This window comes from Pseudopodoces humilis, chromosome 1, assembly GCF_049639895.1.
Source record: "Pseudopodoces humilis isolate 2021_Gansu_Grassland_sample_001 chromosome 1, ASM4963989v1, whole genome shotgun sequence".
Lineage (NCBI taxonomy): Eukaryota > Metazoa > Chordata > Aves > Passeriformes > Paridae > Pseudopodoces > Pseudopodoces humilis.
Genome location: NC_142200.1, coordinates 52,039,897 through 52,110,045, shown reverse-complemented (window position 1 = coordinate 52,110,045; position 70,149 = coordinate 52,039,897). Strand labels below are relative to the sequence as shown.

At 41.7% G+C, this 70,149-nt stretch overlaps 4 protein-coding genes across 11 annotated transcripts in view; 2 read left to right on the top strand and 2 right to left on the bottom strand.

The window, feature by feature from the left end:
- The window catches only part of SPIRE1 (spire type actin nucleation factor 1), a 128,456-nt gene extending 114,976 nt beyond the window's left edge, over positions 1-13,480 (top strand). For 3 of the 5 annotated variants that reach the window (XM_088053727.1, XM_088053724.1, XM_088053718.1), the window contains 6 exons: positions 475-648; positions 3,982-4,119; positions 5,198-5,268; positions 6,003-6,030; positions 6,120-6,250; positions 7,093-13,480. In XM_088053727.1, coding sequence (XP_087909853.1) covers positions 475-648; positions 3,982-4,119; positions 5,198-5,268; positions 6,003-6,030; positions 6,120-6,250; positions 7,093-7,345 — 795 coding nt within the window. In that variant the 3' untranslated portion in view covers positions 7,346-13,480. The remainder of the gene's footprint in view (positions 1-474; positions 649-3,981; positions 4,120-5,197; positions 5,269-6,002; positions 6,031-6,119; positions 6,251-7,092) is intronic. The other 2 variants (XM_088053729.1, XM_088053721.1) reach the window with 1 other exon arrangement.
- Positions 13,481-16,839: 3,359 nt separating this feature from the next.
- Positions 16,840-27,878, bottom strand: PRELID3A (PRELI domain containing 3A). Of its 2 annotated transcripts, XM_014253694.2 has the most exons (7): positions 27,738-27,878; positions 25,230-25,398; positions 24,826-24,915; positions 24,002-24,072; positions 23,805-23,907; positions 23,496-23,546; positions 16,840-18,518 (listed from the first exon to the last, which is right to left on the bottom strand). In XM_014253694.2, the coding sequence occupies exons 1-6, from the start codon at positions 27,767-27,769 to the stop codon at positions 23,508-23,510; spliced, it is 504 nt and encodes a 167-aa protein (XP_014109169.1). In that variant the 5' UTR covers positions 27,770-27,878; the 3' UTR covers positions 16,840-18,518; positions 23,496-23,507. The 2 variants fall into 2 exon arrangements, with proteins under 2 accessions (XP_014109169.1, XP_005517328.1); XM_005517271.3 differs by lacking the exon at positions 23,496-23,546.
- A 2,813-nt stretch (positions 27,879-30,691) lies between these two features.
- AFG3L2 (AFG3 like matrix AAA peptidase subunit 2) lies at positions 30,692-55,020 on the top strand. Of its 3 annotated transcripts, none has more exons than XM_014257602.2 (17): positions 30,692-30,837; positions 35,823-35,922; positions 36,402-36,449; positions 36,941-37,056; positions 37,965-38,117; positions 40,289-40,363; positions 41,760-41,884; positions 44,185-44,458; positions 45,010-45,147; positions 46,927-47,080; positions 47,666-47,773; positions 47,923-48,048; positions 49,098-49,208; positions 49,779-49,894; positions 50,862-51,062; positions 52,690-52,884; positions 54,006-55,020. In XM_014257602.2, exons 1-17 carry the CDS (start codon positions 30,709-30,711, stop codon positions 54,246-54,248), a joined length of 2,412 nt encoding a protein of 803 aa, XP_014113077.1. In that variant the 5' UTR covers positions 30,692-30,708; the 3' UTR covers positions 54,249-55,020. The 3 variants fall into 3 exon arrangements, with proteins under 3 accessions (XP_014113077.1, XP_014113072.1, XP_087915922.1); XM_014257597.2 differs by having other exon boundaries at positions 36,402-36,470; positions 41,763-41,884; XM_088059796.1 differs by having other exon boundaries at positions 36,402-36,470.
- A 4,427-nt stretch (positions 55,021-59,447) lies between these two features.
- TUBB6 (tubulin beta 6 class V) lies at positions 59,448-67,505 on the bottom strand. The gene is made up of 4 exons (XM_005517269.3): positions 67,388-67,505; positions 66,701-66,809; positions 65,433-65,543; positions 59,448-61,069 (listed from the first exon to the last, which is right to left on the bottom strand). Exons 1-4 carry the CDS (start codon positions 67,442-67,444, stop codon positions 60,006-60,008), a joined length of 1,341 nt encoding a protein of 446 aa, XP_005517326.1. The 5' UTR covers positions 67,445-67,505; the 3' UTR covers positions 59,448-60,005.
- Between the last annotated feature and the right edge of the window lie 2,644 nt (positions 67,506-70,149).

The window sequence follows — 70,149 nt, the reverse complement described above, 5'->3', positions numbered from 1 at the left end:
GGCCTTGTCAGCAAATAGCTGTCAATGCCAGTGAAACCAGGCAGGGGTTTGCTACAGTCTCTTAGCAGGATTAGCAAGAAACTGCTGTCTTGCATACTAACGATGGTTTTGTGAACTGACATCTCATCAGACAGAGGTAGTTAGACCCAAGTAGGTGGGGAGGGGAAACAAGCTTGGAAAAGTGCCAAATACAGTCCTTTTGACATGCCACCCTGCCAGTGCTACATGGAAAGGCAGGGTGGCTCAGTGATTTGGGGGGGTCAGCCCTGGTGGTTGCTGTAGTGAGCTGATTTGATGCTTAATCAGTTAGATCAATTCAGTGTCCTGAGATTTACATGTGGGTGCCTTTGCAGTCTGTTTGCTCCTTTAATTATTATTTTTATTATCATTACTTTTTTCATGACCCAGAGGACCAAAGCTAATGGTTTCATTTATACACAGCATTCGCTTCTCTGCTTCCTATCTATTGTTCAGGTTCCTAGGATAACCAGTTTATTTCCAAGGATGACTTTCAGACCACTTTTTTCAACTATGCAAACAGCTTCTCTGCTCAGCTCTCATCCCGTTGAAGCAGCCATGTGTGGGGTGGCAGGGGCTATGTACTATCTCTGTGAGAGAGCTTTTGCCAGCAGGTGGAAACCCGCAAAGGTTTGCCTCTTTTCGCTGGCTTTGGAAATCACCTTCACCAGCATGTTCCCTCCTAGGGGAGCACTTCCTCAGCTGTGGCAAGAATTACAGCTTAGGCTGGGACATTGCACCTGATTGACTTTGATTTCAATGTGTGTAGGATATTTGTGTGTCTTCAATCACCTCACGGGGAAAAGAAATCAGTTCTGAAAGGACAGCAAACTAAAAATGCAACATCACCAGATTATCAATGGGACAGACCTTAAATATTACAGCACATGAAGATCCTGCAGCAAAAATCCATCAAAACTATTGTGATGCTTGGACTATGTTGAAAAGAATAAGGTTTTATGTTTCTCCCAAGGTACACTACATAGAATGGGAGGGCATTTGCAATCTGCTTTACTTGAAAACCTACATACTGTTTTGGTCCTCAGCACACTTATGTATCAGAACTTGCAGAATAGTTCATATCCATCGATCAGGGAAGGCAAAGCCACTGAAAAGAATACGTAATTCATTTACCCTATGTTAACTGAACATGAATTATTTAATTTTTTCTTCTGTTTGTTGTTCCAACCAATAAGTGGGAGGGTGAAACCTCTTGTAGGAGAATTTATAGTTGAGATACCCAGCTGATGTTTTAGAAACTTTTAGTCTGCAAAAGGAGCAAGAATTTAGAGTGCCTGACTAATTGTGAGTTGCAGAATTTAGAGGCCACTCTGGTGCTCATTCATTTTGCAATTTACTAATGCAACTCATTTGAATGTCTAGTGACATCCTTTAATGAGAAGAAGGAATACATTAGAGTAAAAATGTGTTAGTCATAAGAACCTATTAGGTGTGTGTACACTGAGAATGACCTACAAAGCACATTATGGATATGCAATTCTTACTACCTGCTTTTCCTGCATAAAAAAAAATATATATAAACGCCTTAAGCTATAGTGTTTATAAGATGATTGCATAGTCAGTGTTAAGCCAGTCCCCAAGAGGATCATGGAAACTTCATATTCAAAATAGTATTTTCAAATAGTATTTTTTCCCCTCTAAAAATAAGCATACTGGCTTGTGTTTAATATTATAAAGCGTATTGAGTAAATTCTGTAAATTCAAGACCATTCAAACCACATTTTGTCTTTACTATGTTCTGTTATGCGAGTATTACAGAGAGTACTCTCACTTGGAGCTGCCGAATTTGGGTGTAGGCTATTGTTGGAAGTTTGAGCAATAACTCCAAAGCATCATTGTTCAATGAAGTTTAGCCAGTGCTTAGCAAAATTTAATTAATTTCAATGCCTTAGAGGTAGTGTAGAAACAAGAGATTTTCTTGTTTACTTATTTATATTCTGAAAAGGGAAAAAAAAAAAAACAACAAACCAAGCAGTTTTCTGAAATGGGATTATTTATCTTTCATTTAATGTTGCATTAACATTTTGTTGTCCTTGTGTAACCACTGGAATTAAAACATTAGCATTTAAACATGTGAATATTTTTTATGTTTCCCCTGCTGCCTGCTGGCTATTTCTATATTTTAATGGTATTTATTTTCAATTGGTATGACAACAGGCCCACACTATTCCCCTAGTACGTGCTCACACCTATAGCAGATCTGCAGAATTTCTTCAAAGGAGCAATATTCCCCGACGTCATCCTTCTGTAAATTAAAGGAATGGGCATTCATGAGGGGGAAGGAAGAGCTTCAAGTAAGAAATGTATTTCTAAAGGACTTAAAGCTCTGGTTGATTGCAAGCATTCAGTCAGCCTCATTCACCTCAGAGAGTTTCCCTCATTCTCCCACGATGCAGACTCGGGGGGGTTTTGCTGGCATTGTGTGCATCCCGCTGTCCCACCCACTTCCTCTCCAGTGCCACCCCAGCCTTCAGCCGTGCCTTCCCCATAGCAAGGCAGTTGCTATGGGAAGAACCCAGAACGAAATGCTGAGAGCTGCTGGTTAGCTGTAAAGTTGCTCATAAGGAACAGAAGATACTTTGTTTTGGCTGCGCAGTTTTACACCTCAAAGCAAATTGCAGCTGTTTTTGATGTAGTTGTTTTTTTTCCAGAAAACTAGTGTTCTATACCATAAAGGTTTAGCTGGCAAATCTAACAAAGTTAACTCAATTCTAGTCTTTTGTGGGGTACCCTAAACAGAGTGAAGTTTCTTTGTGTTCCCTTTCTAGATAGGTAAGACAACAGTTTTAAAAAATGTGGTGGTTCCTAAATGCTAATGTTTGCCAGGTCTTCAACGTAGAAAGATTTTCTTTTTAATCTGATGGAAAGACAGAACAGACCTCTGAGTACATGGAAATGGAGCATTTCCGTACTAATCCGATTCATCACTTCAATTTGTAAACGAGATCTCCAAACTGTCAGCCACGTCTTTGTGTATGCAGGAGAAATTTCCTTCGTTTATTCAGAGAGCATTGCCTGTCATTGTCATTACTGCACAGTAGCCCCTCTGGGCTGACTGAAAAGGTTCACTAAGCATTAAGCAATGGGAGTTCCCACAGAGGTTTCTGTCTTTCTTTTGGAAATGTATAATCAACTACTGGGCTGGATTACAAATTGGGTTGGTGCTTTTTATTCCCTGGTACCAAATTCAGGAGTTCTGCACTCCGTATTCTCCTAAATGCTGCAACACAGAACAGATGCAAAATTTTCTAAGTGGAAAGTTGTACTGTTAATTCTCTATTTGAGGCTCTGCCATTTATAATGCAACACTGGGTAACCAGCTCACTTGCTAGATACTGGAACATTATTCTGTAAAGCTTAAATTGCTGCTGTTACCTTCTGGAGCAGAAAGGAGAACTTTTCAGCCTCAACTGATGTAACTTTTTATAGTCTTGGTGTGATTCTGATCATGTGAGCACCAAGATGTGGTACCACTGAATAAAAATTTCTGCTAGAATGGGCTACTAACAATTTTCCTTGGCCACTCTGGGCATCACGAAGCCTCAGAGAAATTGTTTGATGTATACCTCAAACAGTATACAAAAAATATGCTATCTATCATATTACATTTTCCCTTTCAAAATATAAGTCTGAATGTTGATTGGCTTGAAACAAATGATCGTAATAAAAGACAAATGGAGAGAAGGATCAAGTGATTTAGGGAGGAAGGATGAAGAAAACTGTCATTGTTGTGAAGGCTGAACATAAGACTATTTACATCACAGTTATGCAGCTTCCAATGGTTTGGCACTCATGTGATGCCCATGAATGAGCCAGTGCTATTCCAGTTTGATGGGAGAACCCCCCTGTTCCTGGAGTTACTAACCAGGTGGCTGGATGTCTAAGTTGAACTCTGGATGAAGCCATTTGTCTTTGAAATAATATGGGGGTTTTGGCTTCCAGGAGGAGTTCTGTTACCCCGTGGAATGTCTGGCTCTGACAGTGGAGGAGGTCATGCACATCCGTCAGGTGCTTGTGAAGGCGGAGCTGGAGAAGTACCAGCAATATAAAGATGTCTACACTGCTCTCAAGAAAGGAAAGGTAGGACTGAGTAGTCTGGGGAGGCTCTGAAGGGTACTAAGAGAGGCCAGTTTCACAAGCCTCCCATTTACACATTTGTTTCTTACCCTCTACTGGGGAGAAAGAAGAATTATCCACCAAAGATCCCCCTAAATGTGTGACACATGGGTCAACTTCTTTGAATGATGTCCAGAAACATCAGAACTTTTCATGGAAACACCTTGTTTGTTCAGATTGTCTATAAAAATGCACTAGTGTTTGCAATTATCAGAGTGTATCTGTATGTGTCTGGTTTGAGCTTCACTGACTGAGGTGATTTCTGTCCCCGTGCCTTCTGTAGGTTTGGTTACTTTTTCTGTTCCAGGTAATAGAATTACAAATAGCAGTGGAAAACTACATGTTTTTAATATGTGAATCCTTACTATCAAGCACAGAGGGAATTAAAGCCTTCAGAGAAGTGATGCAACACGTGACTCCAGAAGGAGGTTTAATATTAAAGAACCCTTAACTTAATGCATTTTTCTGTAAACTGCAGATTGGAGATTGGTACTCCCCAGTAGAAGCAACATCTTTTTCTCCCACTTTTGATTTGTGCTTCTTGGACACCTCCAGGAAGTCTGTTTTGACTTCACTGTGCATTTTATCTACAGACCTACCTGTGTCTAGTATGCAGATTTATTTTAAAGGTTTAATAAATTTAAGGCAGAGGAGCAAGAATCTTATAATGTCATTCATTAAATTCAACTGTTGCCTGTTGTCATGATATATAAAGTTTAGTAATGAGCTTTTATCAAATCTCAAAGTAGGTTGAGGCTTTAATTAATTTACCCCACTATTAAAATAGTTTGCTTTTATTTCTAACCAAAATTATCTAGTTAATGGGCAAGTATTTAATTTAGGCAAAACAATCAAAGGCCTATTTCTAAATATATGAAGATACAATTCTGGATCTTGTTCTCAGTATCATCTTAGAAGTACAGACCCCAGAATGGGATGTAGCACTGCCACTGTGACCTTGTCAACAACAACTGGTCTGTGAAGTCATCACTGTGTCGGACTTTGCTTAACACTGTGGATTCCTCTGTTCTTCTTCCTCTAGCTCTGCTTTTGCTGTCGAACAAGAAGGTTTTCTTTCTTTACCTGGTCTTACACTTGTCAGTTCTGCAAGAGGTAAGTATTTTATGTCTGCTAATAAATGAGTACAATTTCATAGGGAAAATTATTGATTTATATGTTAGAAACCCTCAAAAATTTCTGCTGTATACAACAGTAGTAGGTTTGGTTTATTTCTGTAACAGTCTGTGTTAAAAAACTATGCAGAAACATTTAGTTTGTAAGTGACTGAATTGCTTCCTTGGACTGAAACTCTGGACTAAAAGTGAGAGAAGCATTCTTTTTTTTTTTCTTTTTTTTATGCTTATGAGAATGCAAGATGGAGTTTACTCAGACTCCTCACTCAACAGTTCTACAACCTCTATGTTTGGGGAAAACATTTCAAGGCAATTTACTTTTTGGGTTATTTTTTGAGTGTTGGTGAGATGCAAGAAGGAGTATTTGCAGGCAAAATGATAAATTTTAAGTTAACAGTGAGACAATAAGTCAGAAGATCTATGTAATCACTGAGTTTTGGTCTCACCAGAAGATGTTTCTTTAGAGGAAAACCAGCTTATTTTCCTTTTTTTCCCTGTTTTTTAATTTAGGTGTAGTTCTTGTTCAGCATTTCTCCTTGCTTCTGGGTTCATGTTCTGAGTGAAGTTACTATGTTGGAGAAGCTTTAAAAATAAAAACGTTTGTTTAAGGGGAGGACAGAGAGGAGCAGGTTTCTAATTCCTGAAATCCCTTATTCTTGATTTAAAAGTAATTTTTCCCAATGGATTGATTCATGCTTTTGCTTTTTTACACAGGCCTGTATGCTCACAGTGTTGCAAAAAAGTAAGTAAGCAAACTTCAAGTTTCAAGCCTTTCTAAAAAGCTTCAATCTTTGTAATGATGCTGCATGTGCCTTGTGCTGTTCCCAACAGATGCGGCTGCCATCAAAGCCATATTCCACCCTCCCCATCTTCTCCCTGGGACCTTCAACCTTGCAAAGGGGAGAAAGCTTCATGAGGCCAGAGAAACCCTCTACCAGTCACCACCATTCCCTGCGGAGCAGGTTAGAGACAGCCCGGCCTCACTTGTGTCTGTTGCAAATATTCCCCAAATGTTTCATGCTGGGCTATCAATCACGAGATGCCGCTCACCTGTTTTGTAGCTGGCCATGTTTCTAATGCCTCTAGTGACTTTCCTGAAGCCTGAAAAGCCTGGTCTCTTCTAGTCATTGCTTTGATGCACAGAAATAGCAGCCTGACAGTCTCTTAAACCTTTTTCACACTACAGCTGCAAAATAATGAGAGTATGGGACAATTGTATTTCTGTAGGACCTCTGAGAAGATATCCTTAACATGTCATTTTCTGGTCTGAATGGACTCTTTGCAGATAAACCTTGCAGGCTGCAATCACCCACTGAATGAGAATTCAATGATGTCTACTGCACGGATCTTCTCTTCCCCTCATTTTAATTACTCCAATTTTCATAAATTTTTCACTTTAATATTATGAAGCTATCTGTTGGTTTTATATCTTATACACAGATGGTTGTCAAAGCTAATCCAAGAACTTAAATATAAAAGAAATGCTCCTTTTTGTGGGAATCTGCTGTATAAACCCTCTGTATAAATCACCATTGCTATGGTGCTGTGTAGATCAGCCAAAGACATCAGCTATTTTTAGTTACTAGTAAGGTTGTTTTTGCCAGGATATAAATGTTACACATGCCCTCAGTCAGCGACCCTGCAATCTTGCCAATCCAGGCAGGAGCTGTCCTCTCCAGTATTTGGTGTAATTTGGGACAGGAGGAAGGAAAATTTAAATCCAGACCTTTCTGATGTGATCTTTCCTCGGGCTTATAGCCAAGCTGACAAATAATGTGACAGATCCTGTTCTTTTGCCTTCCAGGTTGACCTCAAGGTCCAAGTCTGTGGATAAGTCACATGAAGAGTTTCCCAAAGAATTAATGGAGGACTGGAGCACAATGGAGGTTTGCGTGGACTGCAAGAAGTTCATCTCAGAAATCATCAACTCAAGCCGGCGCAGCCTGTCTCTGGCCAACAAGCGAGCCAGGTTAAAAAGGAAAACGCAGTCCTTCTATATGTCATCACCAGGAACCTCGGAGTACTGCCCCTCAGAAAGGACGATCAATGAAATCTGAGCCGTGTGCCTTCTGCTTTGCTTCCGTCTCCATAAGGTCATCATCCATGAGCGAGGTCACTGGAACCGGATTGTCACCCATTGCTTCGTTCCGCTTGACTGGCTTGGGTTTGCATTCCATCACGGGATTTCCTATTCCAGCAGTTCCCAGAGACACAGAGCGCTGTGTTTGGATCTGTGCAGGGTGATACGCGACGGGTCAGCTGCTCGCGCTCAGAGAAAATCAGTAGTTTGAAATTGTTGCCTCTTTTGTATGTGTGCGTCGAAATGAGAAAGCCTTTTCTTGCTTTCAATCTTTTTTTAACCATGCTTTGAATCATTTTTCAGGAGAGGAGCTGAGAGCAGCTGTGTGATGGAGAGCCAGATCTAGCACAGTGTCAGTGTTAGCGCAGTAGCAAGCAGTAGGTCCTGCTGCATTCCCACCCTTGGAATGCTCACACCCTTGTTGAGGCAGCCAAGGGCTGTGTCACTCACCAGCGTGAGCAGCTCCAGTCAAATCCATCTTCCTTTGAACCATTTTGGTTGCTCTGAGATCAGGGTTCAGCACGGGACTCTGCAGTGTCCTGGGGCAAAGCAGGTGACAAAGCTCTTCGCCCGTGTGGTCGGTCATACCCCTGAGCTGCTGTACTTCTTAAGCCTTAGTGTCCTTCTGAGTGACTCCTGAGCAGGTTTTAGTAGTTTACTTTCTATCTTGAATGTATGATAATGACTACTAGTAGCAGTGAATTTTAGTAGTAGACAAAGTTGTACAGTTTATGGGGAGGACGGGAAATAAGGGAGGCTTCTAATTTTAACTGAATACCTGTAACATTGTTCTCGTGGTTACTCAGAGAAAGCAGTGAGTAAGGTGTAAATTTGTATTATAATGGAGCACACAGATACTGCTATAGTTCTGTCTGACAGCATATCCACTAGTAACCCCATTTTTTCTGGGGTTTGTAACTTGGCTGTAAAAATTCGTGTTCTGCTGAAATTTGGGACGGTGCTCTCTCAGATTGGGAGCGATCTCTCTTTTTTTTCTGTAATCTTTTTTTTCATTCTTTCCCCCCTTTTAATTCACTCACAAGGGAGTGCTAGACTAATTGTTTAGAAGTTCCAACAACTTTACATTAACTGACATCTCATGCTTTTTTGCACTTTTTTTGATATTCAAAATACTTTTTTTTTTTTTAATTCAGTCATAGACAGAGTTTAGTCAATAATTTGGGCCAGATCTTTTTGGTATTTAAAAACAAGCTAACATAGCCAAGTTATTAATACTTGAAAATCAACTACTGTAACTTTTTTCATAAATTTTTTAATACCCTGAGGCATATTTAATACCTATATAGTGGTGTATTATAGAATGACATAGCAGAAAAGTTTCAGATCTATTTATTAACATTTCTATACTTCGAGTTAATGAGAGATACCTCAGAACTGCTCCAAAGTAGCTGGGACTGGACTTCCATAACATAATTTTAAAAGTGAATTAACCAAAACAGCTTCCTCTGTTCAAAAAGCCCAAGAGACAGACTGCCTCTCTGGCCCTGGCAAGGCACAGTGCCCAGGCTGAGAGGCACCAGGGCTGCTTGGCTCCCATTTGGCAGCCTTTGGAGCAGCCATCCATATAGTTTCTTTTAGGCTGATTTGAAAAGCACATGCAAAAGTCTCTGTAAACCTTCCCAGGGAGTCAGCCATCCTTATTTTTTGTTAAAAGCCCCCTTGGAAAATGAGAATTTTTGCATATGTAGGGTTTATTGAAATAGTTTCGATTTTTTTTCTGAACCAATGTGAACAGGAAAAGCAGGGCTCAGTGCTAACTCTCCCTCTTTGCTGTCCCGTGTAAGGTCAGGTGTCACAGTCCTCTCCTCATGGTACTTCTGGAAAAGTGTCTAGCCTGTTCAGGCACCTGGGATGAGATAGGGATGCGGGATTGCAGGGGAGCAGCACAGGCTGGCTGGTGGGAAAGGTTCTGCTGTTGCTGGAAGGGTCGCCCGATCTCAGTCACATCAGCACTTTTTCTTGTTTCTGTGCCAAAACCAGGCCGTGTGTTTGCTGCACAGTGCACCAGGGAAACCAGAGGGAAACAAATGCAGGAAATCTCACTTTGCATCTGCCCTGTTGTTGTCATGATTTTTTCATGGAGATGCCCTGGCTATGTTACAGTCCTCTGCTCACAGTCTGCTTCCCTGGTGTCCTCAAGCCACCGAGGTGCAGAGCATCCAGCACATTTATTTTCCTCTTGGAGAGGAATTTGGGATGTTGTAGAGCAGGCAGGATGAAGGACTAAGTAACTCCTGAGCCTACAAAGGCAAACAAGTCCTTCATGGGTGTGCCCTGCTCCACTCTGGCAGTGTCTGGGGGTGGCTCTGGGGCAGTGACAGAGCCCTGTGATCCGGCCTGTGCCTTCCCAGAATTCCCACAAGTCCTTGGCTCAAGGCAGGCTCTGCTGTGCTGGGCAGGGAAGAAACACTGAAAAACAATGCAGTGGTTGTACAGATGGCTCCCTGTAGCTCACACAAGGCTGCCATGGGCCAGGGCCTGGATAACCTCTCTTTTTCCCTGGAAAAAACCCTCCAAGCTGCTGACACATGCTGTGGCAGGCTCCAGAAGACATGGTGTGAAGGGCTGCCTCTCCTCCTCGCTCCATCCCTTCCTCCCTGGCACAGCTGCTCCATCTTTTCCTGGCATTTCGTTCCGCAAGAGGAGAAGCAGCGGGTTGGCTCATCGTGGAAAGCCTAAAGGAGCTCAGCTCGCTGGTTGCCTGGCTTTGCAGAGTTGGCTATTTTTAGCTTTCCGTCTCCTCCCTGCCTGCACCAGCATCCCAAATCCACTGCAGCCATTGGCCCAGCACCCCATGGTGCTGCCCAGCATGTCCTAGTTACGGGCTGAACTTCACGTCAGCGTCGGAGGGGGAAATCAGAAGCTTGTAAATATCTGTAATATATTTATTAATAATTAGGGAAGTCTCCATCAATCATGCAATGGGAATTGACTTTCCCATGATGTTCTAAAAAGGAAATGAGTCTTATTTATATGTGTGTTGGCTGTTATCTTTTATTAGAGTTAACGCTTTCAGCCCCCTAATACCGTTTGCACATCTTAGAGATAATTACTGCTGAAAAGAACACAGCAGTAGCACAGTGAACTCTGTTCCATGAATTTTAAAATTATTTTCTTCTGGGTTTTTTTAGCTTTATTAGTATGCCCAAGGTCTGTCAAAATATGTCATAGGAGACCCAAGGAGCTAAAAATGCCTCTGGCAGCATCAGTCTTGTTTTGTATGTGAACCTGGTTGTGGGGAATGCAAAACCAGCTCTGCCTCACAGCAGTGATGGAAGATGTGAGCAGGCTTTTGCTACAGCTCTCAGACCTGACCTTTCAAGTGTTCATGGTGACAATAGTGTTTTGAGGGGTTGTTGGGTTTTTTTCCCCCTTTCTCCATTACTTCCTTTATACAGGGAGGGGTGTTACCTGGTAAAAATAAAATGCCTTTCCATTATAACCCTTGTCTGTGTTAATTATTCATGGGGAAATTGATTTAAAGGTTCTGTCTCTCTCTCTTTCATGCTTTTATAGTTTTGTAAGATCAGTCAGATATTTCTTTTGGCAAAGAATTGTTAACGAAAATGATTGCATTAACAGCTGAACACTGTCTGGGCTGCATGAAGGGATGAAAACCTGTCGAAGTACCCTTAGAATAGCAGTAAAAACTGCTTGTGTAACCCCAGTGATGTGATTAGCTCCTCGTCATCACCTGCAGCCAACTCCCTCTGTTACCAGTGTGTTGCTTCTTCCAACACTGGCGGGCTGTACCTGAGGCAGCACATTTGTCCTGCATGTAATACAGGCTTTGGGAAATGTCCATCCCTCCCTCATCATTGGGAGAGAAATGCTGACAGTCTTTCAGAGAGGTTTTTGATGGATTTGGTTTAGTTTTTTAACCAGAAGTGAAAAGAACGTTATTATCACAACTCTTACATTTTACTCTCTCTTCTCTCCTGAGCATCCCTTTTTCCCTAATCAAGTTCAGCATCAGCTTCCCTGCTTCATTACTGGCTGCATGCTCTATAGGTTAAAACTTACTTAGAACCTCCAGCTTTAAACTCCTGATTGCTACCTTCCTGCTTTACTTCATCCAGCAGCTCTGCACAACTCTTAGGAATGTCTGTCTTAGAGCTCAGTCTCATCTGTGAAGCAGTGACAGCACACAGGCATGAGAGAAAGGTGCTGCAACTCTACACTGGTGCTACAGCACATGGATTATGTTCATGTTACCAGAAAATTTTATACTGTTGCCATGTTGATAACTTGGAGCTGCTCTGGTTTATTTCTTCTTTTGTGTACGTGTATTTTAAGGCCAGTCTGAGAATGTTTATGAATACCAATTCCAGCTGTAGAAACCTCTTTCCTTGTTCCTGTCTGATTTTTACTACTGTGTTTCAGATTTTCTGGGTACCTGAAATTACTATTCCCCAGAACTTCCTTGTAGGAGAACCATGACTGAGGGCCATTAGCTCAGCCTGATGTGATACACAAAGCCACAGAACTCCTGTGCTGAGCGGCACCTGTGAGCTCCAGCAGCCCAGAGCAGAGGAAGCCTGGGGCCTTCCCTGTTCCCTCACCTTGACATTGAAAGATCCCAGAGTTGCCCATGTTGCTCAGCTGCCCTGGCACAAGCTATGAGCTGCTCCATGTCCCCAGCTGCAAAAAGACACTTCAAAGTGGTTACAAATGGTTTAAAGAATTTTGAGAACTGCTGCTGAAGAGCTGAGTGCTCAGTGCCAGAACTGAAAGATGTAAGATCAGTCAGTGCAAGTTTCCATCTGCTTTCAGTACTTGAAAATAATTAGCCCTACTTCCAGGTAGGAGACAAATTCCAGAGAGATGAAACTTTACAATACTTAGACAAGCAAAGACTTGTGAATGAATTTTTCTATGGTAGATCTGCACTCAACAAATGTCATGGGGCATAATCAGGAGATGGAACTAAATAGGTATAAAATTTTATGCAGTAGTAGCTTAGTTTGTTTATTTGCAATAAATCAATTCAGTAATGTTCCAGTTTCTTCCCTGGACAGGCTGTTTTGCAGTGGCAGTGCCTGGCTGAACTGAGTGTCAGATGTGAGGTAGCCCAGGCTCTGTGTCCTGAGATAACGGGAGCTGCTGCAGTCTGCAAAGGTCAGCGAGATGGCTTCTGTAGAACATTTCTAGAGGAAGCCCTTTGGAACAGACCCTTCAGAACAGTCCTTACTACAGCTAATTAAAAAATACATTTGTAAGCAGATTGTCTGTCAAGGTGCCATGCTGCTACTGTAAACTCACAGCTGAAAAGGACCTGTTTGATTATTGATACATTTGTTTTAAAATAAATCCAGCCCATAAGAGCACTTAGTATGAAAAAAACATATTCTTGGTCCCTCCAATGCAGCTGAAGAAGGTGTTTCCACTAAGCTCTCTGCATTGCTCTAACCAGTGACACCAGTGCTTAGAAATGGGAGCCAGCAATGCTTTGGCTTTTGCAGGATGGGCCCTGGGCCAGACAGTGCAGCATGGGATTTTTAAACTGGATTTCAGAAACTACTAAATCTAGAATTAAAGGACATGGGCATGAGCTGATGTAAGGTCTGCAGGAGGTAGGTTTCCAAAGTTTGGTGGAAGTAAGCACCCAGTTCAGCTGGCACAGATCTATAGAGAGGCAGCACTCTCATGTCCCAGCTTTCAGGAGAGACAGAGCCCAAGGCCCAGCTTCAGTTGAGGAGGTTTTAACATGGGCATGTTACTGTTGAAGGGCTGGTGGTTACACTACCTGTGAATCAAAAGCAAAATGAAGATAATGAGAAGGGGCTTTGAGCTGTATTTCTGTTAAAGCTGGTTCCATCTCCCTAACCCCCTTCTTTAATAAATAAATCCCAAATAGGAGCTGCACTTTTTGGACATGAACAGGCCTAAAGCACAAACCCTTCCCCTCTGAGCTTCCCCTGCTTCTCTGCTGTCACTGTGCATGTACCGTCTGCGCATCTTCAGGGACACCAGGGGCATCATCTCTAACAGCGAAAGGCAACAGAATTGTCTTCTGCTTGTTTCCATGTTACGTGGTACTGAAATGCAATTTCTTGTTTATGCATTACTAATAAAAAGCTCTTTAAAATTACTGCATTACTCTCGCCTTCTTGAGGGAACTGTGAATACCACAGGCACCATTTCTTACAAAGCACAGCTGGCAAGGCTCTGCTCCACATTTGTTTGGCCAGGCAGAGCCCTGAACCTTAGGTGCTGCAGATATTAGCAAGGTCAGAAACAAAATTATAGCAAAGTAAAAGAGAAGGTATTTTACCAGCAGGGCCCAACATTAGGAGCCCTTACTGATCATTTCACTTGCAGGTGCCTTCCAGTAAAATGAGAATCATACCTCAATCACCTCAGTTGTGGAAAAATTAAAAGGACAGGACTTGTGTTTCACAGAAATACCTTCTCATTGAACAAATCCATAGTGAAAGCATGACCTGCTCCCTGGAGCTGTGATTAAAAGGCTTAGCCCATAACCTGCATGATTCTGACAGGTGGCAAGTAGTGTTGGTGGGGTAGGAAGGTAGTTTATTAGATAAATAAGGTCTTATTTACAAGTCAAGGCTAGTCATTTTAGATGAGTCTTTCCTGTTCTAATGCAAAATGAAGCAGCTGCCAGTCCCAAATGGGGTTACCGGTCCAGGCCTAGAGGACCCCTGCAGAGCTTTTGAGCAGTCTGTGGCTTACAGCAAGCTCCAGGGAGACTGGTACTGGATCCTGCTGCCTACTAAGCACAGACTAATGGAAAGTATTTTTCTGCAGCTTTCTCAGAAAACCAACAGCATAATAGGTATTACCACAGTCACACCCAGAAATGTTTTTCTAAACTGCACATGGGATTTATTTTGGATAGCACCATATACATAGACACTTCACAGCCCTGGCCTTCACAGCTCTCAGTCTAGGGAAGTGCAACTGTAGGAATGGTGTTGCCTACCCACTGCTCCGCCTGAGGATTTGAATGAAAAATGTCTCAGCAAGGAACATGGCTGGTCATTTACTCAGTGCTAAGTTATTACATTGTTAGTACATCAGTGCCCAGACTGTGCTCTGCAGCAGTTCCTGACACCACCTGCTGCAGTTCAGTGCCTTTGCTTACTTTAAGCAAAACTTTCAATATGGGAGCTTTCACTAGGATTGCCTGTTGTCCCAACAAATAAAACCCTTCCTCCATTGTGCCTGCTGACCTGATGGAGGAAAAGCAATAGGAAGCACGGGGGTGAGCATGGAAGACTCACACTGACACAAGGCCAAGTTAAGAAAAAGACAGGATAGTCTAAACAAACCAAATTCATTACACACCAGACCATTTGACTACCCTATTTTACGTTAATACCTTTTGTTGCTAACATGAGCATGCATCAGCACAAAAACTAGACATCAATCAGAAGCCAAGTCTACTTTGAGTGTGAGATCTTCAACATCTTAAAATCCTTCAGGGCCAAGAACCAAAATGCCCAGTTTGCCACGCTCTGGGAACCACTGCTGCTCTCTTCCCTAGCTGCTTCCCCTGCAGTCAGGAACCAGCTCTTCCCAGCTTCTTCCTTCCACAGCAGGCCTAGGTGATGCAGCTGTAGGGATGGGGAGAGCAGCCACACTTCTATCCAACGTGGAGACCTGGTGCCAAATTCTTAAAATCCAACCACCTCCCTACATCACATGCCCCTCCATTTTCCTTTAACTGCAACCCAGCAGCTGAGAAGCACCAAACTGCAGCTTGAACTGCTGCAAACAACCTCCCTCTTACAACTCACAAAACCCAACTTCAGTTCCCCTTTCAACTCTCAAAGTGCAGATTCAAGATGGCACTTGCTACCTATTAATCAACACGGTTACAAGCACTGAGCTTTCTTCTGCTTGGCCCTCAGCACTTCAAAATCCCTTCAAGTAAATCAGCACTGACTTGACACCATATCTGTTCTACACATTTTTTTCCACCTACGTATCTTTTTCCTCCTTCTGCTCCAATCCAAGAAGCTGTGCTCTGCTGCTCCCACAAGCAGCCTAACACTTCCCTCACATGCAGCTTTCTGTCTTTGAGACACTTCAATCAATGCATGTGATGTAAAACTGACTTCAGAAATATTTTTTAGCCATTTCCAGTAAAGGAAGAAAAGACAGATGGAATTCTCTAGGGAGCAACAAAAATAGACAATTCCAAAGGCAGAGTTTTTTTTGCCTCAAGGGTACCTCAGTCTGTAACAGTCTATGAAGTGGAATGGGAATTGGGATGCTTCAAAAACAGTGTTATGCACAGCACAGACAGGTAGAGATCCCACTGGATCCCATCGATCTGACCAGTCACATGGCCAAGGGAGAAGTTGGAAGCCCCATATGCCAACAATAAGGACAGAGAGCAACAATAAGCCCAGGAAAGCTTATAGGAAATTAAGAACCACTTCATCTGCTGAACACTGGAGCCTACCTGGTTCCAGTGTGCCCCACTGCAAGGTCCTTTGTACACACTGGCAAAATGAGCAGCCACAGGAAGATCAATAATCCTATGGATGCACAACTGGCACCTACCCCTAAGACAAGAGGGAGCTGAGTGACAGAACAGGCCTCCAGAAGAAATTAGTCTTTTTCCTACCCAAAGCTTCCCCGCTCTCCTTTTGCCTAGAGAACAGCAGGAGAGGGCTGAGCACAAGTAGGAAAGGTGCTGATGCCTGGCAAGTAGAGCAGCAGACAGACTGGAAAACCAAGCATTTAGCCACGTACTTCCTAAGTGGAAGGAAATGGTGGAGTGAAAGCAGCCCAAAACCACTGAGGAAGGAAACAGAACAGAAATGCTCCAACAGAAGCAGATAGGGATTAGGTCCTGCAAGAAGGAAACAAAGCGTCAAGAAAGTAACACAGGAAACTGACGTGTAATTGTTATTGTTACTGACCTGAGCATGTGGCAGGAGCGCGGCTCCAGAGAGCCTGTGGTGACTATTGCAGGAAGCCAGTGCTGAAGTGCTATGCACAAGTCAGCCAGCTGTAAGACAACACTTAGTAAATGTTTCATTTCTGATGCAAGAAGCAGCTTCAGACAACTCTTCTCCCAAACCAAAGCCAATACATGAACCTCTCCAAAGGCTTTTCTACCCCTGCTGACAGTCATGTTTTTATCCCCCTCAGCAGGCATGTATGGAAATGCTGCAGCACAGGTTTCCAAATGTACACACACCACCAACTTTTCCCTCTTTTTGTGCAGAGCTCTGCCACAGCTGCACTTCCCTGCGTAGCAGAACACCAGGAGCTAGAACATCTGTGCTCCTCACCCAGGAAGTGGCAAACACTCCTGAAACAACTGACCTCCACCAAAGCCATCCATTTTATCTTCCAGACATGGGCTGCTTTAAGCTCTAAGTTTCTGTTCCAAAATAAGAAGGGATTTAGGTCCACATGAAAAGAACAATGTAAATATTTGCTATTCATTTAATTGCTTTCAACTAATAGACATATTTTTTAAAGTAGGTTTATTCATTAGGATCATAATTTAGTTACACCCAAATTAAAGTTTACTTTCGAACTAACCAGAATATGAATACTGACAATTCCCTTAAGCTACAAACACTGTAAAATTATCAGATCAAAACAGTGACCAACATTTTACTCTTCTATTTTTTTAGAAGTTACTCATGCTCTTTTAACAGCTTCCTGAGCACATGCTTGCCACTTGAACAAGTAAACATCCTTGCAACATTCGTTTAACTTTGTGTGCACACCAAAAATGTTTAAATGCCGTAACAGAAGATTCTGTTTGAGAAACATATATTACATCTGTATCAAACATGACAATTCTGTAAACACCAGTCATTACCAATATATATTTATGCGTATTTAATAGGAAAGTTTCTGCAGTTTTTGGAGTATTTTTCCAGATAATGAGAAGCATTGCAAAGGATTTTAAAACCACTTTGTACCCACTTTTGTGGAAAAGTTGAAAAGGTTCAGTTATACTGGTAGTCAGTAGTTAACAGAAAGCATTTAGAAAGGAGAGTCCATTTGTGGTTCTTGTACCCTTGTTTTCTCCATTCAGGAAATGAAAATTTTCTCTTTATGAAACCTTAATCATTTGGACTTAAAATTTTCTGCTAAATTCTCACTTCAACTATTCTGGTGATTGCATCAATTTTTCCCTCATTTAAGACATGATGTGAAGAGCAAGGACCAGTGGAACAGCACAGTCTCTTCATTCCAGTAGCCTACAAATACGCTTCTGAGAGATAAATAAGTATTTTCCAGCACCTTCCAGTAATCACTACCCCATCCTCATAGGGAGGGGAGGAGCTAGGACAAATTAATAAATAAGAAAATAAATTATACCCTTCTTCCCATCAGAAAAACCTATTTTAGGCTATTAACATAAATAGAAATTTTATCTTTGTTTGGATACAAACATCAAAGAGGTAAAGGTATCTGTGTGACATGTTCAGGTAGCACATTTAAACAACCTAAGAAGAGTTAGTTCCACACAAGATGTAGCCTTTCAAGAGGATCCTCTAGATAAGTATCAAATTCTACAGTATAATGTTCTGACTCATGTAGTTCCCTTTAACTGGCCATAAGACATTATCAGATTACAAACCAGACAAAATTCAGTGCTCTAGGACCTATCAGCCCTCCCCAGAACAAAAGTTCATATGGAAAACCCTTAATCAATCCCACACATGCTTTTTTCCCAAGCTTTTCAGTTTGAGATGGTGTAAATACAACATGCCCTCTACCTTTGTTTAAAAAGGCACATTTAGGCCATTTTAAATGTGCTACATGTTTTGTTTCCAGTGTTAAACAAATTGTTCCACTGAAAAGAGCATCTGCAGGAGGTCAGTTTAATCTTCAGTAGGCAACAAGAGTTGCTGTGGAGATGACAGATGAGGTTACTTTTCCACTGATCCGGTATTCTTATAAATGGACAAAACTTCTGCAGATCAGCCTTGGGAGGGAGTTCTACAGAGCAGTCTGCAGAATAAGACTTTTCTGTCAGTTACTTGGTTTTATTTGGTGAACCCAAATATTTGGCTTTATTTTTCTGTGGACGCTGCTGCCATGGCTGGTTTGATCCCTTCGCGTGTGGACTTCAGCTCTTCTAGTTCCGTGTTTAGTTTGCTGATCACCCACTCCAGGGCATCCCGACCCTGCCAGAAAAACACCAGAATTTAGGATCAGAACAGACACACCACCACTGCTCATGTTTCTATAGGTCTTCCTCTGTCAGACATTAAACTTGTTTTAAAATTGATGCCATGCCCTTCATAGTTTGATATCAGAATATATTGATAATTTCTTAGCATCTTCTTATGGAAATTTCACTGCAAAGACATTTGCTTCATCCCTAAGCCAGAAGCAAATGCAGTGCTGGTGTGAGCTCCCAGTAGTATGCCAAGGCAAAAGGCCTAATTCAGCAGTCGAGTTTCCTTACCTAAGAGAATTGCTATTTTTGCTGGCTACTACTCCCACCACGTAAATACTATCAGCAGATTCATGGCAAAATCCAGGTACTGTTCTTAGCTTCATTAGCCAAGTTATGTAGAGAGTTTTTGAGAAGATCCAGGACAAAGAAAGTCTTCCAAGTACTCTCTGAAGTAGCAGCTAAGTGATCTGATATCTATCAAGAGTTCAGAAGTGGGCTCACACTGAATTCTACATTTGTACACAGCAACTTTTCAGCAGATAAATCAGACTAGTTGAAAGACATGAGCTGCACATTTTATATCAAGGTATGGGAATGTCTCAAGCTCAGAACTGAGAGCCAGTGCTTCAGTAAGAGTGGGAGAACCCAGGGCAATAAGCCTGGCAAAAACCTTTGAACTGAAGAAGACACTGTAGCAGCTGCACCCCAATGACCACAAGATGAAGCCAGAGGCACAAGAAAGTCAAGAAAATAAAGAGAAGGACTTTAACTAAACAAAAGTCAATATTTTAGAACTCTGCAAGCTCAGAATAGCAGCTTTTGTCAAAGCAAGCAGATGGGATCGGACCAGGAAAACACCTGGCCTTTTTTCACTTAGAAAGAAGTCAAGAGACATTCACCTCTATTACTCTACTAAGAATAAGAAATACAAACAGTGGAGAGCAGTAAGTGGGAGCCACATGGCTCTGGCCAAGTTTAGAATTCTGGAGATAAAGGTTGGAGCCCAAAAAGTCATAAATGTTCATAAATTGTTAGTGTTCAAGCCTTCTGTAGACATTGACAGAGAGGACAATCATGGCCTCCTCTGCACACAGAGTTTCATTCCAAACTATGATGTGCTAATTTTGTTGTATTTATTAAAGGCAATAAAGTGCACAGGAACATCACAGTGTCCAGAACCTGCTGCTGTCCTTTACAGATTACTAAGCATGAACAAGAATCTGCATAAGCAGCTTTGAAAACCTAAGGAAAAAAAAATATCAGAAGAAAGCTCATACACTATTCAAGGATTTTTTTTGCCAGGCTAGAAACATTAGTCTGGAATAATATGAAAAGCCCAGATCCTGAGTGCAAAGTGTAACATATTAGAAGAAATAAAATTTTACTGTAAATAGGAGCACAGTTATCTCAAGACTCTCACTAAGGTTAGTGAAGGGCTGACTCAGTTTCTCTTTGGGTTTTCCATATTCCAGGGACTCACAGAATAAACACTAATTGCTACTTCTGCACTGGCAGGCAGTCTTTAAACAGAGAAAAGTCATCCAGATATCACAATAAAATATTCAGCTCTTGGTCAAGGTTCAGAAAGGGAGATCCAGCTCCACCCTCATGTTATCTCAAGAACTAGGATGTTTAAGTTAGTAAAGTGATGCCTTTAAAAGATACTAATAATATTCAAGAAAGCATGATTGAAATTGTCCACTTTAAGTACAGGATGCTGACAAAAGACCTTAGAAGGGATGATTTAACTTCTGAGCTCCTTCCATTTGAGCACCAAAGTGGTTGTTCTTCAGCAGGGAGTAACTTCCATCTTCTCCAAAGGCTGTGCAAGACCTGGGAACGCCAGTAAAGCACATGTAAAAGCACCCAGACATGGGCAAGCTACTGCACAGCAACAAGTTGTAACCAGCCATGAATTAACGGAGATGAGTGCTCAGTAAGGAAAAGGTGGGGGGCAGGGAGGGGGAATCATCTTTCACTAAGCAGGCATTTGGACATTTAAAAGTCAGGTTTAAATATCCTCTCTGAGGTGACACAGGCACACAGAACTGAGACAGCAACAGCTTGGATGATATACTTGTTATACTGCTCAAAGAAGACTTCTCAGAAGGTCAAACACGCTTGCCATAGAAAACACTCAGTAGAAAAACACTGAGATCCTTTTCAGGCCCCGACTTGAAACAATCACATCATTGTGTTTTGCTTGATATCTTTGTTGATGAGATAAATTAATAAAAAAAAACAATCCATGACATTTAACTGGAGCACCAAGATATTTCCTCCAGTTTTTGGGAGTACATAGGTCTGTGTATATCTCCTGAGACTTGCATACACTATATGCCATATTTTGTAGCTAAGAATAAACCCATGGTTTTGGTGAGGAAGACTTCAGGAGCATTCTGCACAGGAAATTAAGTTAGAAATCTCAACTAGATCCAAAGCCTCCAAGTGCCACAAAACTACCCAGTTACCAGAAAAAATCTGACAGAGGACTGTCTATAAAGTCTCATACTGGACAACAAGTTCTGCAGTCAGTCATTAAGCAAGCACATTCATCCCCAGGCATGCACGTTGTGTTACTCATTATTGCAGGTGTCAGCAGCATGACATGGCTGGCAGAACAAGCGCTGCATATGAAGATTTGTTGGTAGAGCTTAAGTGACTGATAAGTGCTGAGCCTTTGTAGTTGATGTTTTCCAGAAAAACAGCCATCAAAGCTTAGTGGAATGAGAACGTAAAAGCAAACACTCATGGCATACACAGATCTCAAAGTTAGCAGTGTAAAAAGCCCGACTTTCTTAACTAGGAGAAGCAGCAAAATGGATTTCTTTCTTTTTAAGAAATCTTATTGGCTGAAGCAGAAGCCAATACAGGAATGACAGGGACAGGCTACTGACTAGTGGAAGAAAAACAATCTGCACAGAGGTCTCACAGAGGCAAATACACTCAGTTCTCTCAACCCTGAACTCAGATTTGTTCATAGTTATATAGCTGCAGGGGACACGTCACTACCAAAATGAATATAACTACAAGACCAATGAAAAGCAGGAACAGTCTGGCACCCTGACAGCTTCAAGATTTGCAGATTTCCTCAGAAGGACAACACTATTCCTCAGGCAGAAGAAAAGCAAACATAATTCCGCTATGCAAAACATTACACCTTTTAGGCAATCTGTTTCAAGAAATCAATTTCATACCCTAAGAACACAGTTCTGTTTCATTTTTATAAAGCTAATTCCACACACTAGCCAATTTATTAGTTTCCTTAGGTACCAGCTTTATATACTGAAATCACAAAAACTAGGACCAGATCAAACACTTGGTGGAGGGACTCCTTTCACATCCCTATTTGTCTGCAGTCTTCAAGCCATAAGCAAGACTGTGTGGTACAAGATGTGGCTGCAGAATGTTGGCTGCCTGGTGGCACAAGCATGGGCTCATGGGGCCTGGACAGGGGCTACGCTCACCCTCTACAACTGCAGTGCAATGAACAGGTCTGCCATTCCTGTATGCAAGGTGTGTAAAACAGACATGCAGGGTAATTTATGAAATCCACGTGACAACAATCCATGCACATATTCGCTAGAAAGCTGAAATGCTGTACCAAGAAGAAGAATGCTGGCATTACCACTAGTTAGTACAAACTGCAGGTGTCGAGAACTGCTAGCTTAGAGCGCTTTCAGAATTTTGAATTATCCACTCAATAGCATCCCACCCCTAGAGTAATACAAAAAGATTTACAACAAACAGCAAATGATTTTTTCATCATCATTAAAAATAATAATGCACCACCTGCCACTGCTACCTCAGAGCAAAGTTTCAATAATTTCTCTTTCTTCAGAACAACAAAACATTTTTCAGTAACTGTCATGAAGTTTAAGAGGGGTATTTAGAGCACAGAGGCACAGCACAGCATGCAAGAAGAACTAGTAGTAGCACAGTAGGTACTGGTTAGCAAAGAAAGGGTTGGTCACAGCAATTACAAATTCCTGCCAAGTTCAAAATCTGTAGAGACTTTTCAGTGAAATACAAAGGATAAGATCTTTCTGATTTGGAAGAAGCTGGTACACCAGTGTGTTCCTTGAAAATGGCAGAACGGAATAATCTTTAAAAAAAATTGAGCTCTCTCACAGGCAACACCTCAACAGGTACCAAGAAATATTTACAGTTTCTCCGACTTCAAAAAAGACATGCAAATGTAACTGATGCCTCAAGAGGAATTTTGCCAGCATTTTTAAGTGTGCCTAACTTGATCTGGCAGACCAGCCAACAGACAGTGCTACCTCTGGGTCAGCCTGAAATTTGGTTGTGAACCAGGGTTTGTTCTTCTCTTTCAAGAATATACACTCCACACAGACTTTTAAATGGAAACCGGATCAGAACAGAACTGTAATTTAATTGAAATACCTTCCATTTCAAACAAACAGAGAGCACCCAGCTAAGTAAAGGTACTCTTCACAGTGTTCAGAAATGACCCATCACTCCTTCCCCATCCCCTGATTTTAACATGTTTTCCTCTCATTTTAGGAGAAGCAAACACAAGGGTGGAAAAGGATCTCCTCTCTGATCTAGTTGGTCCTACCAAGTTGGCTTACACTGGCTTCGTCAAGGAGAATCCCTCACAAGGATGAAGGGGTGGCCAAAACACAGGATCTCTGGCATAGCAGGACTTACCTGGGCCAGACTCCCACTGTGCTGAACCCCTCCAGCAATGCAGAACACAATGTCAAACTCCTAACAGCACTTATCTGGCTGTTAGGCAGCAAGACCTATGCTTCTCCAGCAATTCCATTTCTTCCCCAAAGAACTGTAGGACAAAGTGCCCAAGAACAAGCACTCCCGTAGCTCTGCCTGTGCTGAAGAGCAGCTCCATGGCTGCAGGCCAAATAGAAAAAGCAAGCACAGGACAGAGCAGTCAGTGCAGTGTTACCCAGGCAAGCCAGCACAGTCTCACCTCATCACAGAATATGCTTCTACTTACTCTACATTACTTTCAGCCAAAGCAAGAAGCCAGCTCAGTAGTGGATATGAACTGGAACAACATAGAAAATATGCTGGTATTAACTGATAAATCCACATTCTAAAGGCTGAAAGCAAAGTCACATTCTCTACTAGCACTAACTCTTAGAAGTAGGTTGGTGAGGGTCTTTAAAAAAATCTATTGAAACACTGCACCCAAAATCTAGAGAAATTAAATGTAACATTCAACACACACTATTGACAATTACTATCTCTAAAGAAAGAACAATTGGGTGGGGGGAGAGAGGGATAAAACAGAATAAAGATGTACCTTTCTGGCATTAGAAGATATTGTGTTTGCCATCAAACTTTCCAGATAACTGCTCAAGCTAATGCCTTTAACAGTAATAATTGCTTCTTGAGTTAGCACAGTCCTGTAAGGGAATAAGGAAAGGTTAACACCTAAGCTGAACTGGACTAACAAATTGTCTCCTAGACACAAAGAGGCACACAAATATCCCTACTTACTTTTCTGGGTTCTCTGGATGAGGAGTGTAAACCAGTCTCTCATCAACAGACACCAGGTTTGTGAGCGTAATCTTAAGAACAAAAACAGAGCTGAAATCCTCACTTCCCACCTTTCATTTTTCTGTTATCAGCAGCACTACTCAATAGCACAGCACTCAATTTAATGTCAAAATACTGTACACAGAATATAAAACCCAGAACAGAGTCAATAAAAAGACCTATAAAGGATGATGCATCTTCTCCTATCCTTGATCTAATTACATCAAAGCTCCCATTCACAGGACAGAGCACCAACAGCTTTCTCTGAATGTCGAGTCTGATTTATGGTCAGCAATTAAGAGAGGCTCTTCCAGACCCCCACAGCACTACCTGGACTAGACAGAAAGTTAATCCTCAGGAAGGACAAGGCCTCTTGTACAGAGACAAGACTCTCCTATTGACAACCCCACATTAAATCTGAGAGTTCTGAGTTACCAGGATACCAAATATAGCACAATACCTCATTTACATTCCATGAAAAAAAGCTATTTCACATTAAAACATTGTTGGAAATGACAGAACTCATTCATCTGAAAGTCAAACTATTTTACGTGCATTCCAAGAAATAATCTTACATTAAAGACAAAATCACAAATGGTTGAATGATGAAGTATTTGAATTATGAGAAGATGTAAAAGAGAAAAAGAGTCTTCTAGGACACTGACTAAGACAAGTAAATTGTTGCCTCTAATGAAAGACACAGATACATTTCTAATCTAAATGTTAAGAGTAAAACATCCAACTTCCAGAACTAATTATTAGAAACTTCTTAAGCCACCACTCACATTAGTTGAGCAAAGCTCCATCTTCTTTTCCACTGGATCTACCACAGAATGTTCCTCTATGTAAGTCAGAGTTCTACTTGTTCCTAATATCTGAAAGGGGAAAAAATGTTAAGTACCAAAATCCAACAAACAAACTGAACCTTAAAGCACATAAATGCCAAATTCTCAGTGACCCCAAATAAATACAAAGTAATACATGGATACCAGAGGATTGTGATCAGTGGCGAGACTTCATTGTCTAGATTGTATCAGCAATAGAGCATGGCACAGACTAGCCTGGAAGGCATTTACAGACATACACAAATTTCAGCTTTTACTTTGAAGTCAGCTCCAATTCAGAGAATGGCAAAAGGATGATAAAATGATCACACCCTTAATAAAGAATGAAGACTGCAAAAATGTACCGCTTTGACAATACTGGGCAATCCCCACTCGGTGCTGAGAAGACGGTGACTGTGCAGCCTCCCCTGGTTATCCAGGCTCCTGTCGAGGACATCTACTCCAACCACACATGGATTCATGGGGTTGGGGTACTTTCTCATAGCAGCTTTGATCACAGTATCCCAGGGATGTCTGTAAAAGGAAGAAGTGAGAGTATTTGTAAGTATTTGGTATTGAATCGCAAGTATTCAGATGATACTAAATCAGGACATAGGTTGTGCAATATGGAACATGCTGTACAGCTTCATAGCTCCCAGAAGTCCCTTTGGAGACAGTTAGGCTTGGAAAGGCAATAAGAGAGTACTGACACAAAACAGAAAAAAAAAATAATTTTTTCTCTCCAGACTAAAGCAAGGAATTATTAAGGCAAGACTAAGAAAAATAAAGGCAAGGGGCAACAGTCACTCACTACTACAAGTGACATTCCAAGCAGTGTGTGCACAGAGATGGTGGAAATCTCAGCTCCTTCTAGAACTCCCACCAGGAACACAACCTGACCTAACACTTAAGCTTGCCCTGCTTTCAGAAGAGGGTTAGACTACATGACCTCCAGGAATCCACTCCACCATACATTTTTCTGCAATTCTAAGCATACCAAATAACCTAAAGAGGAAATCACTAGCTTCTGCTCCTTCCTATAGCAAAAAAAAAAAAAAAAAGGAAAAAAAAGAAAAGTGAAATAAAATTCTACTGGAAAAAGGATAATTGAGAAGTTCAAAATAAAGAAACAGATTTTTTCAGCTCACAGCCTGACATCTGCACCTACATTACCACTTCCAGCAGATAGTTAGCATGAATTCCACTTACGGATACTCTGCTCAGAACTGTTTTTATGAAACAAATTTCGATAACCTCAAATTCCTGAGATCAGAGCAGTCCTGCTACTCAAGGCCAGACTGTCCACACAGCTCTTGAGGTACCTTCAGATGCTTCCTTCTGAAATAGAGGAGGCTACAGAAACCATGGACTTGATCCAACAGAGAAATTCTGCCCCTAATTATTTCTATATTCAGAATAACTGACTGTCCTGACATGACAGCCTGAAAGCCTTTAAAGGTATTTTTAAAAATTCAACAATTGGTATCTAACTTAAGAAGGCTTAGGGGTGCCAACTTGTACTTAAGAGTTGCACTTAGGGCCCTAAATGGATTTTATTTTAGTCTTAAAATAGAGTGGTACAGAAAGGCACTGACAGTACAGCACTAGAAGAACAAACAGAAAGCTGGAAAAGTAAGTTACTTTTCTAACAAGAAAAGCTTTACTAGTGCAGGCAGGAGAAATGAGAGTCCTCAATTCCTGCAGCAGAAGGAGAGTTTGAGGATTGTTCCTTGTTCCATCTTTGGTGACTCTACACCTCCATCAACCTAAGATACACAAACTGAAAATGACAAAATTCTGTTAAATGTCCCTAAGGGATTGAGTCAGAGATCTGATAAGGCACAACAACATTTTATTAACCATTCAAATTAACTACCTACACCCCCACACATTACGCCATGAGATGGGGGTGTTCTAATACAGAACTTGATGAGAAAATGTCAAATAAAAATAGCTTTTGCATTCCCTAGGTGACAGATACTCATCTCAGACTCGGGAGTTGTGCCATGCTCGAGCAGCCTCTGCATGTATTTCTAAGCAGGTATTTCCTGCTAGAAACCACGGTTCACTTACACCAGACCAATGCTGAAGTGGAGCACCGAGTACCTGCATCAGCGCAAAGAATTCAGTTGTGTTGAGGTAATGAAACAAATTTAGAGCAACGCATCTGGGATATTTTGTAAAATATTTAAGAATTATCTCCCACGGTGCTCTTTGGGCTTCAAAACTTTTAGAACACCTGTAGCAGAGGAAACACCGCACTGCTGAGCCCGCTATGCCAGCCCCCGGGACAGCTTGTTGCACACCTCCTGATGCTTTTCCCTGTTGTTTCCTCGTTCCGCGAGGGTGGAACCGGCTGCCCAGGACCACGTTCCATGCAGAAAAGCACTGATGGAAAGAACTCAGAGAGCTGGCTGCTGAGCGCCTCAGCGGCAGTGCCTGAAGCTAAGCTGAGGGACACAGTCACTCTGTCCACACCTCTTGGAACATATAATCGGCTGCATTAGTAGTTTGGGGTTAATTTTTATTTATAGTGTGAAAGTTATTTTTCCTGAACACCTAGCCCTTTATCAAGCCATCACGCTGTCGGGCCAGCTCTACCACTCCATCCTGTTGGAATGCTATTCCCGAGCTAGGAGAAGCCCAGGCGCGGCGTCCGGCCGCGCGGGAAGCAGCTCGAGGCGATGCAGGACCGGCACCGCTGAGGCCCGTTCCCGGCCTCCCTCCTCCTCCTCCTCCTTCTCCAGCCGCGCCCGCAGCATTCTTATTTCCGCCATCACCTCGGTGGGATCCGGCTCGCACCCCACGGCCCGGCGCTGGGGAGCGCCGGGGTCTCGCCGCGCCCTCCGGCCCTCCCCGCCCGGCCCCCTCACCCGAACACGTGCTCCGAGCTCCAGATCTTCATGGCCGCTCGCGGTGCGTCCCTCAGAGCCCGGCGGGAAGGAGGGCGCGCGGCGGCGGCTGGCGCGCGGCGGCGGTGCCCGGCTGACTGACAGCCTCGCGTCGGCTCGGCGAGCGCGGGCGGCCGCCGGCAGGGGCGAGGGGGCGTGCCCGGGCCGGCGCGCGCGTCACGCACCTGCGTCACCGCCCCGCCCCCCCGCGCCCGTGGGAGAGGAGACGTAGCGCACATGCGCAGGAGCGTGTGCTGGCCGGGGTCAGCGTCACGCAGTGTGCCGGGTTGGAAGCGATTCAAAGGGATCATCTAAGTGCAATTCGTAGCCCTGCACAGGACAGCCTCAGGAATCACACCGTATGCCTGACAGCGTTATCCAGACGCTTCTCGAGCTCTTTAATGCTGTGACCATTTTCCTGGGAGCCACCCTCTACGTAAAGAACCTTTTCCTGATATCCAGCCTAAACCTCCCGATACAGTTCGCGCTGGAAAGGTACATCCTGAGAAAGCAGTTCTGCATTGCCACTGACTAACTGTTCCTCCTGATCCTCACACACAAACCCTCACCACCAGCTCCTCAGTACAAAGGAGGCATCAAGCTCCCGGAGCAGGTCTGCTGGAGAGAGCTACCAATTAAGAAGTTGGAGTATCTCGTGAGGGAGGAAGGGCTGAGGGACCTAGGCCTGTGCAGCCTCCAGATGAGATGGCTGAGAGAACCCCATCAATGTACGTATATTTAGAGGCGGGGTGCCAAGAGGATGGATCCATGCTCTGCTCGGTGGTGCCAAGCTTTAGGACAAGAGGCAACAGGCAGAAGCTGATGCACAGGAAGCTCTTTCCAACTGAATATGAGGAAGAACTTGTTTACTGTGTGGGTGACCAAGCATTGGAAGAGATTGTCCAGAGAGGCTATAGAGTCTCCCTTACTGGAGATATTCAAGAACCATCTGGACACAATTCTGTGCCATGGGCTGTGGGATGACCCTGGTTGAGGTTGGACTCAATGACCCACTGTGGTCCCTTCCTTCCCCATTCTGTGATTCTGAGATTCTGTGAGCTACCAGTGTTTTGGTTTAGTCAAACCAGTAGTTTAGATTAAATACCCTAATAACAGCCATGAGGGTGACACACAGCCAGGGACAGCATGTGCAGGGCTGTGCCCGGGGATGAAGTGATTGTGGAGGAATACATGCGGGGCAGTAGCTCGGTTTGCAAGCTGCAGATTGAGATGTCAGTGGAGCTCTTGGTGGGAGCCTTGAGACAAGAGGCCATGAACTGCCAACCCTTTGGTGGTGCCAACCAGGTGAATGGACACTGGAGACACAGCAGGAGCAAAGACTCATGAGGAAGAGTGAGATTTCCATGTGGCTTGGACTGTGGGGGTATAAAGACCTAGGGGCTCTTTTGTTTGGGTTCCTTCTCAGAGGCATGAGCTGGGGCTGTTTCTGTGTTACCACACCATGAATAAATTACTTTATGGAATGAGACATTTGAGACTCTGCCATGAGGAACCTGGGGTGGATCCAATAAGGAAACCTGGCCTGACTGTGTGAGGGGAGTCAAGTGGGGCACCTGTGGGTGCACTGGAGCTGCCGCTGGAAAGGGGCTGTGGTCCCAGCAATGAAAGTCTCTGGCCTTGGGAATGTGACTGACAGAGAGTCTTCTGTATGGTCAGACTGGGATATTTCCTTAACAATGATAATGCCAAGTGCCTGAGTTCACCTAGAGGACTTTGCATGGACTCACTCTACAGCAAACATATTGATATGAAGTGCTTTACATAGTGGGGCAAAAACAAGAGACAGGTTTCCTTATTTCCTACCTCCAGGCTTTGTGGAGCATTACTGCAGACTAAACCAGCCCTGGCAGCAAGGAGACCCACTCTTCTTAGTGATGCTGGCAGGTCTGGGCTGTGCCTCGCTGACTCACCCACACCTTTGACTCAGCAAAGGGATCCAGACAAGCTGGAAAGATGGGCTGGGACAGTGGCACGAGGTTCAACAAGAACAAGTGCTGCGTCCTGCACTTTGGCCCCAATAACCCCATGCAGCACTACAGGCTGCAGTCAGAATGGTTAGAAAGTGGCCCAGTGGAAAAGGACCTGGGAGTGCTGGTCAACAAGAGCTGAACATGAGCCAGCATGTGCCCAGGTGGCCAAGGTCAGTGGCACCCTGACCTGTATGAGAAACAGTGTGGCCAGCAGAACCAGGGCAGGGATTTTCCTCTTTTATTCAGCGCTGGTGAGCCTACACCTCAAATACTGCGTTGAGTTCTGGGCCCCTCAGTTCAGAAGGACACTGAGGTGCTAGTGCGTGTCCAGAGAAAGGCAGTGATGCTGGGGAAGGGTCTGGAGCACATGTCCTGTGAGGAGCTGCTGATGGGAGCTGAGGGTGAGCTGGAGAAGAGGTGGCTCAGGGGTGACCTTATCACTCTCTACACCTGCCTGAAAGGAGGTTTTGGCCAGGAGGGGGTCGGTCTATTCTTACAGGCAAGCAGGACGAGAAGACATAGCTTCAAACTGCGCCAAGGGAGGTTCAGGTTGGACATTAGGAAGAAATTCCTCACAGAAAAGGTGATTAAATATCGGAATGGGCTGCTCAGGGAGGTGGTGCTGTCACTGAAGGTGTTTAAGGAGAGCTCGGACGTGGCACTTGGTGCCATGGTCTAGTTGACGTAGTGGTGTTGGGTCATAGCCTGCACCCGATGATCCCGCAGACCTTTTCCAGCCCCATTGACTCCGGGATTCTGACAGACCCGTCCGCCCCAGGGAGGGCGGGGCTCCGGTCGTGACGGCGATGGGCGTGGCCAGAAGACGGTGCGTGACCTCGAGGGGCGTGGCCTCCGCCGGGGGGCGGGGCCGGAGGGTGCCCTTCGGACGTAGAGGAAATGCACGCGGCGGCGCGGTGACGTCAGGCGGCGCGGGCCGGTGGTGACGGCGGGTCCGGGCAGCCATGGCGCACCGGTACCTGCTGCTGGCGCGGGGCGGCGGCGGCTGCCGCCGGGGGCTGCCCGGAGCCCCCCTGCAGCAGCTGCTCTGCGGGAGGGGCCTGCTCGGGGGGGCAAGGCCTTGCCTGGCGCAGGTGAGGAGCGAGGGCGTCGGGGGTCTGGGGTCTAGGGTCGAGGGTCGAGGGAGGGCCGTAGTGGTGGCGGCGGCGGGCGGCCCCGGGGCGGGGAAAGGCACTCCGCTGCTCTGAGCCGAGGGCGCCTCTCTGCTGCCCGCGGCCTTCCCTGGCTCGTCCTCACCCCGTTCGGAGGACGCAGCCCCGGCCTGCTCGGTACCGGCCCTTCCGGGCAGCGGGCAACAGGGCCGGTGGGTGAGCGGGCGGGCTAGAGTGCCGCGCCTCTCGGGCTGGAAGTGGCAGCCGGCTCCCTGTGGGAGAACCTGCGGGCTCCTTCGGCTACAGCGGAGTCGCTTTGCCGAAGGAAGACAAGGCGACAGCCCAGAGCTGCTGCTGCATCCCACCGGTATTTTAGGAGGTTGACGGGACCAAGGATTTTCTCTTCCCAACTCCTCTGCCATGGATAGGGGCACCTCCCAATACACCAGTTTGTTCAGAGGCCCATCCGATGTGGCCTTGAACACTAAATTACAGCCTCTCTGAGCAACCTGTTACAGTGTCTCACCATCCTCACAGTAAATAATTTCTTCCTAATATCTAACTTAATTTCTCCTCTTTCAGTTTGTACCCATTACTCTTTGTCTTATCACTACAGTTCCTGAGAAAGAGTCCCTCTCTGGCTTCTCTGTAGACCCCCTTCAGATACTGTAAGGTTGCTGTGAGCTCTCCATGTAACTTTCTCTCCTCCAGGCTGAGCAGCTCCAACTTTCTCAGCCTCTCTTCGTAGAGGAGGGTTCCCAGGTTCCCACTGGTTTCCCAAGTGCTGTGTCCCACGTAATGCCAAAGTTCTTCCATTGCTTTCTCAGGATGATGATTTGTGTTAGGTGGGTCTGTGACTGTGTGAGAGACTGAAATGTTAAAGATTAATGGCTGAGTGGTTTGTTTTGGGTGCCAGTGTTCTGGAAAAGAAGAGCCTGGTTGTTTGCATCCCGGGATTGCACAGTGCAGTGATGCCATGGACAGTCTGTGTGATGCACCTACAGTCTGTGTGTTCATTCTTAGTAAAATGGCCTTTACTGTCAGCTGTTACAAGGTGTGCATTACCCTTGTTGACAGCCCTAACACAGTGGAGGAATGATAGGCTTATGTGGCTGCTTGGGATAAGGAAGATGCTTAATTCCTCTCTCTTTCATTGACATCTTGAGGGGGTTGCTTTGTTTTCCTGTAGCATAGACTAGTAAACAGCCACACCTTTGTAGGTATGAAGGTTATCTCTAGGATAGTGATAATTCTGAGACAAATACACACCAGAAGGATGTTAGTAGCCTTGTTGTCAGCACAAATATGTGGTTTGCTGACAACAATAAATAAAACATTGTCAGCAGTGCTGCTGATCTATCAGGAAACTAATTCTTTTTTCTTTAAACATAATTTAATGAATTCCTATTTGGAATCAATCTTAGGAAGTGGACTTTGTATTTATTCTAGCATCTGGCTGTGTGTTTAGACAGAAAAATGAGGATCTTTGTTCCATAAAAGCCATTACTTTTTTAAATTTGTCTTTCTTTAAAAAAATATGAGTAGCTTAGAAAGGCTTGGGTTGGAAGGGGCCTCAAAGTATCATTTTGTTACAGCCCCCCTTGCCATGGGCAGGGACACCTCCCACCAGACGAGGTTGCTCAGGGCACCATCCAGTCTGACGTTGAACACTTCCAGGGTTGGGCATCCACAACTTCTCTGAGCAGCCTGTTGTGGTGGTTCACCACCCTCTAAGAGTAAAGACTTTCTTCCTAGTTTGTAGTCCAAATCTCTACTCTTGTAGTTTAAAAGCATTTCCCCTTGTCTTATCACTATTTGCCTATCTAGAAAGTAACTTGCATTAAGTTAAATGTCTTTACCAGCTTTTTGTTGTGTGTTGTCCCCTCTTCCCATTATGTTTATATGTAATATTTTGGTGGCTGTTAGATAATTAAGACTTTCGGTTTAATTTTACTTTGATTTGGAATTTGATAATGGACAAAACCATAAACTTCCAGCTTTCTAGAATTAACAGATTCTCTATCCTATCTGTATAACTAAGCAAGTGGATTTTCTGTTGCTGCTTTGTGTAGCCTCAGTTTTCTAAAAGTGGCTTGTGCTTACAAAGTTTTGTAAACTTTTTAAGTAGTTCTGCTTGTGGTCTTGGGTTTATGTGGCTCTCTGGACTACTAACATTTTATGGGTTATTTTACCTCTAAAACTGACCTTTGTATATTTTGCTTATTTAGAACTTACATTTAAAAAAGGTCTTGATTTTTGGGCTGATGGCACAAGGTTTGCCTGAAAAAAAAAATCTTTTTTTTTTTTTTGTTTTGTTTTACATGCAGTGAAATTTTTTGCCTCTGACTGGGAAACACTTGGCAAGAGTTTCTTGGTAGAAGCCCAAAACAGCATCCAGTCAAAATGTGCTCCGTTTGCTTTCTCTCTGTTTAGGCAGCTTTCTGTGACATTCCCATAACCAGACAACCCAGGGACAGCCCTTGTATCAGGATGATTATTTTTTGTGCTGATGTTTTAGAGAATTCTTGAATATATCCAGTGAGGGAGACTCTACAGGCTCTCTGAGCAGCCTGTTCTAGTGCTTAGTCACTCACACGGTAAAGATGTTCTTCCTCCCATTCAGATGGAGCTTCCCCTGCATCAATTTCTGCCTGTTGCCTCTTGTCCTATTGCTCAGCACAACTGAGAAGAGCCCAGATCCATCTTTCTGGCACCCTCCCCTCAGATGCTTAAAGACAATAATGGGATCCCCTCCCAGCTGTCACTTCTTGAGGCAGTCAGGTGACACTGAACATGCCATGAAGTCGGTTGTTCCTTTTTCTCACAAAGCAACTTCAAAGCACTCAGCTTTCTGCATATTAACTTGACAGGTAGCTGCCTGTGTTTGTGGAATTTAGGATCTGTAGAGACAATCCAGCAAGAAGCCAGTCCCATTATTCAGGTCTGCCCCAAAGCTCTGTCTGCTTACCCTTCTCTCTCCTTCACTTAAACTATTAACTTAATTCTGTAGTAAACCTGTGCTGGTCTAGCCAAGCCAGGCAATTAGATTTGGCTTACTTAAACTTTTCTTTTAAACATGAGAAGTTGTTTTGTATTAGTTGGAGTAAAATTAGTTTATTTGCAGTCTATTTGCAAATAAAAAGTAATCTGAGTTTGCAGAAGAACTCAGTCCCTAATTTTTGTGTGTTATGGGGAACCACTGACACAGGAGAAAACCCCGTTGTTTCTTTGAGTTTTGTTAGTTGCTGCAACATTCACTGCCTCCCTGTATTTGAACTATACATGATCTATGGCAAGCTCTTTTTATTTTATTGCCCACATGGCTGCATCACACTTGTTCTAGAACTACTTCTAGGAGTACAGATGGAGTTGCTTATGTTAGAGGTTATAGTGTATTGGACTTAGTAGCTGTTCTCTACATTAACTTCTCTCTAGACTATCTGCACTACACATGCTGCTCATAATCAGTAAAATACCCTCTTGGATTTTCAGTATCAGATTTTATTCAGAAACATGCAGAGGCACAAAACTAATGGCTTGATCAAGCAGCCCAAGAATTCTTAGCTCAGTCTACAGCAAAAGCAAGGAATGAGAACGTTTTGGTATTCTTGGTTCCAGCAGGTGGAACTGCAGGGATGCTTGAAATAAGTCTAATGTATTTCATCATTTAATAAGGGGTGGAGAGAGAAGCTCCAGACAGAAGATTTCAGCAGAATTCTAGCATTCTGTTAATGAATGGCAGCCTGCCTAGGGTAGTTCTAGTGTGCAGTCAAGTAATCGAAAGTTTCTTCAATATGCAAAAATAGGTTTTGTTTACAGCCGCTATACCTTGGCACTGTGCTTCCTTCACAGAAATAGTCCTAGAGGTTTTAGTTCCCAGATGGATGTTTGCTGTCTTGCAAGGATACTTTGAGTCATGTTTTCAGGTCCTGCTGCTTTTCAGTTAGTGTTGTTTGGTTTTTGCATTTTACTATTTCTGTGTCTGTGGTTCTTTAGGTATATAGCTCCCAATCAAAAAGAACAGGAGACTGACTGCCTTTATGTGGCAGAAGGGAGTGGAGGCAGAAGGAAAGTCAGGAAAATGTGGGGAAATCTTGGCATGAATAATATTTTGTTTCTCAGAAGTTTTGGAAAAGTTTATGAAAAGGGGATTTTATCTGAAGTATGTCCTTCCTTAAGAAATCAGGTATGATTTCTCTTGAATAAAATTGCAGTTTACACTTTTTTAAAATATTCAGCTACGGTAACAGGATTTTGTTAAGAATTAGAAATTAAAATTTCCCTCATTGCACTTAAATGATGAATAACAGTAAACAGCCTTAGAACAAGGAGCAACAGGCTTAGGTTTGTTGTGGTTTTATAACTGGATGTTTACCCACATAGGGCTTTAGATCTTCTTTTTGAACTGAGATTCCTCGTCTGTTTTAGTTTCTTAGCTGGATATAAGGATTGTCTGCTACATCCTGTTCTTTTGGATCCAAGTAGATCTCATATTCAGAAGCTACAGCTTCTTAACTATTTGAAGAAAGGTTGCAGACAAAACATGATTCAGTGCTGTGTGGATCATGCTTGTACAGCCACAGTTAATGTTGCACTTTAATGTCATTCAGCTGGTATGATGAAATGTTTAATTGAATTGAATTCAATGTGTGTTTAATGTTCATAGCTTGTAGTGTTTTCTGCTTGATTTTTCTCTTTTATTAAAGAATGTTTTGTTTATGTGTAAAATGAAACTCTGTTCTTAACAATAAGAATAAAAATCTTACAGTAGACTCATTTGATGAACTTTTCTTTTTCCATTGTTGTCTTACTGTCTGGTGCACAGCAGTTACTACAAGGTCTGTTGTAAAGTTCCACATATAAAATAGTGTCTGACTAGCTGCAAGGCTCTGCTAGAGAGTTTGAAGATTTTTTTGGTATCTTGTTTTGTGGTTCTTGTTGCTTTATATTTATTTTTCATCTTTCAGCTCTGTGACCAAGTTACCCCTGGAGTTACTGCTGATAGAAGCACTGTTTTGGCAAGTGTAATTGCTGCTTGCAGAAGGCTCTTCTCTCAACCTCCCAAAGGTGACTGTAACTTTGATTTGTGAAATGAAGCAGACTGCTTACATACCTTGCTGAGGACTACACTCACATGCCATTTTGGTTTATTGTCTGTAGGGAAGTCAGCTCTTGCACTAACCAGCCTTTAATCTTGAGATGGAACATTTGATTTATAGGATTTTTAGGAGCTATTAAAGAACAGTGTGGTTTGCTCAACTTCACAAGCTTTCTGTTGACCTAAGCTTCTCTATCTCTGGTTAGAAGATAGCTTTACTTCAGATTATTAAATACATGTGGAATTCTCCTGTCAACACAGTAAATTTATTTATGGAGTAAATTTATTTATGGTAGAGCTTTTCAACAAAAAGACAAGAACAAAGCTGGTTTTGCAGTCTGTATGTTCCTAGCTTCTTTGCTGGTGTATACGTTCAGCTTGTGATGACTGTGATCAAAGAACTGTAAAATAAAAACCAGTTATGAGCTTCTTTTCTCTTTCTTAATAGGATTTGAAAAGTATTTTCCCAATGGGAAGAAACCTAATGGAACTAAAGGTACGCCTGGAGAAACAAAAGGTACAAAAAGCTGCTTGTCTTTGGTTCTTTGTGGAATGTGTATTCATTACATAAGATTTTGGCATAACAATTGTGAGTTTGGATTTTAGGTTTTTTCTTTATTTTTCAGGGAAGATATTTCTGCACCAGATTTGTTGAGAAGTGCAAATTGATACATTTTTTATTATACATGATATGAAAGCAAAATAATGTTCATCTTCTGAAATAGTATTTATTTTTATGCTTCTGATGGAGGGCTGTCCCTCAATTATAAGTTAATGGTCCTCTCTTCTGGTCATAACTGTCTCTCTTAATGGACTATATATCTAGTTTTCTATGGAAAATGCTGTTTTTCACATCATCTAATTATTGTAGTATTACAAACTAGTACATTTTTCAGAACATTTCCTTAATGTAACTAATAAAAGGTAATGTTGGATTGGCATAAGATGCAAAATTTTATATATTTATTTATTCATTGTTTTTTTAAGAAACAAAGCAAGCTACTTCCAGACAACCCAGTGGCACTAGTAGTGGAGGAGGTGGCAGTGGTGGAAAAAAAGGTGGCAAGAAAGAAGAAACTAACTGGTGGACCAGATTACAGAAGGTTTTTCCTTTTAAATATCTTTATGTCACTATTTTATCTTTGTGAAATAACCTTGCATGATTTTGCCTTTTAAAGCTATATTCTGGTTGTCCAAATCTTGCTCAAGCCTCCTATGCCAGGCCTTTCATAGCAACTGGCTCTAGGTGGCTCCCCACTCAGTGTCTTTCATGAATAACTGTTTTGTACATAAGTCCAGATGCATCTACCTCTGGTTCAGGAATGTTAATGAATTTTAAGCTGTGTGAATGAGGTTGCTAGTAGTCAGTGTTCTTAGTGTAGCCTTAGACCTTTAAAGGCCTCATGTTTCATTTCAGTGTCAATTTGGAAAACTTTCTGACCACACAATACTCATTAAATGTACTTTGCTCTTATGTGTTTTGATCTTAATGGAATACTTATGTGAGTTTCCCTTTGAAATTTATTGCCATTAGCATTTTCTAACACAAAGATGATGGCACCTAACAGTATAGGAATATAAAGAATGTTTTTGGTGCATCTAATGTTTTTCATGCTTCTTGTTTTTGTTTTTGGCTTTTTTTTTCTTTTGTTAGTTTTTTCCTTTACTTTTTGTCAGTCTTGTATGCACTCCTGGTGACCAAGGATAATTGTTTTAGAATGGAGGCAGAAAGGTCATGTGATTTTTTTTTTTCTAAAAGCAGTAGTTCATAGATCAAAACACCTCATTACTATTTGTAAAACACTTAAAGATTTTCTATTGCTGTAATTACTCAGTTTTATATGAAATAGCTGAAATGTATTCATACAACAAAGCAGGCCTTTGTTTGACATTCTCTGTAGCAACCTTGAGGGCAGAGAATAGAAGGTACAAAGAAATACCAAAACCTGCTTTTTATGTGCTCACTGTATTACAGACTTTAAATTTTGTTTTTGTCTTCTTCATTTCCTAGGGTGACATTCCATGGGATGTCAGGGAGTTTCGGATGTATGTAGTGGGAAGTTCTTTTTTCTGGACAATGGTTGTATACTACTTCTTCTTCAGAGTCCCTGGGAGAGAAATCACCTGGAAAGACTTTGTCAACAACTACCTTTCTAAAGGATTGGTGAGTGGGGAGGGGAATCAGTGTGATTGATTGGACATCAGAGTGCTGAAGATGCTGATTTCTGCCTCCCCACTTAAGCTTGTGTGTCTGTAGAGTGAGAATTGGCTCAGTGTAATTTTTAAGGGAGAAAGGAATTAGCTTTCATTTTAATCAGTTCCTAGATCTGATTTTCTGGATGGATGTGTGAAGATTTATCTCATTTCAAGAGAGGAGAGGGAATAGCAACTCGGGACAAAACTTCTGTTGGATAGCTCTTGTGGGTGCTGGTATGAAGGGGCAGTGGTAGCCACACTCTCTGGGTATGGCTTTACACTACAGGTAAGCTGACTTAAAGAGACATGCCAGCTGCCTTTGGAAGAAGTTTACTCCTAACCTTATCACTTGCATGAGCCCATCTGTCTGAGAGAAGAGGTTTTCTGCTTGTTTCATGCCTGAATTCAGTTCCTTGGGGAATCTGAGAAGCAGCAGTGAGAATAGAAAGGGATGGGTGGGGAATGGAAGAGTCCTTTCAGGGACAATACATTGGCATCTCTTCATCAGCCTGTGTTGTAAAGTAGCCTCCTCTCTTTGTTTTCTTCTCTCCACTAGGAGCTTCTGCTCCAGTAGGAGCCACTACTGGAGCAATCGATTTTATCATCAGTATCCTATCTCTCTGTAGAACTTGGCAGCTTTCCATACTTGGAGTAATAGTTTGGTGATGCCCTAAAGTTCGGGAGATTATCTTGCACAGGCTTTTTCCACTTCAGAAGCCACTAGTTCTTTGCTCTGTTTCCTCCCTGCTTGCAGCTTTGCCTACAGGTTAGGAAGGCATTGGTTTGCTTAGTCCTCTATGTTTCAGACCTAGAGGGATTTTCTGTTAACACTAAATTAACCTTCCATTACTTTGGTAAGCTGCTGAGCAGGGTGTCTCATACCTTTCTTTTTTAGCTGATCTAACTGATCAGAGCTGCTCTGTATGCTTCTACCCTTCTGCCTAGACTGTCTTATAATTGGTCCTGTTCTAAGTTAGTGATTTTGTACATCTTGTGAGAAAAACCCATACTGATTAAATTTCTGAAGCAATAAGACACTTAACTTTGTAAGAGGCGTAGTTTAGCTGCTATATTAAACAAAGCCTGAAGCCTCCATGCAAAAAAAGCATTGTGAAAGTATGCTGTTGCACAAAACAAAGTTTCTTGTGTCTTTGTAAGATGTAGTGTGGATATTCAGACAGGCTAAATGTGTAGCTATCAAGTGCTGTTGGCTGCCATAGTAGTGGGGAGAAGACTGCACTGCTGGAGTTGTGTGCTTTTCAAAACAAAGGTGTTCAGGTAGTGTTGTGTGAAATCAGGTTAGTTCTAGAGTGACTTCTTAGCTCATGTTTTGCTTCAGTTCTACCAGAAATGGCCATATGTTCATATGAGTTCAGGGAATAGCCTTACTAACCTGTGAGCAGTTCAGGCCCAACTTCTAAAACTAGATTGCTAGTGTTAAATGTTTGAAAGATGTTAAAAACGGTTATTTTATGGAAAGAGGAAGAAAATGTGGAAAAACCTTTGGCTGACTTCTGAAAAGGCCCTGTCAAATCCAAGAAACTAACCATTGGAGGAGACTTGTAAAGAAGATCTTAATGATATAAATCTGCTAAACCCATAGCACAGTTCCTAGGTTTATATGTTATCTGTTACCTCAGCTACCTACTTGCTTATCTGATTGATGTTACTGTATTTAATATTGTAGCACAGGAAACCCTTTCTATTAGAGAAAACAGTTGTAAGAGCATAGTTCAGATTTCCCTCGCTTTGCTCGGTTTGGTTTGTTTTGAAAGCTGCTATAAGAGTTTGGAATCATATAACTTACTAGTTTTGGTGTTTGAACACTGAGACAATTAACTATTGTTTATTTTACTGTAACTGATTTTCACTGAGGCATGCATTGAGTTTTTCCTTGAGAGAAGGGCACTACATTAGTGTTTCAATATAAATTTTGATGTGCCATTATTCTTTTTTTCCTCATTACGTATATGATTCCTAATGACAAACTCTAGACCGTGGAACTGTCCTGCTGTACATGATTAATTGTAGTTTTCTAATTGGAAAACAGAAATATTCACATTTGTTATCTGAAGCTGTGGTGGAAGCATAGTAATTGTACACTCTTCACTGAGGTTTTGTTCTTTTCTCCTCCTACAGGTGGACCGACTTGAAGTGGTGAACAAACGCTTTGTTAGAGTCATCTTTGTTCCTGGAAAGTCTCCCCATGAATGGGTAAACACTTTTTAATACATGCACATGAGATATTAGAAGGAGCAGAACAGTCTTTATCTATAAAGTTTGAGGCAGAAACTTGGTCTGGATCATTAATAATTTCTTAATCTAAAACATATTTTCTTGTTACATTATCTTACATTGTGTGTTTTTCACTTTACTGTATTGGTTGTTTTGCCATATATACTTTTAAACTATGACAAGTAGTTCCTTTCCAGCACTATGCTTTTTCATACAGATACTTAAACAGGAAGAGCAAGAAATTGCTTAAGGTTCTGTATTTTTAACTGCTGTTTTCCATCTGCTTAAGAAAATCCCAGACTTAAGTCCACATACTTGGGAACCTTTTCTGTTCCAGGCTGCTTTTAGCCAGATACTTGAGAAAACAAAGAGAAGTGTTTGTTTCCAAAGTATTTATTTAATGGAGTTGCTCTTCTAGTAGCACAGAGATGAATAGACTGATGCAGGTGAAAATTTTCCTAAGAATGATGCCCAGTGGCAGGGACCTATTAAAAAATAAATAAAATTTTAATGGAAAATTCAAAGAAGCATTAGAAAAGCTTTATCAGGTTGCTTCTTTTTAGGTGGTGGAGCCTTTCTTAACTGTCTTTCTGAAACAAGGTCTGCAAGTCCCTCCTGGGTAAAGTGAAATCTGCAGTAATTACTTAATCAGTGGGTTTCAGTGTGGCTTATTTATACACCTACTCTTTAGCCCACATACAACCAGTTGCCTTCATTTCCCAATCAGTTAACTGCTCTGTTTTTTCTTTTTCAATGTTATGGTAAGGAGGGACTAATCAGGCAGGTCATGGTGCAAAAGGGGAGACTTTGTTGAAAGACCACATCTCAACACATCTTGAAAGTAATGTCTGGATTTTTCTTTCTGGTCTGTGATAAATTTTATGCTGGTGTTTTGTTTTTTTGTTTTGTTTTGTTTTTTGTGAAGACAGCTGACTTTAAAGCTAGTATAAACCTCTAAAGTTTTTCTTAAGCAAAAACCTTAATCAGAAGGGCTGAGACCTTCAAATGAAACAGTAAGTTGTGTGACTCCTTTGTTTCTGGGTTCAGTGCTCTGACTATATAGCTCCCCTGTAAAGATCTGTTTATTACTCCCTTCTGCTTTTTTCTGGAGGAAATTCCAGGATTTCCATCTGTTTAAAGTGCCCTAAAACTATTGGGATTTATCATTTCTTAAGAAGCAGTGACAGATAGCATTTTCAGGCTGGGAGGCTTCAGATTAGTTGTGTGCCTCTTGCACCAGTTACACACTTGACAAGGCAACTTGAACTTAGTGCAAATCTAGCACTTGCACAAGGAATTACCAGACTAGAAGAAGCTGACTTGTAGTGAATGTGAAGTAAAACAGGGCACTTTGTGATCTCTGCTTTTTTCCCAGCAGTACGTCTGGTTTAATATCGGTAGTGTGGACACTTTTGAACGGAATCTTGAGACTGTGCAGCAAGATCTGGGAATAGAAGTGGAGAACAGATTGCCTGTAGTCTACTCAACAGAGAGTGATGGGTAAGAAGTTGCTTTAAAAAGTCTCTGGTAAAAAAAAAGGTTGTATTTACAGTAGTGAAGTAGGTTTGTAATACACATACCTTATGCTTCACTAGGTGGCAGTATTATCAGAATAACGATCAGCTTGGGTATATTTTTGAGTATTAAGTGTAAGAGAAGCTGTTCAGTACTTTGTCTATAAAGAAATCCATATCCTCTTACTCTAAATATAGCTGCTTATTATATAAAGGTTTTACTATAACTCCTTTCTTCATTTAAGCCCTTCCTCCCAGTGCCTTTTACTAGAGCAAGAGTTAGCCAGGCACAGCAGCAGAGCTCCAGGGATAACACTCACGTAGATTTTTGAACAGACAGATTATATCATAGAACCTCAATATATTGGCTGAGATATTCTGGGCATCAATTTTTGGCCAAAAACTAAGCATAAAAATTCTGAGGCCTTGGAAAAAGCAAGAAATGGGTGATTAAGTAGATTAAGAAATGGGTGATCACACTAACCTGCCTGTCAGCAGAAACTGGAAGATGCATCATGCGCTTAGTTGTTAAGAAAAATAGTACTGATGTTAGATTTACAGCACTGTTGCTTCCAATTAGGGAATAATGGCTCTGATAGTAAGTTTGTGTTCTTTGTGTTAGCCTTATGTAGCTGAATTTTATTGACCTTATTTAGAAGACAATAAATGTGCTTCTCTGATGTATTTTTCCAAATGGCTTAGAATACAAATGTAATCTTGTTTCTTTTTGGTTCTAAGTGAACAGTTTAAAAGTTACTCCTGCTGATGTCTAAATAGATTTTGTATCATCAGGAATTTTAACTTTGGGTGTAGTAGCTCATATGACTAACAAAAATGGCTCATTTACCAGCTCTCTTGTGTTTACATTCTTGGTACTTGGGGGTATTTGTTTTGATTTGGGGGAATGGAGGGGAATGTCTTGGTTTTTCTGCAGCGTGTTTTACCAAGCTGCTGCTGCGTGTTGGTCTTGGTGGCAGCAGGAAAAATGGTGGCCTTAACTCTGGGCAATTGTGCAGCTTCAGACAGAGGTTTTTATTTCCCTGTTCTACATACTGCTGCCCTCATTTCTCTGTTTCTTTATAATGGAGCATGCTCTTAAGGATGATCCATAAATAAACCTGTTGAGCCTTTGTTTAAACAAACCTGGGGAAAAGTGATAGTCAGAGCAATGCAGCACTTGTGCAAAAAGACTGCATGTCAGCCTGAGGCTTCTCACAACAGACTGGGAAAAGTGGGTCAGTTCCTATGCCTTCTTCAGCCTTGTGCAGACCTTTACTTCCTGAATCCCCCTTTCGGACCACAGCTCTGGTCGTTTCCTCCTCAGTGTCTGTTCTTCATATAGATATTTATGTATATTGCTCTGCCCCAGGAATGCCACAGTAAATAGGAGAGAGCAGCAGCTATATATAATCAAAGTACTGATGTTCTGTTGGAACAGAATCTGCTGCATACCACAGCAGAGGGAAAAATCCTTCTTTTCCTCTTTATCCCAGGAGTGTGGGTTATCAGTAAAGTTTGGAAATCCTGTGATCATTTATGATTGTGCTTCTTTTCTGCATTTTTGTTTTTGCCGAGTGTGGATAGAATGTCATGTGAGTTGTTTGTTGAAGCCGTTCCTTTTCACAGGAAAATCTATACAGTGCTCAGATACTATGATAAAGAGGACTATGTTAGGGTTTTTGGCTTTAGCACAGAGCTGTGCTAGAAAGCTGGAGGACAATGGACAATGAATAATAAATTAAAAAAAAAAAACCCAAAACAGAAACAAAAGACCCCACTGCAAGAAACCACCCCCTCTCCCCTGTAAGTCTGTAGCCTTGAAAATGTAAATGGAAACATTGAAAGAAGAAAAAAAATGTAAGAAGCTGGAAGACCTGAGGGAAGAAGAGCGTGTATTTTGGAGAGAAATTTCTGCTTGAAGTAGTAGGATACACTGTCTGTATGCTATGTAATGCAATTTACTTTGAGAATATAACCATTTGCATAACATAGATACTTTGGAAAAAACAAGCTACTTGTGTTTATTAGGTAATGCAATTTTTCCTCTGTAAAACTCAGCAATGTTGCTTGATTTAAAAACAAGCAAGTATCAGTATAACAATTTGTTATTGAATTTATTTTGATGGTTTCTCAGTGTGAACAACCTACAGAAATACAAACATTACAAATTATAGAGTATTAGTCCTGAATTAACTGATGATGGAACCAATATCTGATATGTGTTATTTGCAGTAATGCATTTTTGTGATATGTTTCTATTTTTTTTTATTTTATTTTTCTCCATAGATCATTTCTCCTCAGTTTGTTGCCAACAATTCTGATTATTGGGTCATTGCTGTACACATTAAGAAGAGGTCCTGCAGGCTTGGGTCGGGCAGGGCGTGGAATGGGTGGACTTTTCAGTGTTGGTGAAACTACAGCCAAAGTCCTTAAGGATGAAATAGATGTTAAATTCAAAGATGTAGCTGGCTGTGAGGAGGCCAAATTAGAGATAATGGAGTTTGTTAACTTCCTGAAAAATCCCAAACAATATGAGGATCTGGGAGCAAAAATTCCAAAGGTAAGGGAATGATGACTTAGACTTTATTCTTCTAATAATCCTTAGTATTCTAAACTGTGCTAGGGTTGTTTACATATGCAATGATTTCCAGCTTCTCTCTTCTTCCAATCAGAAAAAAAATAAGTAAGCATTAAGTGTCAGCAGTGTAACTGTGGTGCCAGAAGACTTGCCTTGTGGAATAGGTTATCTGTTCACGTGGACCAGAAATGATACACATATAGCATCAATCTTGCTAATAGTTATTACAGAATTGCCTTTTGGCTGTGCTGGCTGGGGAGTCCACTGGTGACATATCTTTCTTTTTCTTTTTTAGTATGTCAGTCAAAGAAAATACTATTGCTTCCTGTAACTCTAGGACAGCATGGTAGTATTGTATCTAATTTGGTTTTCCTTTTTGCTCATTTAAAGGAGGGATTGATCCTCAATTATTTCCTTGTATGATTCTGACTGTGGTGAAAGAAAAAACAGCAGACTCAATATCATAACATATTATTTCATAGGTTTAATATTATGTTTTCATCATGAGGAAAATATACCTGTTTCTCTTGCAGGGGGCAATTCTGACAGGTCCTCCAGGTACTGGGAAAACACTTTTGGCTAAAGCTACAGCTGGAGAAGCCAATGTGCCATTTATCACCGTCAATGGCTCAGAGTTCTTAGAGATGTTTGTTGGTGTGGGTCCAGCACGAGTAAGTGTTTGGCCTTGCTCTTTTCTTTCATTATTGGCTGTTGAAAGGACATTGTCAGGTTTGGGAAACAAACAGTTTGATTGAAGCTGAAGTTCTTTCTTCTATGCAGATTTCTCACAAGTGATGCCAGATGCACGTCTAAACACAAAAATCATCAGTGTATCTTTAATAATAAAAATAACTATATATAATTATACTAATAATAAAAGTAATAAAAGGCAGTTCACTATCTGCTTTCAGGCCATTAAGGATGTGCCTCTTTTCAGGTGCTTGAGAACACAGAACAGCACTCTTTAAGCTCTGATCTGAAGTAAATTTACTAGCTGGATCAAAAATCTGTAGCTCATTTGATTACTGCTATGGGAATGCCTCCTTCTCTAAATCCTGTTTCTTCGAAGAACTTTCTTCTCTTTGTAGTTTTAAACTCTTAGCTGTAAAGAGTTCTCTAGAACACACAGATAAGCTTCTGATTGAAATATTACTCAAATGACATGTTTCTGGAGATCAGGTGTCTTAAATAACCAGATATATGTCTAATTTTTTTTTTTTGGTGCTTTTCTGCCTTAACTGTATCAAGAAATCTTATTAAAAACATGTAAAGTGGTATAAACAAGTTACTAATGGTAATTAATTGTTATGGTAATTAAAATTTGGGAAAAATATTAGGTATCCTAAAATAATAGTGATACTCAGACTTCTGTTGTCAATAGATACTTGAAATGCCCCAAAGCAAAGTGACTTAACTTTTCTGTACTGGACTATGAAAGTGCTTTTACTATCCAGTGAAATCTGTCGACACAACTTTGGCTGGGAATCAAGGTTTCAACACAGTTGATAATCTCTGATGCTTATAGAAAACAACATGAAAGAGTATTTTACTTTCAGTTCCTGTTAAATTTATTTAATAAGGCAGTTGTTAGTGATGCTAAATTTATCATTTGTAAATTGGAATGTGCTAGAACAAAACTGCTCGCACAGCCTTGGTTTCCTTGGTGATTTTTTAGTGTATATGCATTTATGGAAACTTTCAGTTTCCATAAATGTATATACACTAAAAATAGTTGTATGATTCTGGGTTTCTGCTTATTCCAGTGAAAAGACAGTTCACTTTAAGCATCTGACACTTGTTTATCTTGTTCCTTCATTGTACTTTTTTCAAGAAATCTGTGTGACTTTCTATAGTGCAGCCTACTGTCCAAAATTTGCATCTATTCATGTCTGCTGTACAATTTTTGTCATCAGAGAAGCCTTCTGTAATTACATCACTAATGTATAGAATAGTAAAGCTCTGAGCTGCATCTAATTCTCACTCAGGTCAAAATTCTTCCATTAATTTTTCTTTTCCTGTTTGCTCCGGTTTGATTCCTCAGTTGTAGATATGTTAACTGACTGAACTGGTTTTAATGAGGTCCTTCTGATACATTTGGAAGCAGAGCAACATTGCAATGTTGCATCTAAAATTCAAGTCAGATTGTGCTGCAACTACTGTAATAGTTAGTATCTTGCTTAAAATACAAAAGTCTAAAAAAAATTTAATCTATCTAGTCATGTCCTGGATGTTTTTTCCAGACTTCTTGAAGTTAATTTAACTTCCAAATGAATATTTGGAGGGGAGTTGAGTAACTTATCATGAGGGCTGCCTGAATGCTTTGGAATGCTTTTTCAGAGCCATACCCAGTTATACTAATCCTGTTTCTGATGTGCCTCTTCCTCCCTCCCCACCCCCCACCTCAAAAGAGTTACAAACCAGTCTGATACATTGTCTTTTCTTTTGTTAAGGTTAGAGACTTATTTGCTCTGGCTCGTAAAAATGCCCCGTGCATTCTCTTCATTGATGAAATAGATGCAGTAGGGAGGAAGAGAGGAAGGGGCAACTTTGGAGGACAAAGTGAGCAAGAGAACACACTCAATCAGCTCTTAGTAGAAATGGATGGTGAGTATTTAATGTCTAATATTATGTTACAATAACAAGGATATTGGAAAGAACTAATATGCTTGTGCAGACCTGCTGACCAAGATTTGGATTTTAGCTTAAGTTCAAATTGTCTCCATTTCCTAAAATAAAGCATGGTGACTCACTTTGCTGCAGCCTAATATTTTACTAAAATTCATTCAGAGGAAAAGAACCCTTATTCTGTATCTCCTAACTCTTTGTCATAGTTGAATAGGCAGAAAAATTCTTCACAATGAGACCTGTCGGTCTGTAAAAAAATACAGCTAGCCATGCTGGTTCTGCAATTTTCTGAGCAGTTAATCTGTTATTGTATTTTGAAGATAAAGCAGGATTTGATATAGTACTTCACAAAGCAGAGCCCAAGGCCATTTTCCTGCTTGTTGCAAAAAGCTGGACAATGCAGCAATAAATAGAAATATTTTCAGTTTTAAGATCCTTTGTATAAACTGTCAGTTCTTACATGATCCTGTAAAGTGGACAGTCTTTTTATTTCTGTTTTTGTGGTTTTTTTTCACAGAAAACTATATTTACATAGCTTTTCTCTTTATCACTCTTCTTTAACAGGATTTAATACAACCACAAATGTAGTCATTTTGGCAGGTACTAACAGGCCAGATATTTTAGACCCTGCTCTGATGAGACCAGGACGCTTTGATAGGCAGATTTACATTGGTAAGTTTTATCTTGTGCCTGTATCATTCTGTGTTTGTAGAACACTGCTGAAAGACCCTGCAACTATTTATAGTCTGGCTTCCTTGCTCACACTCAATTTGAATGTACATGTGTGAGAAAACTAAAACCATGTGTCTTCTGTTTTAAAGGACCCCCAGATATAAAAGGAAGAGCATCCATTTTTAAAGTTCACCTTAGACCTCTGAAATTAGACACTGTCTTAAATAAAGATAACCTAGCAAGAAAGCTTGCATCGCTAACACCTGGGTTTTCTGGTAAGTGACTCCTAATGCCACTATTATTCTCCATTTACTATTTAAGCTGTAGATATTTGATTTCCCTACTAATTCTGGTTTTCTTGCACCTGATCTTCTGGATGGCATTTGATTTAATTGCATTTACTGGCACAGCCTGAAATTCTCTATGCCTGTTTGAACAAGTAGGAGATTCCTAAGGGTTTCAAGTTTTGTCTGCTTCAGTCAGGGTGACATGAAAAGGGAATTTCTTCTGTCTTCAGTACAAGCAATTCAAAGGGTTTTGATTGTTATCATTTGTGTATGTGTGTGTGTGTTCTTCCTTTGTTTGTCCTTTCCTTTGTTTGTTGCATTCTTGAACATTTTTGGAGAAGACCTGGGTTTTGTGGAGTTTGTGTACATATTCTGTAGGGGAATTTGTTTCTGGATATAAAAATCAAAAACCAGTGCAGAATTCAACTACCGGTCAATACAGATTTTAAATTAATTTGATTATAAGCCAGTGGTGAGAGTTCTCACATCTATTCCTAATTCAACACTTGTGAATTCTTCACTGGTTTTTGGTCTATATAGAACTGGTTTTCTGAGATTTCACTGTCAATGTTTCTGGCAGCTACAGTGATGATGTTTAAACTAAGTTATCTCAATAGCAAATATTTTTAACAAAACATGGATGACTTGAAATCAGTAACGTGAAATGATACCTTTTAAAGCTATTTGAGCTATACAGAATTCACATGTAGGAAATGTATGCAGCTAAATATATACTACTTTAAGTATAATCTGTCAAAGACAGAAGAGGAAGGCGAGATGTATCAAACAAGTACTTCAGTGGTAATAAACTTTATTTTGTGGCTGTCTACCTATAATAAGAAAAATCCTAAAGCCTATAACTGTAGTACATGTATTTAAATATATCTTAAATAATTAAGCTATTTTGGAGCACATTACCTTTAATTTTCAAGCTCAGTGAGAGTTTATAGCAAACTAGTTATAGATAAGGTTATCTTCATGCTAAACTCAGAAAAATGTTGAAAAGGATCAGTAATTCTTGCCTTCTCTGCTTTTAGGTGCTGATATTGCTAATGTTTGTAATGAAGCTGCTTTAATTGCTGCGAGGCATCTCTCAGATGCTATAAACCAAAAGCATTTTGAGCAAGCAATTGAAAGAGTTATTGGAGGTAGGTGTATTGCATCAATTGTTTCTCAAAAATTGTAATAGACAACTTCCTTTTTTATTTGTATAGGAAGCCATGCTTTTGAATCTTTGTCCTGCTCTTCAAGGTTGTTTTTTTTTTTTTCTCTCCTAAACACACCTGAGATTTAGAAAGGAAGTATCTTTTCTATGTTGCTAACTTCTGTAATAGAGGAAGGGGTACAAAGAGAAATTTCATCAGGACACTTCTCTAATTTCTTCAAAATGGCAAAAGGAAAAACTTTGGATTTAGGGATGCTTTTAACTGCTGCTAGCCTGAAATAGTCTAGAAAATATTTTTAAAGTGCAAATGTTTTATTTAAACAATTAAATATTCTCAAGAACTTTGAAACTAGAAAGTCTAAGGAAGAGCAAGGTTACAGTGAAACCTAGAAGATGCAGATTTCTAAAACTTGCAGGTTTAGGGGGGTGTTTAAACTTTTTCAATAGATCATATGCATGGCCTCTAAGTATTTCTCACCATCTTTCCAAATGAGATAAAGGATTTCAGAAGCGAAAGATGTCTGAAACTATTAATTAATTTTATTTTACAAAGGTTTGGAGAAGAAAACTCAAGTACTCCAGCCAGAGGAGAAAAAGACAGTAGCATATCATGAGGCAGGGCATGCAGTTGCAGGGTGGTTTTTGGAACATGCTGACCCACTGTTAAAGGTAAGAAGGCTAATTTGAACTTGTAACAGTAGCACGGACATCTTTCTCTTTGTGGTGTTTTCCCCCTTAATGTTAAGAAGATATATATATACATATATAAAAATATATCTAATATATAAAAAATATATATAATGTCTATAGTATAATTTAAAAAGCAGTGTGTGTCAATTTTAGAGTACATTTTGGTTTATTTCTTGTAACTTTCTTACTGTTTCCTGACTTAGCTATTATATTGTTTGTAGTATAAATGTCCTTTGAAAGTGAGAGACCTTTTCTTCCCATGAGTCTGCCTTCCTTGATGGCTGCTTTTTCTCTGAGGCTTTGGGTATTCATCAGTGGCTTAAGTTACTCTTACCAGGTTACACAGGTATACTTCAGGAATATGTAAGGCTACATTTTAGTTTGTTTGCTTTCTGTTTGGTTCACAGTGTGACAAGTTGAATGCAGAGGAAAAAGCACCCCAACCTCCCAAAGTTGCTTTAACATTTGTACTTTTACATAGCTGTGTTTTTAATCTCATCTCAGGCTTAAAAATAATATACAGTTTACTGCTGGAAGAAAGGTCATTAGTGAATGTGGAGATTCCTTAAATTGTTCAGAATGCTGAAGATGGAGAAATGCTATGTCTGTTACAGAGTACATAATGCCCAATACATCACATTCAAGGAGTTGTGGACATTAATTAAAATGGTATTTTTAAAATATCACACAGTTTTTAGAGAAGATATGACAGTGGTCTTACCTTTCTTTTCCAGATATTCTAGTAGTTGTTATTCCAGTTTAGAGCTAGCCAGGGCTTTTAAGGATAAAACACAATGGGGGCAAAACTGTAAACGGAAATAATGTCTGAAATAAACCTCAAGGGTGAGTATGGTGTAGATTGTGGTATTAAAAAGTAGGTTGACCTGAAGAATGCTTTATGGTTTTTAATACTGTTTAGTTGTAGCACTGTTAATTTTGTTTGTAGGTATCTATTATTCCACGTGGTAAAGGACTGGGTTACGCTCAGTATTTGCCCAAAGAACAGTATCTTTATACCAAAGAGCAGCTACTGGACAGAATGTGCATGACTCTGGGAGGACGTGTGTCTGAACAAATATTCTTTGGAAGAATTACAACTGGTGCCCAAGATGACTTGAAGAAAGTTACTCAGAGTGCATATGCTCAGGTATGGGCTTCAGTGACACTTCTTTGTTTACCATTTTCTATATCTCTGACCTAACTATTATTTTGATATCATGCAGTTTCATCAGATGTGTCCCTCAAAAGCCTTGTTTCAGATAACACTGCACGAATAAACATCATGATGTTGTTTAGAGATGCTGATGACTCAAATATTTTATTTCAGTCTCATAACAGCTGTCTGTGCATTAGGCTTCAATTACTGCCCTGCATCTGCCCACAGCTGGGCATACATGTTGTGGTTTGATCCAGTTGGATTCAATTACATGTGGAAATTGTTATACTTATTTTAAAATGGAATTTAGTGCTTAGATTTGATAATATCATCCTACATTTGCAATTGCCCAGTGTCAAGATACCATTTGGATTGACACTTGAAATTCAGACAACCTTTTATGAAAGCACTATTTGATGTCAGTTAAGGCTGTGGGAGTTAAGACATCGGTTTATGTTTGTATCATATTAACTAATGTAGATGAGTAGTTTAAAATGTTATCAATGCGGTGACTCACCTAAGTGTGACTGTGGGCTACATATAGGTGTGTTACTACATTTCCTGCATCAGCACAAAACGTGTCATCTCCTAAGGTGCTCACAAGGAGCAAGAGACATTTTGGAGTACACTTACCTTCCCCTGCAGCTTATCCCCAAACCCCACCTACTTCCTGATCTCGGGCATGCTTCTTGTTGCCTCAGTTCTGGAAGTAAATGTGTGATAATATCCTGTTAATTCCATGAAATCTTCAGTGACTCTTGTTCAGTTTTAAATTTAAAAAAATAAGTTTACTTATTGACTTAACCAAAAAAAAAAGTATCAAACTTTTCTTAAGAAGAAAACAGATTAAGATGCTTGGTTCTAATGGTGAGATCTCTTTGAATTCTGAACATTCGTTGTCGTACCTATGTGGATCTTGCTAGACTGAGAAGTGCTGCTTTAGTAACCATCAAATTGATAGTAGCCATGGAGTGAATAAATAAATAGCTGTTTGAACTTGCTTCTGCCTCTGCTGGAGCAAAATCCAACTTAAAACATCCACATTTGGCAACCGGACAAGTCAGTATTCAGTACTGAGTCAAGCAAGATAAGAATTGTTTTCACATTTGCAGAGGAGTGTCTTGGGATCAGGAATAGCATATGATTTTTGGACTTGGTAGAAAAAAATCTTCAAGACCCTCTACTTTAGTACTTAAGTCAGCTTATCTTTATGTGTGAGTAGAATACATTAAACTTTAGAAATATTTTGAATTGGCAAAATACTTCTATTTCTGGTAAAGGAGGAAGGGTTTTACTGTTAAGGAAGGCTGAAGTGTTTTTTGTGTAGTATCTTAGAATTTAAACAGCAAAGCACTATGCGTACCATTAGTAACCACTTTAAAATGGTGTTATTTGTGTCCTTCACTTTAATCAGTATAAAGGAAGAAGTGAAAGTAAATACATGTGTGTTAACTTCAGTAGACTTTGAGTTTTCAGGGAAGAGTTCATGTTACAGGAAAAGATTGGATTAAAGCAAAATTATTTCTTCCTTTCCTTTTTGTTGGCTATATTTTACATCAACATACCCTAAAATCTTGCTGTCTCTCCTTTGTTTATTTGATTTTTTTTTTTTCTTCAGATTGTTCAGTTTGGTATGAATGAAAAAGTGGGGCAGATTTCCTTTGATCTCCCTCGTCAAGGAGACATGGTCTTAGAGAAACCTTACAGTGAGGCCACTGCCAGGTTGATAGACGAAGAAGTGCGGTCACTAATTAACATTGCCTATGAAAGGACATTAAATCTGCTGACTGAGAAGAAAGCAGATGTGGAGAAGGTGAGAATTACACTATTTTTAGCCACTAAGTCCCAGCTGATAAGCCAAAATCTGAACTGAATTAGTTTTAAGATAGGGACTGTATAAGTATATGAGGAAGTTTGCTCAAAATGCATTTGATGTAATCTTGAGGATGTGTCACAAGACTTAACAGAAATATTCTTTTGTGTTGGAACACCTTTGCGCATCTCACAAGCATGATTTAACTTCCCTCCCTGCTTATGTGGTCAGTATTCATTTGGAAAGTTGGAGGGAAGAGTCTGCCTACTGACAAAGGGTTTAGTAGATGTGATAGGCAAACTTAAAAACCCAAAGATGAAATACCAGGATCCCAAACTTTTCGGCTAAAAGAAGCTCTTGTAAGCAGGGAAGTTCATACAACTTCCTTTCTCTGAATTCCTTTTGAGCATTAATAAAAATATCTTCTTCTGTTCCTGTCCCTTGGCTGCTTGTGATCTACCTCACTGCAGCTGAGATTCAGCTTGTGCATATTCTTTCTTCATGCCACAGACCCTGATACAGCAAAAGGATAATTTTCTAGGATAGACATACAGTGGGCTTATTGACAAGGAGACAAGTTTGTATGAACTCCATAAATCCTGTTGTAGCAGGTCAGCATCCCAAAACAGATCACCAAATGTGGTTTCTGCTGAACAATGAGCTCACTGACCCAAGGCTGCAAACTACTCTGGTGCAGTGTTCACACATTGGTATTTTATGGTGCTCTTGAGCTCTTAGCACAACAGCAGCCTGACTGAACCATCCCCACTGAAGGGAACACTTGTTTTAATCTGTCGCTTAATGTCTTGCATCAGGAAGGAGCCTTTTGGCAGAAGCGAAAAGCTGCTGTTCTGAAGCAGCAATAAAATCAACAGTGACCCACAGTGAGGGCACTTTTCTTAATCTTAAAAGCAGGATTAAAAATAAAATTGTATTTGTGCTCCCTAAATGCTCAAGGAGGAGAAAAGTCTTGTATCTGGTGAATTCTGAAAAAGCAGCTTTTTCTATCAAAATTAATTAATGCCAAATTAACTGTCTTAACAAACTCTTCCAAATAGGACAGCCATCTTGGGTATTTTAGGTATTAATTAATATGTATTACATAACTTGTGCTATTCCAGGTTGCCCTGCGGCTACTGGAGAAGGAAGTGCTTGATAAAAGCGACATGCTAGACTTGCTTGGCCCAAGACCATTTGCAGAAAAGTCTACTTATGAAGAATTTGTGGAAGGTACAGGAAGTTTGGATGAGGATACTTCACTGCCAGAAGGCCTTAAAGACTGGAACAAAGAGCGTGAAAAAGAAAAAGAGGAGACCACAGATGAACAGGTCGCTAGGCAGATCAGAGGTGGGATGCCATTTTAACTGTGAAGTGTGTGCCCACAGTGACTTGGACTCTGGAAGAGAAACAAACTCACCTAGTTTGTACTTCAAAACAAAAAATATTTATTCAACCAAACTGTATTAGGAATGGGTGGAAGAGTGATCTCTTGGGATGAAATAAGGATGTTCTGCTTCTGATGTAAATGTGTGAAATCATCAGTTCACTGGTAAAAGGTGATCATCTTGCATTTACCAGCTGGAGAAGCATACAAGGAATTTGAGCTGCGGTGGAACGCTAGAACCGAGCCTCTCAAGCATTGAAACAGTTCAGATTCATGCACAAACTTTGTAGCACTGGTTTTTTTTTTTTGTTTTTTTTTCCTTTTTTCCAAATGTCTGTAAGCTTAAAAAATCAAAGGGTTTTTCGATTATTTATCTAAACTATACCTGTATGTGACCTGTTTCCAAAAAGAAGAATCATACAAAATGCATTGTCAAATGTGAAAGTCTGGTTGTACAAAGTACTAGCTTTGCAAAACTATCAGCTCGTTCATCTGGTCTTTTCCCCTTCACCTCATTTTGATTTTAGAGTTTGTCTACAGAGAACTGCCATGTAAGTTGACAGTGAAACTGGACACTTGCTTAAATATCTTAAAATATACTCATGGTTCAGTGTCTTAAATTAAGTCTGAAACTGTTTGGCTCTTGCAGTTCTACCAGTCAGTTTTTTACAGAGTTCTGTAAAATATTGAACATATGAATGTGTCGTGTAAATACAGTTTGAGTCAATAAAAACAGGACTTTTCTGAACAAAGCTTGCCTGATTTTTTTTTTTTTTTTTTATTGCTGGTTTCTGGGTATGGAATTCAGAAAAATACAAAACTCTCTGTTAAAACAGGGTAACAGGGTTGTGCTCACAAATACAAAAAGCAGCAACCAGAACCAAAGATGATAAATCAGATTTGTCAGAGTTTCTTACTCATTTGCTTAAGCTAAAGCTATGGGGCTTTTCCCCTGCTTAGTTGAATACAGTTGTCTTGGTAATCTGCTTCTCATTGTTTGCTACATGCTAAGGATTCATTAGGTGGAGAATTCAGCTGTTCAGAAATTAATGGCCTGTCTCCCCCTCCCAGCAGAGAAAAGGGAAGCTTGGTTGGAGGGTGGAGTGGTGGTTATGGGGGCAAAGGAAAATGAACCAATCTGCTGGACCAAAAATCCTTGAAGGGTGATGAGTCAGAGGGCAGGTTAAAAGGATAACTAGTGACTGATTCCATCAGTATATTGCAACATACTGGAAACCAATAGGATGACAAAAAGGAAAAAGTTAATCTCAGTGTTTAGACCCTTGGTTCTTAAAGGTAAATTCTTTACGGAAATTATTCTTTTGAATTTTATTTTTCTTCATGATAGAACTTTATCCATCTGTGATCTTACCTGGCTTTACAGTGAAGAGGAATAAGGGAAATAGAGCAAATACAGCTATTTTGGGTGTATCTACTGGGCCTTTTTATTTGTTAAGCACTTCAATTTTATCCCTATTGTGTTCGTGAAGAATGAATGATAAACAGGAAAGCAGCTTGAAAAAAATATATTTCATTTCCTTAATTACTGTGAGTCAAAGTTTAGAATGCAAAGTTTAGAATTTCAATAGCAAAATTCTTCTATAAAACTCAAATGGTGCGCACATGATAAAGCAGTGACATACCTGTGCTTATGCTCTAGTGTTACATCTTACATGTATTCTGCATTAATGCCTTGTTTGTTTTCTCATCCTCTAATTTAGCTGAACACTTCTTGTCCGGGGTATTCAGTTTGTAGCCAGTGCTGAGGACTAGCTGTGCTTATAAAGATCAGAGTTCTGCATTTCTTCATTCCTTGCTAAATAAAACCAACAGAAAACTCAGCAATCAAACACCCAACCCCCAAAATCCTTAACCTGACTCTTCACAATGGCACTACCAGACTCTAAAAAAATCATCTCCAGATGATTTCTCTTACTCCCTGTTTGTATTTACTAATAACTTCCATTCTTGTTCAGTTGCAGCATGCAATTAATAAGTATATGAAAATGGCCTTACCTCTCCTTTACTTTTGCCTCTGTTTTAGAGGAAATGAACTTGCTTTCTTAGCCTTATGTTACCTGGTCTTAATATTTTGTGCCAAAAATGGCAGAATTTGATGGAATTTGGAATCAAAATACAGAAAAGCAACCAAAAAATAGCTATTTACCTAAGCTGCTTCTTTGAAGAGGATTGCTAGCCTCCTTCAACTCCCAGATTTAGGATGTCAGGTGGTTGAACATAAATCAAGAAAATCAAGTTTAGTCTGTGCCATGGCTGCCAATTATGCCGGATTAATTTTTGTTGCAAGCACACTGAGCAGTGCTGCTTCAGCTACCAGGGGCTTGAGCAGCACCAAGAGAGCTGTTGAGTTCCCTGCTCCTCCCAAGGCAGGGAGAAGGAGCAGGTCTAGACCCTCTTTCCCAGTCTGACTGTTCTCAAGGGGTGACCACATTTTCCTAAGGAATACAGTGCAAGAGAAGGAATGGAGAGCATAATCTGAGCAGTGATTGTGGAATGCAGAGAAAGCAAGAGCCTGAGGTGGCTCGGTTAAGGCAGCATTTACAAGGACTCTTCTGACTGTGAGCTGAGAGCCTGCCCCATCCCTTGCTGTCTTTGACCAGAGTGGCTTTGCAAAGGAGCTGACCTATAGAGTTAAATTCCAATTTCTGTCCTGATGACACACCCTCTTCCCAGGCAACACCTTGCCCAGTCCCAGTTTCCAAGTGATGTCAGTGATGTAGGCTGCCGTATTTTCTCCTCAGCCTAGCGCTGACACGTGTTTGTGTCTGAGCAGTGGGAGATGCACTTCTAGTTCTCCTGGGGGTCTGGCTTGTCCTGCGGCCCGCTGCTAGATACTACTCTGTGGCCAGGTGCAAAGCATTTAAAAAAGAGAAAAAGATGACGGACCAGGCACAGAAATAAAAGGTGCCAAAGACTAGGCTGAAAAACTAGAAGGGAAATGAAAAACACACAGGTGAGGAATTTGAGAAGAGTAACAAAGCTAGGTGGGACTCACCTGGAGATTGCCAAATAAGAAAGAAGCTTCCAAGGAAAAGGCAGGAAGTTATTTGAAAGGAACTGCAACTGAAGGAATTTCTCACTAAACTTGCTACTAAAACAATTTTCAGTTGTATCTCAGGAAAGGAAGATGATTAGATTTGTTTGACTGGAAAGAAACAGGAAGTGTTTGTGCTTCCCGTGGCTCTGTTACTGCTTACGCACAAGCTGATCCTCTGATGATCCTCCTACTACAGGTTCCTGGGTTCGTTCCTGGGAAGGGTTTTTTTCCCCCTAGGATGAGATGGAAGAGCTGTCTCTTTTTTCTAAAGAGAACACTAGTTTGCCTCTTCCACCTCCACACATTCTAGAAATTCACATCAAACAGTTGCAAGTAAACACATGTGCAAGTATGAGTGAATCAAAGCAGGATCAATGTGAGGTCTGAATTCCACAGCCTCAGAGTCTGCATTCTGCAGTTTGAGTCAAGTGTATGAAATGCAGTAGGGAGCAGGCTGGTTCACCAAGTTAATAACACTATTATTTAGCTATGCCAACATTTCTGGCATTTTTAAAATGTTAACTTTTTTTTTTTTTTTTCTCTTTTTCACAGTAATACCAGAATTTATGACTTGGACCTAGTTACGAAATCTATGTTACAACAAAATGCAGTTTCACGCACAACTAGATGGTTGATTCTATTTCATTCAGGAGAAAATATGCTAGTGCTTTAACTGGAAAGCCTGTGCCACAGCGGTGTGATGGCAGGCTCTGAGCCTCTAAAGGCATCCTCCTCCCCTTCAAAGCAAATAGTCAACCATTTACAAAGAATCAACTTCACTTTGAAGTTTAATGGCTTTACTCCCAATGGATTTTGCTTTGTATGGTCCTGCACAGTAATTTCTCTTCAATGTATATTGTTTTATAACTATCTAGTGCTGTAATTAATACACAGCCACATCTCACACTTATAAAATGTGTATTTAGGGGTACTCTATGGCTATTCATAAATCCTTCAGGGATCACCAGACATAGCAAAGAATGTGGTCTCTGTGAATGTGCTGACTCCTCTGTGATCCTTCTAAAGACAATCAGCCAAGCCCATCCAAGCTCTGCCTCTGTGCCAAAGCCAGTCTAGTTGGCATGTTCCAGCAACTGTCTCAACCTCTGAAGTCACTTTCTGCAAAAAACTTGTACTCAATTAAGACTAGTTTAGTTCCATTTCTGTGTAGAGTAGGATTGGGCAGACAGCTTCAGGTTATGTGATTAATAGTTGCCTGGTTTATGTACTTCCTAAAGTACTGTCCTGTTCCCTTGAATCCCAAAATAACAAAGCATCATCTTGTGAGGGGCAGCAGACCTTTGGAAATTTCACTATGTTTGCAAAGTGCCTTTTTAAATATTGAGCAACATTTTTGCTTGGAAAGCGCTTCTGAAAGCAACAAGAAAAAGCAAGAGTTCTTGAAACATTCAAAGTTTGGATTTCCAGAGGTTTTCTCCTTTGTTTGCTTGCTTTGTTGCCTAGGAACTGGCCTAAATAAAAGACTCCAAGTAGACAGAGTGTTCTCTGGTAGAAACTCTCTAATGGAGAAGGGCTGTTTAATTGATATGAGCAGAAACATAAAGCATGCACATAGAGCAAATGCCCACAAGTCACTTTGTCAGCTGGCTTAGGCAGAGACATTTCTCTTTGCTTTAGAGGGGGCAGATAAACCTGCTGTTCATCTTTCATTTTGCCAGCTGTTTTGAGTATCCTGTAGAAATGCTCTTGTACTTTAACCTTTACCTGTTCAGTTGTTTTAATCTATCTTAGTAGCAAGACATGCACAGCATCTGTAGGTGTGATGAATTTACAAACCCGGGTAGAAAGATCTGTTGGCACACAGCCTATGTCCCCTGTCCCACCGTGCTCTATGGATTATCTGGATTTCAGCTACATGGGCTAGGTGAAAGAGAGTTAGGAATAGCATCAGCAGCTGGTGATAGCCAGGAAGACCAGTCAGATATTGGGGTGCCACTTTAAACTCCAGGGATTCAGGATGAACACATCACAAATGGAGAGATTTCATATATATCATCTGTGATTATTCAGCAGCAGCAAGTGATGAAGTCATATCACATAAATCCAGCCTCTAGCCTGCAGCTCACTGAGTATTTATGTAGCATTGACTGCCCAGAACACTTTTGCTTGAGAGGATACTATTAATTTTTATTTTATTTTTAGGGGACTGGAATCAAATATCACTGTTAACAATTACTGTACAGAATATCTAAAAATTTTTTCTTTTATTGTGAATAAATTTTGTTTCTGGCAGTTCAGTATTGTACATTTGGTACAGAATACTTCAAGCTCACAAGATTTTATTACTCATAACTGGATGAAAATAGTGCAGCTCTAATTTGTAGATTTTCATGCCTATTTTACATCTTCTCTTCTACAGCTTTAGGGATGACAACCCTAAAGAAAAAATATCCCAAACTAGCAATCTCCATGTTCAGACTCTTAGGCCAAAGTCTTAACTGAATGCATTACATTTGTCTCACGAATACAAATGGCCCAATTTCCAGAAATGCTGAATATTCCCAGTGATCCAAATAGATTCTGAAGACCACTTCTAACATCTGAAATTCATGCACCCTTTTTTTATTATTTTTTAAAACTAAGTATGGATTTACAAGCCTAATTATCAGAAATCCAGATTTGAGAGTTTAGCCTGGAAAAATCTCGCACCTAATCTTTTTATTCATTGATCTCTTCTTCATCATCTTCAAACGCTTCCTCTCCATCATTTGCTGTTGCTTCTTGGTATTGCTGATACTCTGAAACCAGGTCATTCATGTTGCTTTCTGCTTCTGTAAATTCCATTTCATCCATTCCCTCTCCTGTGAACCAGTGGAGGAAGGCCTTTCTCCTGAACATGGCAGAAAACTGCTCCGAGATCCTTTTGAAGAGCTCCTGGATCGCAGTGCTGTTGCCAATGAAGGTGGAGGCCATCTTGAGGCCTCGGGGAGGTATGTCACACACTGCCACCTTGACATTGTTCGGGATCCACTCCACGAAGTAGCTGCTGTTCTTGTTCTGGATGGCCAGCATCTGCTCGTCAACCTCCTTCATGGACATGGGGCCGCGGAAGACGGTGGCCACTGTCAAATACCGGCCGTGCCTCGGGTCGCAGGCTGCCATCATGTTCTTGGCATCGAACATCTGCTGGGTGAGCTCTGGGACCGTGAGCGCTCGGTACTGTTGGCTGCCTCGCGCCGTCAAAGGAGCAAAGCCTGGCATGAAAAAGTGAAGGCGCGGGAAGGGGACCATGTTTACCGCCAGCTTCCGGAGGTCAGCATTGAGCTGGCCTGGAAAACGCAGGGATGTGGTTACCCCGCTCATGGTGGCGGAGACCAAGTGGTTTAAATCACCGTAAGTGGGAGTGGTAAGCTTCAGGGTGCGGAAGCAAATGTCGTACAGAGCCTCATTGTCGATGCAGTAGGTTTCATCCGTGTTTTCAACCAGCTGGTGGACCGAAAGCGTAGCGTTGTATGGCTCCACCACTGTGTCAGAAACCTTGGGAGAAGGCATGACACTAAAGGTATTCATTATCCTGTCTGGATATTCCTCTCGGATCTTGCTGATGAGTAGGGTTCCCATGCCAGACCCTGTCCCTCCTCCCAGGGAGTGAGTGAGCTGAAATCCTTGCAAGCAATCGCAGTGTTCACTCTCTTTTCTTACTACATCAAGCACAGAGTCAACCAGCTCCGCCCCTTCTGTGTAGTGTCCTTTAGCCCAGTTGTTTCCTGCACCAGTTTGTCCTAAAATAAGGTACAACAGGGAAAGAAAATATAAACAATTATTGGCAAGGTTTGACATTTGCACGCTGAATGGACTCACATCTGTAACAAAAGCTGCTAGAAATCTGTCAGGTAGATAACTGTGCTCTTCAGTTTTGCCTACAAATATCTCTGGAAGTATCAACATAAACTTTCTATATAGCCTCTGGCAGTTTTCATTAATGCCTTTGAGTGGTTTGGGGTTCTTTTTTGGGTTGTTTGGTTTTTTGGGGGGGTTGTTTTAATTTTTTTTCTTTTGTCATTTTAGCTTCCATAAATGCAAAGAGGCATTAACTCCTTGTTTTGAAAACTTTCACACTCCCAATCCTGATGATTCTGTAAACACAAGATGACTGTTTAATATCTAAATGCTTTCTGTCTGGAAGGACCATGATGCATGCAAAGCTAAATCACAGATATCTCAGTGAAAATGAGAGGTTCTTGGACTGTTCTTACGAGTCAAAGAGAAAACACTGTCATTCAAGAAAAAAAGCTGGGCTTCAAAATCTTATTTAACTTGTTATATCAGGAACTATATCTTTTTAAATTCATGGTTAGCTAGCCTGAATGAAAATAGTGATCAACAGAAGCTTCAGGGACATTATTTCAAAAACTTACAAGTGCCTTTTAGGTTTTACTGATTTCCTTACAAACTCACTACTCTTTAGGATATGCAAAATGACTTGAAAAATTGGATGACTGATATTTCAGAAAAGTGAGTCCATTCTTTTCTTCCCAAGGCTTCCCTTCTTGTTTTATGTGCCACTCAGTTTAACAAGATAAACAGCGTGGATTATTTGCTATTGTCTCTATTTTGTTATTGATAACGAGGAGGATTAATTTGGGGAATCTGTTTTTTAGTACTCCTGTTCCTCACAGTGACTACTACACACATACATTGTGCCCCTGAACTCACTCCTGGGAGTGGTATTCAGACAGAGCAATAGTTTCAGAATTAAGTACGGAGCCAGCAAATTTTGTGCTATTCCCCAAGACCTTCCCCTCCCTTCCTATTACCATGTCTCATTTCAATTCCCACAGCACCATGTTGGTGCCAAACATATGAACCAGGGAAGCTGCTGGCTGGGACACTTCTGAAATCCTATGCACTTTTTTTCCACTGCATACACTGCAGTTTCCTCATGCTGTATTTGGTTAGTTCATGCATTGTTCTGGATGTTGCTATATTTTTCTTTCTTTGAGCCTAGGGAGCTGAGCACTTCCTGTCCAGCTGGGCAAAGCACAACGTAATATCCTTCCAGAATTAAATATGTTTGTAAGCACCTGCAGCCTGCTTGAGCAGATCCCCTACTACAGGTAGGGTAGCACATGAGGATGCACAGAAATAAGCAAACATCACTCCAAAACACAGGAGGCATTTATCTCCTAATGGAGGTAAATTCTGACTTCAGGACAACTATCAGCTACTCCTGTGGCAAAACTACACTCCATCCACTGTCAACCATGTGCCTAGGGTGTCCAGCGTTTTCATTGGAGATTTCCTGCTTCTACACCCAGTCATATTTCCAGAAGCACTGGCTCTACAGCACTGTAAGACTACCACAGCACAGGGTATGTAGACATGCCCTGGAAGCTCCAGACTTCTTACCCCAAGACAATACAGTCTGGAGGTGCCATGGCCCTGACAAGACTGCCACAAATGTGGAAATCATGATCACGATCCTGTGAAACTCTACTGGATGCCCTCCACCTATCAGGTACCTACCTACCTGACCTCTGAAAATCTAAGTAAAACACACAGAAATGATCAAATTTCACCATGACTAAACTATCTAGGTGGAAAATGAGCCTGGTCCCACAGAACTCAGGATCTGGCAAATCTTTTGCCAATCCTGGAAGCCCATCTCCAGCATCCTGCATCTGCCATTTGCCAGGATCTAAAGAAGCCTACATGAAGCAATCCCACAACTTATCTCCACTCCTGGCACCTCCAGATCCTTCTGTCACTATTTCTTTCACCAACATGCTATAGGGTATCACCCACGTTCAGGTTGAGCTGCACATGCAGAGAAGCCATTTGTCTAACAGTCAATTGATTGTTTAATCCCTAAAATGGCGCTTGTTTCCTACAATCTTCTTTCACTCTTCTACTCTCTTCACTGCTCAAAATATAAGATAGACTTGGTGAAATAGCTCAGTAGCTTGCACATTAACACTTATAGGCAAGTTCTGCAGCAGGGCTGTTCACACCAGGCTTCTGACTGCCAGACAGCTATTTTGTGGTTGCCCCCATCAGTTCATACAAATTAAATTGGAGTGGTATCTCTGTAGAAAATCTAGCAATGGTGTACACAAGAAAAGAACAAGAAATGCAAAAATGTGCAAGTGAAAACTGGTTAACAGGAGGAGACACATCAAAGTTCACAGCAGCTCCTGGTGGGCAATTGTCCTGGTGTGCTCAGAAGGCCAGGAGGCCTGCTGCTCTTATACAGCAAGGGCATTCCACCTGCAGTTCTTCACCTTTTAAATGACTACCTTGTCAACACAGGCATTAAAGTACAAGGATTATTTTGCATCCATGTTGAAACTCTTGCTGGCTTGATATAAAATTCCTGTATCTGGAGTGTGTGACCATGTATTCAATATACCTGGAAGAAAGCCTGATTGGCGGTCCATGGTTACTTGATGTGGAGACATGGGCACATGCAGGTTTATACAAGCGGAGGTGAAAAACATCCCCATCAGAATGTGCCCATACAGCCTGAGGTTCAGCAAGTATGGGACTGCCAGCTTCTGCCACAAAATCCTTTGTGGGCCCAGGCCAGATTTTTAGAAGAGAAAACAAAATGCTTTGCTGGCTTTTGACACAGAAGATCATTACTTCAGCGCTCAGTTATTCTACATTATTCAGCAGGTTGGGAGGACAGTGCCTGATACTGGCAGAGGCCTCTGTCAGATACGAGTCAATCACATGCTGTGGGTTCATTGTTATCTTGGCAGGAAGGGAGTACAGCAAACTGGACTATTGTTGAAGACATTCTGAATTGATTTTGCTCTGGTTTTACTGGTGTTGTGCCAAACTGTAAAGCTCCAGTTCAGGTATTTCCATAGGTCAGGTGAATTCACTTTCAGAGGGCTCGTGCGGTTCATGCAGGTGAAAGGAAATGAAAGGAAAAACCTGAATACAGAAACAGACTTCATAAAGCTGCCTATGTCTATGGTTTTTCTCCCTAAGATTACTTCTTAACTTACATGTTTTAACTTACAGCTCCTTTGGAAGAGACCCTTAACATCACTGCCATGGAGCTGACAGGAGAACAATATGTATAGCATAAAAGATTTAAGTCAAAGCCTTAAAGGAGCTCTGTATTGCTTTTTTACTCCCCTCTCCAACCCAAACAACCCAGACTTAAGTTTGTTTTATACCATCCAAACCGTGTTTATCTTTCCTCTGTCTGTCCCTGGCATTGTTCCTTCCTTATGTTAACACAAGATACCAAACTAAGTTCCAACCTAAGCTTGCCTAGTCAGGAGGAAATGTGTTTGTGGCAAGTGCAGACTTGGAAACTAAAAGGACATGAAAGTTCTCGTGGTAGCTTTCATTCAGATTTCCTGTTTCAGAAAGTGGCTCACTTAACTTCCACATGCTGTTTCTCCTTCAGTGCAAATGGAATGATAATGCTTCAGTACTTTGTAAGGATACTCTGAAAGGGTAACATGCATTTTTAAGCTTAGGTGGAAAGTACTACAGAAGTCCAAAGTTAAGCAGTAAAAGTAGAAACAACCCTCTGAAGGAACACTGTGAAACCAGATCATCTCCACATACTCTCAGACTGTTCCTCATTGTGCTAGAAATTAACCCAGTAACTGGCTACATGTGTTTTCCATATTACAGCTGATCTTCTTCCACTGTTACTATACTGAAAGGATCTCCTGAAAAAAGGTTTAATTACACAGCCTAAAAAAAATTCCATACTCAAACATTTAATGTGAATTTAAGTGAAGAGTAGTCTAGCTGGTTTGTGGTTGAGGTTTTCCCTCCCCCCTCCATTTTCTGAAGAACTTCTATGCATTTTTTTTGTGAAGAAGAGGCCTCAGGATTTCTCTGGAGCTCATATGTGTGGAAAACAAATGTACCGTATCTGAATACCATAGGAAACTTCCAGTGGTTTGCTAACTGAAGGAACAAACAACAGAAGAACAACTTTTTCAGTTAACAGGATGTTTTGAGTGGCTTTCAGATAATTGCAATTCCATTGATAGCTATCAGGATTTCTCAGTAGGATCACTCTGCAACAAGGAGATAGAATGCTTTTTGGCCATTCACTTGGTAATCAAACAGCTGTTGAAGAGTTCTGTTTTTAAAAAAGAAACATCCACATACCAAAGATGAAATTATCGGGCCGAAAGAGCTGACCAAAAAGACCAGACCGCACACTATCCATGGTTCCCGGCTCCAAGTCCAGTAAGACTGCTCTTGGTACAAATTTGTGGGCTACAATAAAAAGTAAGCACGTCCTTAATGTTCAGATATAAACTAACACAGTTATAGCTTTTAATACACAAATATATTATGTCTTGTATTGTTAGTCTAATATATAGTTCATACATATATAAGTACTTCCTATACAGAAAGTCATGGTGGTGAAAAACCCACCTCCACAGGAATAAATTATAAAAAAAGGGAAAATAAATAAATCAATTCAGCTTCAAAAACAGACCTGATATAATTTGGGCTCTACAGATTTTACATTTTTTTTAGCTTTTTATTAACAAGAGATATTAGGGACTTTCTCATTAGAAAAGCTGTTTTAGTTGGTCTTTGTAAGAAAGTAGGTAATCTTTTCTGTGACTATCAGGCTGAGTGAAGTGCTTATGTTCAAGTTACCCTAACACATCTCCACAAGCTTTTATGCTGGAAGGATTCTTCTTCACTGAAAGAGCTACTTGGTGTACATGGCAAACAGTAGTAGTCAACACATCCACCACAAAGCACAAAATAAACAATCTGTGTCAAGTTGAAATTGTTCAAGAAAACTCAGGCAAATAATATGAAGTAACCCCAGCTGGACAAAAGATGAAACATTCGCACTTGCAGGTTCACATCCACAGACCAAAGGACTCCAGATCCCCATTTACACTCTTAACACCTTTCAACAGCAGAGGACTCTGAGGACTTGGATGCCTTTCGGCATCTTATTAATGAAACAGTTCTCTATTACCTGTGGCCCAACCCTCTCATTCATGAAAATTAAAGAGAGAGTACTACAGATGCGGGCTCATATAACCAACAGTTTAATCTGGAGTAATTGAAGAAATGCATTTGGTGAAGTAATTACACATTTGAAGAGCAAACGCCTACCTTAATGTTAAGTAAGAAACAAACCTCCACCTCCAGACCCTAAAGACAGCCCCTTGTGCCACTTCTCTGTGTCGGGGGAGATAGCACCCAGCCATCTTAATTTACTTTGTACAAAAGTAGATAATATTTTCTGTTGAGCTGGGCTCAGCTGGGGGGCTGGCAGCATGTGAGGAGTGTGGCCAGATGTTATGCTCGTAAAGCAATACGGCTTTACGAGCCCGTCGTCTTCTGATTCCTGTGCCCCTTCCCACGGAGCCCCCTGTCCCACACCCTCCCCGTCCCACACTTACAAGATGATTCATTATAGTAGACATTGATCCTTTCCAGCTGCAGCGCTGAGTCACCGACATAGCCTCCGGCTGGGTCAATGCCATGCTCATCACTTATCACTTCCCAAAACTAAGGGAGGAAAAGCGAGAAGTGGGTTGGGAACTTCCCTGCGGAGCCCCGGGGGCCCTGCCCAGCGCTCAGGCCGGGGACGGCGGCGGTCCCGCGGCAGCTGCCGGATTCCAGGCGCTCCCGCCGCCCCTCCCCGCCCGCGCCGCAGCGGGAGCCGGGCGGGCACCGGCATCCAAACCCGCCCGGAGGGGCCGCCCAGACTCCGCCGCCCACCCCCGCTCTCAGCCACAGCTCGGCCGGCTCAAACATAAAAGCAGTTTTTAAAACTTTTTTTTTCTAAAAAAAAAAAGCTGTCCCGTTTGGTTTCGGTACTTCCCGAGGCCTTTTATGGTCACGGGGAGCGGAGCGACGCGCGGTGCCCCGGGCGCGCCCGGCGCCGCTCGGCAGCGGCTCCTCGGGGCACGGGCGGCGGGGAACGGGGGCGGCTAGCACAGCCCAGCCCCGGGTGAGCAGCAGCCCTGGAGGGATTCAGCAGCCCCGGAGGGGCCCAGCAGCCCCGGGGAACCATCGGGCTCGTCCCCCGGTCACTCAGAGGGTCCGCAAGCGGCGGGCAGGCGGCGGCTCCCCTTCAGGCTCACCTTGGTCCCGATCTGATTTCCACACTGTCCCGCCTGGATGTGCACGATCTCCCTCATGGCTGCGCCCCGCTCGCCCCGCCGTACGCCCGCCGCCCAGCCCGGCTGTGCGCGGCGCCAGCCCAGCGGGCGGTGCTTTATGGGCTCCCCGCACCCCCCGCCGCTTCCCCAGCGGCCGCCCCCGCCCGGCACCGCCCTCGGCACGGGCGCCACACCGGCCCTCGCATTGTCCCCGACCCCTCTCGGGGTCCCTGGGACTCCTGCCCCAGCGGCAGCTCCCCTGATGATCCGCGGCTCACACCAAACCCAGTTCAGCAGACGTGGCTCCGGCGTCCTAACCCCCGTGCGGCGGCCGGACATCGTCGCCTGCTCCGTCTCCTGTTCCGTGTCCCCCTGCCCCGGTGGGCGAGCACATCGCAGCCTTTGCTGCAGAATTCTTCTTAGGTAGAATTTCTTGACAGAAAGGGTGATGAGACATTGGAACAGGCTGCCCAGAGAGGCAGTGGAGTCCCTGGAGGTGTTTAAGGGAAGACTGGATGTGGCACACTTAGTGCCATGGTCTAGGTGACATGGCAGTGTTTAGTCATGGGTTAGATTCGATGATCTCAGAGGTCTTTTCCAAGCTATCTGATACTGTGGTTCTGTGATTCTGACAGGACAGCATTCAAAAGAATGGGTAGCCCTTCTGTGCCTTGCCATCTTTTTCACACAGCTCTTTCCTGATGGGTTTTTGGTTTTGTTTTTTTGGAGTGGTTTTATTTGTGCGTGTGTGGTTTTTTTGGTTGGTTGCTTGGTTTTTGGTTTTGGTGGGCTTTTTTTTGTTTTTGTGGGGTTTGTTTGTTTGTTTGTTTTTTGGGTTTTCTTTTGTCAATAAGACAATCTTCTGCCTGAGAATTTTAATTGGTATGTCAAGCAGTCTGTGGAGCAACTTTCCTGAGAGCTCATGTCACCACAATACAGAGCATGCCCTGGCATATGTATGGTTTGAAATGGCTTGGTTTTTAATGAAAAAGGAGATTTCCTGTCCCTTCCAGAGTGGAAGCCACTTCCCACAGCTGCTGAATCTGCTTTATGATCCCTTTGGGTAATTGTTGCACAGTTTCCCAAGCAGAGGATGCCTGCTGTCATGCCAGCATGACTCCTCCGTGGGATGCCATGGTCTATGTATCCTATTCCAGCATTTAGCCATGGTGGGAGACATTCATATGTCCATCCACACCTGTGCTGTCCAACCCAGCCTCTGTTGTTGTGAAAGAGCAGCCCTAAGGCTGGAGTTACAGAACCTCCTTATCCACGTGTTGAAAGGTGGTCCAGCTGGAGCTCTTCTGGAGAACAATCTTGGGTGCTCTCTGAAGCCTGAACACAGTCAAGGTACCCCTCCAATCAATAAATAACCTCCAAAAAAACCAAAATCTATGTATTGGGAGGCCACCTGCTGCCTGAGTGCCCTGAAGTTGCTGTGATGTGACTGATGTCAGCTCGACTCTGTGCTCTCAGCTCCAGCCTTGCTTTTCCATACACGTTTTTCGGCAGGGCTTGTAGCATCTTGCAAATGACCTCCAAGTAGCCCACATGCATCATGTTAGGCTGAGTCAAATGTCTTTCTGACATCAGGGAAGTAGCTGGAGGATCAGGATCGGCATGTTTGCCTTGCAAGCAGCCATTACTGGAGGACTGGATACTATGTGCATTTTTTTCTGCTGAAGGACTTGAAATAAGTGTCCTTCTGTGTGTGATCTGCATTTTTGGAAGAGATCCACAAACAAGTCATTATTCAGCAGCCTGATTAGCCTTGGACATTGCCTGAATCTATATGTCCTTGGCTATGCCTTCTGGGACTGACTTTCCCCATGCTTTGCAAATCCTCCTGTTTACTGTTCATACTTGCCATCCTCTTGCCTGTTGCTGGTATGCCAGTTTTTAAAATTCAGTAGGTTCCCAGATCCAGGTAGTGGTAAGGCTGGGTGTGTGCATACAGATATGGCTGGCCACACTGACTAACCCAGGCAGAAAACACAGCACTCACACAAAAACTAACAGCATTAATGGCCTCATCCTGTTCCTCTCTCTGGCTTATCGGGACAGAAACCCATTAATGGAAAATAAGTATGTATTTGTATGCATCTATACAATATGGATCCCTCTATAGCTGGTCTGAGACACTAATCTTACTCTCTTGTTAGCACCTGAATTCCAACTCTTTCCAGTTGCTGGCAAGTGCAGATGTTATCCCAGAGGCCTACAGTTCCACTTTAGTTGCTGGTAATCAGATCTTCAACAATGAACTATGGCTCCCTTGTCCAGTTTGGCTTTAGGACACTCAGCCTGTTAGAAGCTGACCTCTGGATCCCCAGTAGCCTCACACAGAGATACAAACGGGCAAATGTTTCTCTGGTAGCTAGTCCAGAGTAGTGGCCTTACCAGTAGCTGACTCCACCACAGCCAGTGACTAAGAACCCCTTGTCTCTCTAGCAGCCAGTTAAAAGATCCTCTTTACTTCCTTTCCTGAACTCATGGCTGCTCCAAAATTTGACTTCAACCTGCTCTGGCTTGCTATTTGTTAGTGACCACACATGGACATGCAGCTTCACATAAAGTGTGTGCTCTCGTCTCTGCACTTGCTGCATTAGACCCTGTGACTTGTGGCCACCCCCAGCTTGTGGCCCCCACCTCTAACTGGTGGCACTCAGGCCACCATACACACACATACACATCGAATATAGGTGCCACCGTCACCCAAAAAAATAATTAAAATATAGTTTATT

Coding starts and splice junctions, on each gene's coding strand:
- PRELID3A (XM_005517271.3), bottom strand. CDS start 27,769: ATGAAGATCTGGAGCTCGGAGCACGTGTTCGG. Junction 24,073..24,825: donor TGGAGCTTTGCTCAACTAAT/GTGAGTGGTGGC, acceptor TTTGTTCTTAAG/ATTACGCTCACAAACCTGGT. Junction 18,519..23,804: donor TATCTTCTAATGCCAGAAAG/GTACATCTTTAT, acceptor TTTTTCTGGCAG/GGTCGGGATGCCCTGGAGTG.
- AFG3L2 (XM_088059796.1), top strand. CDS start 30,709: ATGGCGCACCGGTACCTGCTGCTGGCGCGGGGCGGCGGCGGCTGCCGC. Junction 47,081..47,665: donor GCTCTTAGTAGAAATGGATG/GTGAGTATTTAA, acceptor CTTCTTTAACAG/GATTTAATACAACCACAAAT. Junction 51,063..52,689: donor CTCAGAGTGCATATGCTCAG/GTATGGGCTTCA, acceptor TTTTTTCTTCAG/ATTGTTCAGTTTGGTATGAA.
- TUBB6 (XM_005517269.3), bottom strand. CDS start 67,444: ATGAGGGAGATCGTGCACATCCAGGCGGGACAGTGTGGAAATCAGATC. Junction 66,810..67,387: donor GAAATCAGATCGGGACCAAG/GTGAGCCTGAAG, acceptor TTCCTCCCTTAG/TTTTGGGAAGTGATAAGTGA. Junction 61,070..65,432: donor GCCCGATAATTTCATCTTTG/GTATGTGGATGT, acceptor ACCTTATTTTAG/GACAAACTGGTGCAGGAAAC.